At 57.8% G+C, this 51825-nt stretch overlaps 6 protein-coding genes across 19 annotated transcripts; 3 read left to right on the forward strand and 3 right to left on the reverse strand.

Moving 5' to 3' along the window:
* Positions 1–593: 593 nt before the first annotated feature.
* LENEP (lens epithelial protein) lies at positions 594–2931 on the reverse strand. Its single transcript, XM_017345848.4, has 2 exons — positions 2397–2931; positions 594–2310 (listed from the first exon to the last, which is right to left on the reverse strand). Exon 1 carries the CDS (start codon positions 2716–2718, stop codon positions 2452–2454), a length of 267 nt encoding a protein of 88 aa, XP_017201337.1. The 5' UTR covers positions 2719–2931; the 3' UTR covers positions 594–2310; positions 2397–2451.
* Positions 2932–3081: 150 nt separating this feature from the next.
* On the reverse strand, positions 3082–11505 carry FLAD1 (flavin adenine dinucleotide synthetase 1). Of its 6 annotated transcripts, none has more exons than XR_011390393.2 (9): positions 11303–11505; positions 10610–10832; positions 7348–8092; positions 6533–6680; positions 6066–6133; positions 5795–5984; positions 4595–4673; positions 3417–3490; positions 3082–3300 (listed from the first exon to the last, which is right to left on the reverse strand). XR_011390393.2 is itself a non-coding variant. In XM_008264363.5 (8 exons), exons 2-8 carry the CDS (start codon positions 10688–10690, stop codon positions 3165–3167), a joined length of 1473 nt encoding a protein of 490 aa, XP_008262585.2. In that variant the 5' UTR covers positions 10691–10832; positions 11303–11500; the 3' UTR covers positions 3082–3164. The 6 variants fall into 6 exon arrangements, 2 of the variants coding, with proteins under 2 accessions (XP_008262585.2, XP_051714590.3); XR_011390390.2 differs by lacking the exon at positions 11303–11505 and adding an exon at positions 11034–11234 and having other exon boundaries at positions 6066–6164; XR_011390392.2 differs by lacking the exon at positions 4595–4673.
* A 1853-nt stretch (positions 11506–13358) lies between these two features.
* CKS1B (CDC28 protein kinase regulatory subunit 1B) lies at positions 13359–17805 on the reverse strand. Its single transcript, XM_008264365.5, has 3 exons — positions 17487–17805; positions 14439–14566; positions 13359–13871 (listed from the first exon to the last, which is right to left on the reverse strand). Exons 1-3 carry the CDS (start codon positions 17543–17545, stop codon positions 13819–13821), a joined length of 240 nt encoding a protein of 79 aa, XP_008262587.2. The 5' UTR covers positions 17546–17805; the 3' UTR covers positions 13359–13818.
* Positions 17806–17849: 44 nt separating this feature from the next.
* On the forward strand, positions 17850–27629 carry SHC1 (SHC adaptor protein 1). Of its 6 annotated transcripts, none has more exons than XM_070077610.2 (13): positions 17850–18043; positions 21095–21262; positions 21800–21870; positions 22365–22428; positions 22547–22666; positions 22895–22948; positions 23139–23190; positions 23378–23504; positions 24320–24518; positions 24595–24664; positions 24772–24903; positions 25067–25305; positions 25990–27629. In XM_070077610.2, the coding sequence occupies exons 2-13, from the start codon at positions 21098–21100 to the stop codon at positions 26116–26118; spliced, it is 1422 nt and encodes a 473-aa protein (XP_069933711.2). In that variant the 5' UTR covers positions 17850–18043; positions 21095–21097; the 3' UTR covers positions 26119–27629. The 6 variants fall into 6 exon arrangements, with proteins under 6 accessions (XP_069933711.2, XP_051714588.2, XP_089156008.1 ...); XM_051858628.3 differs by having other exon boundaries at positions 17867–18043; positions 24769–24903; XM_089299882.1 differs by lacking the exon at positions 21095–21262 and having other exon boundaries at positions 17900–18043; positions 24769–24903.
* A 143-nt stretch (positions 27630–27772) lies between these two features.
* On the forward strand, positions 27773–32274 carry PYGO2 (pygopus family PHD finger 2). The gene is made up of 3 exons (XM_089299885.1): positions 27773–28425; positions 28845–28894; positions 29480–32274. Exons 1-3 carry the CDS (start codon positions 28323–28325, stop codon positions 30545–30547), a joined length of 1221 nt encoding a protein of 406 aa, XP_089156011.1. The 5' UTR covers positions 27773–28322; the 3' UTR covers positions 30548–32274.
* Positions 31208–43977, forward strand: PBXIP1 (PBX homeobox interacting protein 1). Of its 4 annotated transcripts, none has more exons than XM_089299876.1 (11): positions 31208–32977; positions 36076–36162; positions 37857–37983; positions 38218–38282; positions 38355–38520; positions 40517–40747; positions 40832–40855; positions 41036–41118; positions 41199–41330; positions 41888–43095; positions 43335–43977. In XM_089299876.1, the coding sequence occupies exons 2-11, from the start codon at positions 36076–36078 to the stop codon at positions 43426–43428; spliced, it is 2217 nt and encodes a 738-aa protein (XP_089156002.1). In that variant the 5' UTR covers positions 31208–32977; the 3' UTR covers positions 43429–43977. The 4 variants fall into 4 exon arrangements, with proteins under 4 accessions (XP_089156002.1, XP_051714583.2, XP_069933710.2 ...); XM_051858623.3 differs by lacking the exon at positions 31208–32977 and adding an exon at positions 33069–33188; XM_051858620.3 differs by lacking the exon at positions 31208–32977 and adding an exon at positions 33351–33383.
* Positions 43978–51825: the final 7848 nt, after the last annotated feature.

The raw sequence follows: 51825 nt of genomic DNA on the forward strand, positions 1-51825 counted from the left end.
CTCGCTGTGCCCGCAGAGAGTAGACAAGGCCTCTGAAGGAACCAGGCAAGGACATGGACCAACCTGCACCTCGGCAATGTCTAAAGAGGGCCACTGAGCTACCGGGAATAGAAATAAACCAAGTGCTACAGAGTACCAAGCTGCTGTATAGAACAGGCAATTGCTAAATGGACTGGCGGTGTGGGACCCTGTGTCTTCTGCCAGGCACATTACGGGGAAGAAAGCCAGGTGCGGAGAGAGCAGTGTGTGGAGTGTGTTAACCAATTACAGAGCGAGACCCGGGATGCACTCACTTCTAACCACTGCTGCTGCTCCTGTAAGCCGGGTCAGAGCCACCAACACGTCCAGCCGGTTTCATGCTCATTACCTCCCAATAGGTCTCTCACACCCGGCACTTGCTCCTCCAATGCCTGTTTTCAACACAGCAGCCAGGGTGAGCCTTTGTACATGGAAAGTCAGTTCCCACCCAGCAGCCTGCCCGCATGCATTTCTCTTGGCATCAAAGCTCAAGTGCTTACCTGGGCCCTCCACAGCCTGCCCCGCCCTTCCCCCCAGCTCCATTCTGCAGTCTCTATCACTTCATAATACCTATATGCTTTTTTAAAAAATTATTTATTTGAAAGGCAGAGCTACAGAGAGGCAGAGGCAGAGAGAGAGAGAGATAGAGAGATCTTCCATCCACTGGTTTACTCCACAAATGGCCACAATAGCTAGAGCTAGAACGATCCGAAGCCAGGAGCCAAGGAGCTTCTTCTGGGTCTCCCACGTGGGTACAGGGGCCCAAGGACTTGGGCCATCTTCTACTGCTTTCCCAGGCCATAGCAGAGAGCTGGATCGGAAATGGAGCAGCCGGGACTGGAACTGGCGCCCATATGCGATGCTGGCACTGCAGGCAGCGGCTTTACCCGCTTTGCCACAGTGCCTGCACCTTCCCCCCCTTCTTTTGAATGTTTCTGGTTCATCTGTCTTCACCCACCTACATTCACTGAATGTGAGCTCCACAAGCACAGGGATGTGTTTTGTTCACTGCTGTATCCATAGCACCCAAACAGGCATGTAGTAGACACTCAATAATGTCTGTTGAGAGAATGAATGAAGATGCAGTCTCCCCATACACTATCTTTGGAATGCTCACGGAGAAATCTGTAACCATGGTTACCCCCAGGGGAAAGGGGGGGCGGGGGAGGGGAAGGGGCAGGAGACCTGTTTACTATGAGGAAGTCTTTACTCCAGGTAGGTATCACCTTTACAAAAAGAAAAGCCCAGAGAAGAGTTAACAGGAAGAGGGCTGAGGCAGACCTAGTCCAGGGACGGAGGTGGGGGGCCCCAATACCATTCCCAGGCCAGGACCCCAGGTGAGATAAGGTGGGCATGTGGGGGCAGCTAAGTGGGCCCCAAAAGGGCCAGGGCATGCTGGCTGGTGATCGGGCAACGTTGAACAAGCCCTGGGGCTGTGGGGGGCGAGTCAGCGTGAGCAGCGTCATGTCCGGGCTGCGTGTGCCTGCCACTGTGAGTCGTTCAGGGAGGGAAGTCAGGAGTCGGCTGTCTGTGTGTCTGGGCAGAGCTGTGCTGATAAGCCTCAGGGCCCTGTGTGGCCACACAGGTGCTTTCTCTTGCAGCTCATGGGGCCCTACTTCCTCCATGAGCTGGGGACTTGCACCAGCCCGGTGCTTTCCCCTACAACCCTCCCAGCCTAGACCAGGCCTCCGGTTTGAGAAAGGGCTGGGTCCTCTGGGTTCCCCATCCTAACACCCAGGGCCTCAGAGAGGACCCCGCCCAAGCTGGAACCCTCCCTACCCGCCACAGGTGGGGAGGAACCTGGCCTTTCTGCCCTCTGCTCTCCACACCCATGCACCAGTGAGTCAGGCAACATGGCTTCCAGTCTCTTCCTCTGTTTCCTGCGGGGTCTGCACCCCGGCCCCCAAGGCCCTTCCAACAGTCACTTTGTCTGAGTCCCCTTCATATGCTTAGAACTTGGGGTCTCAACACCCATTTATTACACATCTACTCCAGTGATTCTCAGAGATCGCAAGGGCAGCCAGTCCCTGGTGTGAAGAGAGCATGGTACCGTCTTCCGAGTGGGCGGGCGGGCTCACTGTGCCAAGCCTGGAGGAGAGCCAGGTCCTGCTGCAGTCTTACTGGGGTCTGAGCCAGCAGGCCGAGCTCGTGCCCACCGGCGGCAAGGCAGGTCTGGCAGATGGCACAACTCAGAGTGGGATGCACACTTCACTCTGCGCTTGTCGCCTGTGGCCCAGCCGTGGTGGTGGTGAACAGCTGGCCCCGGCAGTCTCCATGCAGGTCAGCTGCGTGCTGAGGGAGAGAATGGTGAGTTGAGAGGCAGGCTCCGCCACAGAAGCCAAGCCGTGCCTCTCGTCCGTCTGCCCTCCCCTGCCCACCTGCATGATGCCAGCCCGGGTGCCCCTGGGGAGGGCAGGCAGGTGCCCGCTGCCGTTAATCCAGCAGTTCCTTGACACACCAGCAGCAGAGGAGGATGTAGGCGACTTCCTTCAGGGTCTGCAGCAGGCTCTGCCACCCTGTGCCCATCTTAATGACAGGCACCCGGAGCCCAGCATCTCGCAGGACCCCTCCGAGGGAGAAGGGCAGGACCTGGGCTAGGGGCTGTGTCCGGAGCTGCATGTGGGAGCAGTTCTGAGGAAGGGGGTGGGAGCGGCCTTGGGTGCCTTTTATCACCATTGTCCCCTCCCCCTCAGGCCTCATGACTGCAGAGACAAAGGCCCCAGGGTCTAGCAAAGGGAAAGTTCTGGGCCTGGGAGAGGGCTGAGTCAGCCCCTGTGGACAGGGACAGGGTGGGGCTAGCCGAAGGGCAGCCAGGCCAGCTCAGCGTGGGTGGTGTCCTGCCTCGTTGCCCCTTTCCCAGTGGCTGCTACCACTCCTGCGCCCGCCCTCTGGTGGGCTCCTGCTGAGGCTGACATGGAGAACCATCAGCCAGAGCCCCTTGCCAGCGTGTCCTGCCCTCCTGCTGGGCCCCTCAGAGAGCACAGCCAGCCTGGAACTGGCAGCCTGGGGCCTGCTCCGGCCTCTTCTTCCCCCGCAGCAGGAACAGACCAGGAGAGCAGCAGGCACAGTGAGAGGCACCGTTTATTGACAGGTCACACCCCAGGACGCCTCCTCCTGCCCCTCTGGGCACCCGCGGGAGGTCAGAGTCACATGCGGGAGTTCCGCTCCTCGTCTTCATTCTCCAGTAGGTAGGCTGGGCGGTAGCTGGGCTGTCCCCCTGGGCTCAGGGACTTCAGGGCCGGGTTCCGTACTGTGTTCTCTTGACTCCCCAGCGATGTGTACCTGGGATGGGGAACGCGGAGGGCAGGTGTGTGCTGGGTGGGCTCTCCTGGTAGCTCTCTCTATCCCACCACTCTCCTGTCCTGCCCACACCCAGGCTCTTCCCCTGACAGCCTTACCCTCGGTCATACAGGATGCAGTAGGGGACAAACAGCTGACGCAGAAAGTCCCAGATGTTTCTGTAGCTCCAGTCCTGGGAGAGCAGAGTCACAGAGGAGTCACCAGTACTCCCCTGTCCCACCCCCACCCCCTGCTGGGGAAAGGGGGTCCACCCAAGGCTCTTCTGCCACCCCGGCCTCAGGGGAAGGCTTGCTACTTGACTGCTGTCTCCTGCTCCCGCTAAGCAGAGAGGAAAGGTGGCTGTCACTCTCCCTACTCTCAATCCACCCTCAATGGAGGGCAACTGTGGGAAGGGAGGGGGGCGTGTCTAAGACAGCACTGTGAAGTGCCACTTTTTGAGATGATGGAAGTGTTCTGTGCCTCTGCTGTCTAACTGGTAGTCACTTGGAACATGGCCAGTACAACTGCAGAACTTGTTTTAGTTGTATTTAAAACAGGCCACAGCAACATGGGCCTCCTGTATCAAGAGCAATGAAGGGGGCCCGGCACCGTGGCTCACTTGGTTAATCCTCTCCTGCGGTGCCAGCATCCCATATGGACATGAGGTTCTAGTCCCGGTTGCTCCTCTTCCAGGCCAGCTCTCTGCTGTGGCCCGGGAAGGCAGTGGAGGATGGCCCAGGTGCTTGGGCCCTGCACCCACATGGGAGACCAGGAGGAAGCACCTGGCTCCTGGCTTCAGATTGGCACAGTGCCGGCCATGGAGGCCATTGGGGGGTGAACCAATGGAAGGAAGACCTGTCTCTGTCTGTCTGTAACTCTACCTGTCAAATAAATAAATAAAAAAATCTTTTTTTTTTTTTTTTGACAGGCAGAATTAGACAGGAGATGGAGAAAGGTCTTCCTTTTCCATTGGTTCACCCCCCAAATGGCCACTGTGGCCGGTGTACCGCACTGATCCAAAGCCAGGAGCCAGGTGCTTTTCCTGGTCTCCCATGGGGTGCAGGGCCCAAGCACTTGAGCCATCCTCCACTGTGCTTCAGGCCACAGCCGAGAGCTGGACTGGAAGAGGAGCAACTGGGACAGAATCCGGCGCCCCAACCGGGACTAGAACCTGGGGTGCCAGCGCTACAGGCGGAGGATTAGCCTATTGAGCCACGGCGCCGGCCAATAAAAAAATCTTTAAAAAAAAAAAGGCACTGAGGGGCCAGTACTATGGCATAGTGAATAAAACCGTTACCTGTGGTGCTGGCATCTCCTCTGGGTGCTGGTTCCAGTCCCAGCTGCTCCATTTCTTATCTAGCTCCCTGCTAATGTGCCTGGAAAAGCAGCGGAGGATGGCCCAAGACCTTGGGCCCCTGCACCCACGTGGGAGACCTGGAAGACGCTCCAGGCTCCTGGCTTCAGATTGGCCTAGTTCCAGCAATCGTGGACATTTGGGGTGTGAACCAGCAGGTGGAAGGCCCCCCCCCCACCTCTGCCTCTCTCTGTAACTTTGCCTTTCATAATAAATAATCTTTTTTTTTTTTTTTTAAAGCACCAGTTTGAGTCCCAGATGCTCCATTTCTGATCCAGCTCCCTGCTAATGTACCTGGGAAGGCAGCGGATGATGGCCCAAGCACTTGGGTCCCTGCCACCCTTGAGTGGGACCAGTGTGATGTTCCTAGCTCTTATTTGGCCTGGCCCAGTCCTGCCTGTTGTGGCCATTTGGAGAATGAACCAACAGATGGTAGATCTCTTCCAAAAAAATAAATCTTAAAAAAAATTGAGCTCTAATTCATATGCCATAAAATTTATCTTTTTTTTTTTTTTTTTTACATTATTTACTTGTTTGTTTTCATTTATTTGAAAGGCAGAGAGACACACACGGGGAGAGGGAGAGAGAGGACACCCCCCCTTTTCTGGTTCACTCTCCAAATGGCTGAAATAGCCAGTGCTGGGCCAGGCTAACGCTGAGAGCCAGGTGCTCAGGCCAGGTCTCCCTGGGGTGGCAGGGACCTAAGTACCTGAGCCATCACCTGCTGCTTCCCAGAGTGCAATCAGCAGGAAGCTGCAATCTGGGACAGTGCTGGGAACCCGGCCACTCCAATGCGTGGTGTGGGCCTCCCAAGCCACGTGTTAACTGTTATGCAAATGCCTGCCCAAATTCATCCTTTTAAAGTGGCCTTTAGCAATTTCATTTCAGTTAATTAAAATTTAAGCAGAAATAATGGTCCCTGGCTCTCGCATTGGATAGCACAGGTCCAGGCTGCTTTTCTGTTCACAGATGCTTGCTAGTGAATTAGTGCTCAAGAAGTATTGATCGAACGGATGAATGAACCAACAGCTCTGCCTCCCTCAGGTGATGGGGGCCCTTCATTCAAGCCCCAGGTTTTTGCCTCGCACCAGGGGAGCCAGGGTGCCGTGACGGACAGGGCAATGGCGCATGCTCTTCCATTACCAGCAGTGGGTTGATGCGCATGAACGAGGGCCAGCCTGGGTCCGTGGGACTGAAAGGGCAGAGGCTACAGGAGTAGGGGTCAGTGCGGCGCGTGCCCATCAGGACGGCCTCCAGCTGGGGGTGCTGTGCCTGCAGCTCGCCCAGGGCCTGCTTCATGTCGCCCTCAGCCTCCAACACCTGCAGGTTATACCTTAGGAAGGACCAGAAGTGGGGTGTCAGGAGCGGGCCCTGCCCAGCCTCCCTGGGAACCCAAGCTTCCAGGCCCTAGTACCTCTTAATGGTGTCCTGCAGAAACTGCTCCAGCTCAGGGAACGGGGAGATGCTGCGGATGTACAGGATCTGGAGGGGTTTTGGAACGTCAGGGAACTTCCTGGGGGGTGTGGGGGGGAAGAATCCACAGGCTTGCCAGCATGGACACGGAACAGCTCTCCAGAGAGCTTGTGGTTCTCTTGGGGCCCTGGGGCAGATACCCGCCTCGGCTCCTCTTCATCACACCCATTATCGCTGGAAGCCCACTCTGATCCATCACCTCTTAAGTCTCAGCACGCACCCCTGTTTCACTTCCCCAACAGGACTGTGGTGGGGGATGGGCCCAGCATGCGGCAGGTGCTCGGGAAGTGTCGTGGGGCAGTGGGAGTGCTGGGTCACCGTGGCCTCCTCCCGCCCTCTCTCCCTCCCTCCCAGGACAGACCAGGTAGGTTCCAGATCTCGGGGGCTCGCCCCAGCGGGTGGGCTCACCTCTGCACAGCCGCGTGGAAGAGGTGCAGGAGGGCCGTGCAGTCCTTGCCCCCGTTGAAGCCCACACAGAGCTGCGTGAGGCTGTACCGGGCCAGGGCACTCTCAATGGTCTGTAAGGCGCTGGCCACCTTTTTCCCCAGAGAAGACCCTGCCAGGCAGGTGGGGGGGAGGGCCTCAGATGGACACCCAGGGCTGTCAAAGGGCAGTGGGGCCACACTGCGCTACCTTCCCCCTTCTCCCAGGACCCAAGCTCTTCAGGCTTTCGTCTGCCTAGCTCACTACTTGGCCACACCTCACCTTGTCTCCGTCTCAGGGTCTTTCCCCTGCGTGGGGTGTGTGTCTTGGTTTCCTTCCATTCCCCTAAACCCCACACTTCCTTCTGGGCCCTGTTTCGTGCTGTTTGCTCTCACCCACCTCCTGCTCAGACCAAGTCCTCCTCACCGCCTAGGCCGCCCTGCCAGAGAAGCCTCTCTCACCGGCCTAGATCTAGGTGGCCTCCCCGCTGTGGAGTCCCCTTCTCCTCTCACGTCTGGTGCACGCTCACCTGTTTAATGCCTGCCTGCCTTGTGAAACCACCGCTGTGTGGAAGCAGGGCCTGCATTTGCCCCGCTGAGCTACATCCCCAACACCTAGCACGGTGCCGGTGACAGCAGGCACGCAGGCCAACACTTACTGGAAGAATGAATGAAAAACAACAGCCCTCTTCTACCCCGTCCTGTGCCCACAGGAAGCCTGAGCAACTCTGGTGGACCGAGACCTGGAGTGGCACCAGGGGCCTGGTGCATGCTGCCCCTCCCCGCAGGAGGTCCCCCTACCTGCTTCAGCGAGCTTGTACACAGCTTCGCTGGCCTGCTCCACCGCGTTGGGCAGGTAGGGGACCAGTGACCCCTGGGGCAGGCGGGCAGTCAGGTAGGCCAGGCATTCCTCCAAGGGCCCTTCCTCCTCCGCATCTAGAGTCAGTTTCACCTGGTAGTAGTTGCTACCCCAGTCAGGGTAGGAACCCAGGCCGAGCCTATGCCCAAAGTGGGCCTGGGCCTCCGCCAGGATGGGGGCGATAGAGGCCTCGGCGGCGGCCACGTACAGTTCCCGCGAGTGGAATTGGACAGCTGTGTTTTGGAACAGTTCCTTCAGCCCCTCCAGCACGCGCCTCAGCAGCTCTGGAATGCCGGGGAAGAGGTAGACGTTTCGGACAGAGACCAGCGGGAAGCGGAAGGGCCGGCCAGTGCGAGGGTCTGTGCCGTAATGCAGGCGGGCGGAGGAGGGCACCAGCGACAGCTTCTCCCAGCCCTCCCCTCCAAAGGCTTTGATGGCCGCCTCCAGCTCGGGGTGTGGCTTGAGCTGATCCCCAAAGGCCTGCGCCACTGCCTCAAAGGTCACATCATCGTGAGTGGGGCCGATGCCGCCCGCGGTGAGCACGTGCGTGAAGCGGCTGGAGAAAGAGGTGATCTCCGCGGCGATCGTGGCGACCTCGTCAGGCACGACAGAGACTCGGCACACCTGGACCCCCAGGGAGCGCAGCGTCCGGCACAGAAAGTAGGTGTTGGTGTCCTGAGTGTGTCCCTGGGGTGGGGGGAGGGGGAGGATGAGACAGTCAGTGCTCTGGGGACCAAGGGCAGAGAGGGAGGGGACAGCTGCACCTGCCTAATGACGGGTGCTCTGTTCTTCGGGGGACCCATGACAGTGTCAGCGCCCTCGCTCCGAGCCCTCGTGGCGCAGCCTCGCTGTACCCCTGGCTGTTGTCCACGGCTGCTGAGGCCCTTCGTCCTGCCAACTCTCCTCGGAAACGTCTCCCGGCCTGTCCTCGCTGCCACCAGGCAGGTCTCAGGAGCTTCCACCCGGACACTGGCAAGAGCCTGCTGGCCAGGCACGGGCTCTGCTCCATGTCTGCTGAGTAGCCTCCCTAAGGTGTCACTGTCCTTGCAGCGCTCGGGGCTCGGCAGCCATTTGTGGTTCCAGCTGTGCACAGGAGAAAGTTCACGTTCCTCTGCAGGCAGCCGGGGCTGTGTAGGCCGCGCACCCTCTTCTTTTCCAGCCCCATCTGCTTCTACTTCCCCACAGAGGATTGACTGGTTAAGAACTTGTGATCCAGGGGCCAGTGCTGTGGCACAGGAGGTGCTGCCTGAGGCGCCGGCATCCTGTATGGGCGCCAGTTTGAGTTCCGGCTGCTCTGCTTCCAATCCAGCTCCCCGCTAATGGCCTGGGAAAGCAGAGGAAGATGGCCCATGTGCTTGGGCTTCTGCATCCATGTGGGAGGCCCGGGAGATGCTCCTGGCTTTGGATCAGCCATTATGGCCATTTGGGGAGTGAACCAGCAGATGGAAGACCTTTCTCTCTGTCTCTCCCTCTCCCTTTCTGTAACTCTACCTCTCATATTAAAAAAAAAAAAAAAAAAAAAAAAAAAAAAAAAAAGATATATTTATTTATTTGAGAGGCAGTGGCAGAGAGAGAGAGAGAGAAAAGTCTTTTATCTGCTAGTTCACTCTCCAGATAGTGGCAATGGCTGCAGCTAGGCCAATCCAAAGCCAGGGCCAGGAGCTTCATCTGGATCTCCCATGTGAGTGCAGGGGCCCACGGACTTGGCCATCTTCTACTGCTTTCCCAGACGATAGTGGAGCTGGATCAGAAATAGAGCAGTCAGTACTTGAACTGGAGTCCATATGGGATGCTGGCACTGCAGGTGGCAGCTTTATCTGCTACACCACAGCGCCGGCCCCATAAACAAATCTTAAAAAAAAAAAAAAAAAATTGTGTTTCAGAGTAAGGGAAAATCAGGCCGGCATCCCATGTCCTCCACTTCCTAGGGCTGTAACTGGACCAGCTTCTCAACATCTCTGAGCCTCAGCTTAATAACCCACTAATTGAGATTCATAATAATAGTAGCAATTGCATGGAGTTATTGTGAGAATTAGGAAAACCAGGCTTGTGATGTAATAAGCACCCTGCCAGCCCCTGGTAAGCTCTGAAAAAATAGGCACTGATATTACTCTTATAACATAGAATCTAACGCCTACTGTGTCCTGTAGTAAGACTTCCTGACCATTCCAGCACCTTCCTTCTAGCTTATTTATCCACTCTGCTGAGTGCTGTGAACAATTTTCAAATAGCCTGGATATAACTTGTAAGAATACAGAACACTGGGACAAGCGCTGTGGCGCAGGGGGTTAGGCCACTGCCTGCAACATCAGCATCCCCTATTGGAGTGATAGTTCAAGTCCTGGCTGCCCTGCTTCCGATCCCGCTCCCTGCTAATGTGCCTGGGAAGGCAGCAGGAGATGGCCGAGTGCTTGGTCCCTGCCATTCTTGTCTCCTAGACCCATGGAGTTCCAGGCTCCTGGCTTCAACCAGGACCAACCCCAGCCGTTACAGCCATTTGGGGTATTAGTCAGTGGATGGCAGATTTCTCTGTTGCTCTGCCTTTCAAACAAATCTTTAAAAAGAAATACAGCCTTGGGGCCGATGCCATGGAGCAGCAGGTTAATCCTCCACCTGTGGCGCCAGCATCCCATATGGGCGCCAGTTCTAGTCCTGGCTGCTTCTCTTCCAATCCAACTCTCTGCTGTGGCCCGGGAAGGCAGTGGAGGATGGCCCAAGTCCTTGGGCCCTGCACCCGCATGGGAGACCAGGAAGAAGCACCTGGCTCCTGGCTTCGGATCAGCGCAGCTCCGGCTGTTGCAGCCATTTGGGGAGCGAACCAACAGAAGGAAGATCTTTCTCTCTGTCTCTCCCTCTCACTGTCTGTAACTCTACCTCTCAAATAAATAAATAAAGTCTTTTTAAAAAAAAAACACAGCCCATGCACCTGCACCTCTGTTGCTTACTTGGGCTTGCTGTCACTGCTGGGTGGCCCCTCTGCCTTCTATCATAATGCTGGGTAAATTGCAGGGGCTTTGTTACAAGTTTTTCAACAGAGTAATTTTGAATGGATGAGGGTCACCGTTCCTCCAGTATGCTGGACTCAGTCCAGAATCCTGCTGCGGCACAGAATCTCCCACCCAGATTCGCCTCCCTCAACGGGATCTGCAGCAGGCCCTTGAGGACAACCCCCCACCCCCACCCCACGTCCCAGCCCAGACAAACCTTGAGGATCTCATCTCCAACAATGATGATGCCTGCCGTCACGCTGCGCCCCGGGGGAAGGTCAGAAGCCCTAGATGCCATGGTTCTGCCTTCTCTGCCCCTCTGCAGGGCCCTCCAGTAGGCACCCAGACCCCCAGATAGGGGCCGCAAGCACTGGAGGCCCGCCAGGTCTACGGGGCACTGGGGGCCATAGCCTGGGAACAGGGTCCTGGGTCGAGGGAACCTGGAGGAACCAGAAAGGACAATGGGAAGAGAGCAGGAGAGCGTGTTCTTCCCTAGAGGAAGCCCCTCAGTCTACTCTAACCAGACCCCTGACAAACCAGACCCGTCTAACAAACGTGTTCGCAAGCCCCTACCCATACTCTTAAAGGTCCTCTAAACTTGGCTCCAGTCTGCTTAAACTGTCCTACTTAAAATGACCTACCACTTTAAACGTCTCGGGTCAGCCGAGCCCGTCTCCTCAAGTGTCTGCTCTATCTTGGGCATCTGCACCTTTAAATATCTCTTCTGTTCAGGGGGTCGGCCCCTTTAAACGTCTACCTCAACCTGAGCCTCGGCTCCTTTAAATGCGTTCTCCCCTTCCACCCCCTACCAGAATCCAGCCGCCTTTTCCTGCAGCCGTCTGCACCCTTTCTAGCCCGGAATCCCCTCTTTGCCCACCAATTTTCAAACTGAGTTCTTCTCGGCTCTCACCTGCCTGCTTTACCCCTTCACCGGTGTTTTCCTCTTTCCTTTCCTCATGTCCCGGGACAGCTTCCGTACTCAAAATCCCGCCCTCCCCACAGGTACTTCATGGCGATTGGTCACTTGGGCTGTCCCTTAGACTTCTCTCAAGGTTCCATTGGTGTAGTTGACTGTCGCTCTCAGGCGCTAGCCAGCGAGCGGGAGCAATGCTGGGTTGTTATTGGCGACAACCAAATAGTCACAGCCGCCCGGAAACGCGGGGGCCGGGCCTCAGTCGGCGGGGAGGGCGGGGCCTGGGCCGGCTCAGCGGAGCGGATGAGCTGCGATTGGAGGTGCCCTAAGGCCTTCGGGGCGCTTCCATCTGGAGCTGGAAGTAGAGGGAGGCCGGATGCTAACCTCCGCTCACTCTGTAGTCAGTTTCTCATGTGCCTACGTTCCCCGTTTTCATGCACCATGACCACGTCTGGGCTGAGGACTCGGGGACTGGTACCGGCTCCAGAAGGGATTTGATTTTTGTAGCCGGAGTTGAGAATGATGACCGGTAGTGCCTGTGGAGTAGGCGGCCTGTTGGTGTGTGAAAGCTCCGTTTGCCTCCAGTGTAAACGATGAAGCCAAGCAAACTTGTCCAGATGGTGCTTAGTTCAAACCCTCCTTTCCCTGCCCAGTCTTTGGTTTTGTGGATCCGAATGAGGCAGTGAGTAGGGAGTGTCTGTATCTCTTAGACTCACAGCAGCCTAGCTTATTCCCATTTCGGTTGCTTTTGGTTTAAGTGCATCTTCAACTGTAATGTTTACATCAGTCATCTGGGGACCTTTAAAATGCAGATGCTGATTCAGTAGGCTTGGATGCCAGCACCGTGTGGTGCTGCTGGGCCCTGTCCAAAGTTCCTGCCATTGTTTGGAGGCGTGCTGAACCACACCTGGCCTCATTTTATCCTACAAAATCCCCGTGGATCACATCTCTGTTTGACAGAGAACAGGCTCAGAAAGGTGAAGGGATGCCTGAAACCACAAAACACATGAATGGAGGAGCCAAGCTGCTAGACCATTCTTTCTCAAAAAACAGAACTCCAAACAAGGCGACTTGCCTAATGATAAAGAGCACAGTATCCATGCATCCTGGTGATAAAGGTGAGCGTTTGACCCCCCCTCAAACAATTCTCTTCTGATCCTCTACCAGTTCTCAAGATGAAGCTCACACCAGGATCAGGTGGAGAGCTTGTTGAACACCGCGGGGCTCTCCCCTCCCTTTGGGAGTCAGTAGGTCTAGGGAGGAGCCTAAGAATTTGCATCTGTAACAAATGTTCAGGCGATGTTGATGCCTGTGTCCAGAAATGACATCTGAAGAACCACTCTTCTAGGAATGAATGGATGGCGGCAGGGAAGAGGGAGATTAAGCTCCTTTACTTTGTACTACCGTTTTCTAAAGCAAAGGGTAAGCTGTTTTTGGTGATATGTTTTCTTAAAGCAACTACTTCACATTTGTTTTCTCAAAGCTCATAACTACTTGCATAAAAATGCTAGAAGTCCCTACGTCAGTCCACACCCCAGACCTATTCAGTCAGCATGTCTAGCAATGACTCAGGCCGCGTCAGTACTTGTGAAGGTCCCCAGGTGATTCCAATGTACAAGTAAAGTCGAGAACCACTGACAGCACCCCCAGGCTGAGGACTGAGTCGCACAGGAGTCTCAGGCAGCACCTGGAGCACACGCGCGGCCAGTGGCCGACAGCCTCCTCCCTTCACTCGGGTGCCCTTCAAATATCAGGGCTACGTTAAAGGCAACCCCCCTGACTGTCAGAAACAGTTCATTTGTTTTGATGAGATGAGGTTGTCCCCATATAACCTCCACCTCGGACTAGCAGAGTGAAATATATATTTCTGAAGATGTTTGACAGCAAGTCTGCTTCAAAGTAGATTAAAAACCAATTACCTCAATGTTCAAATAAACCTCATTATCAGCGAAGAGCTGAGCTTCATTATTAAACTTCAGGGCATATAATTAGAACAACGACAGTGAAAGTGATGTTCAACCAGAAGGTGGGGGGGGGGGGAACCCTTCCAGAATTAGATTGATAAAAACTTCCTCTTTAATCAAGGCTTTAAACATGGAATAGATTTCTTGAATAAAATGGAGAGTTTCCAATACATTGAAACATAAAATCAGAAGTCACCATCCATACAATACTCGGCGGGAAAAAAAACAGAACAGCAAGGTCACACGACCCCTGTGATAACCATGGTCTTACTCTCAGATGCTCTGCGGGCTACAGAACACACCGTGGCTTCTGGGGTCACATTCAGGGGAGGCCGTGGCCTGCAGAGCACTCTCGCTGGCTGGGCTGTGGTGGTGTTGGCTTTACTCATGAAGCAAAGCAGCAGGTACCAGCATATGTGAACAGTGTATTGAACATCCTTGAAATATCAGAGTGAGAAGAAGGAAGGGAGGCAACATAATGTTATCAGAAAGATGTCAGAAAGGAAGAACAGCTGTGTGGAGCTCGAGGCTGGAAGTGGCGCGCCAGCTTCATTTCTTCGGTTTCTTCGGTAGTGGCCGCCGGAACAGCAGGATGTGGGGTTCTGAAAGAGCGAGTGAAATCCGAGAGGAACTCGCACCATTCTGTTCTATGCATTCCACCCCCACCTCCCAACCATCACCCACTCAGATCTTTATAACTAAATTAAGATTTAAACATATGGCCTTAGAAGCAGACCCAGAAGTCGGGCCTGTCTGCCAAGCAGAGAATTATTGGCATCAGTTCCTTTGCTGTGTTTGTGCTGCCCTGGGGTGTCCTTTATTAGTTTTGCCTGGCAGCGTGGTGTCTGGTGTCTTATCAAGAAATATACTTTCCTTGGCTTATTTGGAACACATCCAAGAATTGGCTTTCTGGTGGGAAATGAAGCAGAAGCCATAACCAGGGTATATGTGGGCTTAAAAAGAGTGCCCTCTGATTGAATTTAGTGACAGGCTGTCTCTGAACTTCCCAGACATGTTACTATTATTTTCAGTCACTACAGCTTTGTTTAAACGGGAAAGGAGCAGGAAACGGGCCCCCCCATCTCCTGTTTTCTTGGGTTCTGTGATGGTATTCCTTCAGTCCTTCAGTATAGTAGTCCTATCTGGCTACATTTAGCCAGTGCACTGACCTGGTTCGTGGATCATATAATGGACCCATCCCTGACTCTGCTGAACGCCAAGGTTCCTCCATTCAGATTCAGACATCAAATGGGTTTTAGGGACCAGCTTGGCTATGTCCTTGGGCAACATAACATGCCTGCAACAGAAACATAGGGAGATGGGGCATTTGTGTTAGTACTGGATACAGCCTGTTGGACAAGTGCCTGTATATAAAGCCAAGAAAGGAAAAAGAGAAACTGGCTTCTGGAGTTTATACAATCTTTTTTTTTTTTTTTTAAAGATTTATTTATTTGAAAGGCAGAGTTACAGAGAGGCAGAGGCAGAGAGAGAGAGAGAGTTCTTCTATCCACTGGTTCACTCTCCAGATGGCCGCAATGGCCAGAGCTGTGCCAATCTTGAAGCCAGGAGCTTCTTCCAGGTCTCCCACATGGGTGCAGGGGCCCAAGGACTTGGGTCATCTTCCACTGCTTTCCCAAGTCATAGCAGAGAGCTGGATCAGAAGTGGAGCAGCCAGGCCTCAAACCGGCACTCATATGGGATGCTGGCACTGCAGGCAGTGGCTTTACCCGCTACGCCACAGTGTCGGCCTTTGAGTTTATACAATCTTATTGTGGGGTAGAGGCAGCTGAAAATATAGGCCAAGTTATAAAAATTCTCACAAGACTATATATATAGTTTTAAATTTTATTTATTTGAAATGCAAAGTTAGAGAGATATTTTCTGTCTGCTGGTTTATTCCCCAAAAGGCCAAAACAGGCAGAGCTGGGCCAGGCTGAAGCCAGAAGCCAGGAAATTCATCTGGGTCTCCCATGTAGGTACGGGGGCCCAGGGACTTGGACCATCCTCTGCTGCTTTCCCAGACACACTAGCAGGGAGCTGGATTGGAAGTGGAGCAGCCAGAACTTGAACTGGTGCCCGTATGGCATTGTAGGTAGCGCCTTAACCCGTTATGCCACAACAAGGCTCCTCGCAAGGGTATATTAAAGAGTGCGAATGGGCCGGCGCCGCGGCTCACTAGGCTAATCCTCCGCCTAGCGGCACCGGCACACCGGGTTCTAGTCCCGGTCGGGGCGCCGGATTCTGTCCCGGTTGCCCCTCTTCCAGGCCAGCCCTCTGCTGTGGCCAGGGAGTGCAGTGGAGGATGGCCCAGGTGCTTGGGCCCTGCACCCCATGGGAGACCAGGAAAAGCACCTGGCTCCTGGCTCCTGGCTCCTGCCATCGGATCAGCGCGGTGCGCCGGCTGCAGCGCGCCGGCCGCGGCGGCCATTGGAGGGTGAACCAACGGCAAAGGAAGACCTTTCTCTCTGTCTCTCTCTCTCACTGTCCACTCTGCCTGTCAAAAAAAAAAAAAAAAAAAAAAAAAAGAGTGCGAATGAGTACTTCCAGTGACTGAGTGCCAGGCACTGTTGATGTTCATTTTCTGTGCCTTTGTGGATCTTAGGGTTTTCTAGTAATTACCCACAATGTAACAGGCCCTGCAAAGAGCATGAAATGTTAACATCGATAAAGTGGGGTGTGGAAGACACATCACAGAGGTGAACTGTTAGTCTTCTTTCAAAAATCTTGAATCTCATTTTCCTAACTCTGAAGGGGCATGCCATGAGACTTGATTCTCTGACCAAGGATGAGTCTCCATGGCAAAGAAATGACTCCTCTGACTGGAACTGGACTCATTCAGATACACTTCATCACACGCAACAAAAATGTCCTAAATGCTCCCTCAGCACTAGTTATCAGAGGTTTTTTTCCTAAAGAGATAATTCTAGTCTAAATGTCTGAAAATAGCTGACATTCTAACCAGCCCCTGGCACAAAATCTGGCCTCAGTACATTAAAACAAAACAAAACAAACCCCTCTCTTAAACCAAAACGCCACTGCCAAACTAACAGTTACATCTTCCCAGGGACGAAACTAGTGATGTCTCCCAGCCCTGCAAACACGTCATAAGCATACAGTTGGAGTTCGCTTAGTTCGGATGTAGAGGAAAACAGCTGAGGGAAATAAAAGGAATGGAGTTTGAGAAGGATCTAGGATGATCCCAGCCTGAAGCTGGTTATGTGTCTGTAAACACACACGCCTTGGGTGCTCTGCAGTGCCCGAAGGCCCGAACCGGGCTGAGGGAAGGCACGAGAAAACCAAGCTTCCATTTCCCCCTCCATTCCAGGAGGCAAGATAAAAGCCGCAAGCCGTCTTAAATATTGCAATTGATACAGATTAGTGTGACGACAACACTTGTAGAATTCTGTCTTTCCTCCTTTTCCAATCTAATATTCCTATGGGCTCAGAACTTATCAAACCCAAACGCTCCCCCATCTTGGGCATCTGGCCATCCAGTACCTCCGGGACAATTCTGGTCAAGCTGTACTTTTCCCTTCGTTGCTACAGTGTCACCTGAGGGCTCTTCCAGGGAGCCCCCGCCCCTTCCTTGCCAGGCTGTGTGTCCCCACCACGCCCCGCTCACGGCCCGGGCTCCGCAGGCCCACCACCTTCTTCCAGCCGTCTGCCAGATTCTTGCTCAGAATTTTAAAGACCGTGAGATGCTCACATCCAGTAAACAAGTGAAACCTGCACGCACTCCACTGGTTCTCAGTGCTTCTCGGCACTTTAATTCCCCGCCCGGTCCTCGACGCCCCCGTCCTAAAACAAGCCAGACAACCACGCCTCTTTCCTTCCCCAAGAATAAGCAGCATTAACTTCCTCAGCATTCTCACCGCTCGCAGTGAGAACGCGAGGAAAAGGCCAGCTCCGCTGCTGCCACCTTCACCCAGTAGACTCCACAGCAGCTCCCAGTGAAGCTGAGACCAAGACCCAGAAACCCACAGGGTGAAGGTGGTCGGACTCATCACGCCTCCCCTCAACCGGGGGCTGACTCCAGACTCCACTGTTCCAGGGCGCCGGCCACCCCCGGCGCACGCGCCTTCCGCGTTCCACCAACCTCACACCCACCCCCCGCTGGTCTCCTGCGCATGCGCCCCCTCTGTCGCCTCCATCCTCGCTACCAACTCCTCGTGCCTTCTCTTCTCCCGACCTCGCTACGGCCCCCCGCCGGCACTAACCGGTACTCGAACTCCTCGTCGTCGTACTTGTCCGAATAGTAAATCTGTTTGTGCGACATGATCGCTCTGCCTGCGGGCCGTCAGCCCCGCGCTGCCAACCTCCAAACAACTCCCAGCAGCACGCGCTCCCACCCTCTTTGGCCTCGCTTTCAAACACACCGCCCGCACTTCCCATTGGTCCTTTGGGCTCAAGGCGGGACAGCTCCACCTTCGAGCCTCCTATTGGCTTAGGATTTGCTTCTCCTCCAGTCTTTATTGGAGTGCGCTTCTTACGTTTCTCAAGCACAAACTTGGGTCAGAGATAGGCCTCTAATTGGTTATCGCGGCGCCTGTGAGCGCCTTCGCGCTACCATTGGCTGATTCAGGAAAGTAGGCGGGGCGAAGGAGGGACCGTGAGGTAGAGGGTCAGGGGTTAGTGAGGCCGGAAGTGAGTGTAATAAAGTTTCTCCAGGGAGGCCGGGCCGGGGAGAAAGTTGGAGCGGCGACCTAAGCAGGCAGTGGCGTGATCCGGAACCAAATCGGCCCGCGGCGCGGTGCGGAGACCCCATGAGGCCCTGGTGAGTTTTCACTTTTTTTTTTCTCCTTAGGCAACCCACTCCTCCACCCCGGAACCCCTCTCCCGGGACCCCACTTCCGGTCTTCACTGCTAAGTCCCGCCCCTGAGACCCCCTCTCCGGAAGTCCCACCTCCCAACTTCAGGGGGCTCCCTGAACCCCAGTTTTTAAATTTATTGTCTCCGACCCCTCCCTGTAGCCCAGTTTTCCTGGAAGTCCCACCCCCAGACATGCTTCCAGCTCTACAAGAAACGCTTCGTTAGTCCTCCCAGTTCTTCCAAACTCCGCCTCCTCGCGACGATTCTCCGCTAACTCCTGTCTGTCAAAGATCCTATCTCCCAAAAGGGCAAAGCTCTGCTCTTGAAAGAACGATTCGAATTCACTGAAGCCACGCCCCTCGATAGGCCCCGCCCCATAGAAGCCCCGCCCCTTCCGCAATCCACGTCCGATTGTCCCGGAGCCTCATCTCCTGGAAGTCTGCTGCGCATCCTAGAGGGCCACGCCCCCTAAGGAACTCGATCCGGGTGGCATCCAAGTCATCACCCCAGTTTCCTCAGTCTCAGAAGCTCCACCTGCTTACGTTTCCTGTCCTTTCTCTCTTGGGGCCTTGGGCTCAGTTTTCCCGAGGGCTTTCCCGCTCCACTAGGTGGGAGCTCTGAGGAGTGAGATTAGAGGCAGCCTTACCCTCCCCCAAGGGTGGGCCTGGGCTTGGGGTTTGGCCCGAGGACGGGACAGAGGCTTGCTCATAGTTTCCCAGCCCACCGCAGAAACAGCTGTAGGTTGAGGCTGTGGCTAGACAGGGCCGTGGATTTGCTGATGTGTGGCTTGAGGACGTGACAGGAGAGAGAACTTTGTACTACCAGAAAACGGTGGTTTGCAATGGGGTTAGGGATTTGTATCCTGGTTTTTTTTTTTTTTTTTCTTTTAAGGGACTCCTCAGCCTCTACTTGTTTGGCTCCATCCCCCGCACCCCCCAGCCAAAATTCTTGTCTGGGCATTCCTCCTGGCTCCACTTGTCCTGCCTTCCCTGCTGGAAACATTCCTCAGGCTTTCGCCATTTCCTGCCCCTTCCCGCTCCTCCCGCCTCCTCCCTGCTGGGCTCCCCCCTCCAACACCCAATCACCTGAACTTCCAGTAGGCTCTCACTTCTCCCTATGCAAATTTAGAGACAGACTCCCTCTTTTCTTTGAAATGCTCACACCTGTTGGTCATCCTCTGCCTGCCCATACTGCAGGCTTCCAGAGAGTGCTGACTTTAAGGATGAGGCTGTGTGTGTGTGTGTGTGTGTGTGTGTGTGTGGCTGTGGAAGAAACCTTTCCTTCTCTCGGCCTGGGGTCTTAGGAAATAGAGTGACAGATTCTCCTGCCATGAGGACGAAGAGGAGGTGAGAGCGTATCTAGCACATTTTAAGTGCTAGAATTGGTCATCGTTATAGATTTCTTTTAATCTTCTGACTTAGAGCTAAGGGTAATTCCGAGGTGAGCCTAGGGGAAGAGGTATCTACTTCTTGTGTTTTGGTCATTTTCCAACTTCCTCCAAGGCTTCCTCAAGCAGAGCTGTGGCAGGAAGCCGCGGAGGTTTGGAGGTTTGGGACTGTTCTCCGCACATGGTTCACTGCCACACGTTTGCCTGCCTCCTGACCTCCATCGCTTGGTGACTCCTCCCCTGGTGTGAGGGGCACTGCTGGAAGAGGGCTGGGAGGATACCTGGTGGGCCCAGGGACTGCCCTGTCCTCACCCTTGCCAGAGTGCAGAACAGTGCTTGGCCACTGGCCACTGCCCGCTTGGTGTGGTGGGTGCCAGGAGCAGAGGAGGAGGCTTGACCCACATGTCCTCTGGCTGCAGCTTTAGCCTGCTGGCTCCTTGGTGGCCCCCTGGGGTTGGGCTTTTATTTCCCTGACTTCCCAAGCTTTGCCCTTCCTCTGGGTCCCACTGTGCACCCACTGGGACCACTTCCTTCCTTTTCCCATTTCCCTAGTTCCATTCCACAGCTGCCCTGGAAGAGGATGCTAATGGCCTAGGCTCCCTGGGGCCCTCACCCCACTGGACGTGGCAGTGATGAGGGGTGGCCTGGGCTGGACGATGCAGGAATTTGCGTGTTCCAGCAGGACAGGAAGGGAAATGCTGAGCTCTGGGATCTCCTCCCTTTTCCACCCCCAGCTGCCTCTGTTTCCTCCCTCATTCCCCCTCCCCTCCCCTGACTTCCTGCCCATGTCCGGTTTGGATTGATCCAGACCGTCTCTTATCTCCCTCCTCTCCTTCCTCCTCCATCCTTTCCTCCAAACTCCCACTTCTCCCCCAGATCACTAGTTGTTTGTTTAGGGTAGGGGAGAGGGGCAGGATAGCTCTGCCCCTGCCTGAGTTCTGGGCTGGGGCGGCGGCAGTGGGGGCTCAGCCCCTCTGAGCCTGTGAGTCAGCACTGTCCTCCGGATTGGTCTCTCTCCTTAGCTCCCCGCCCCTGGGGAGGAGCCAGGCAGCTCTGGGTCCAGCCTGTTCTCTTCTCTGCCAGAGAAGAGGCTCCACGCTGGGCGGGGATGGGGCCTGAAACTGTCTGGGTCTGAGCTGGGGGAGCGGAAGCCACTTGCCCCTCTCCCTCCCCAGGACTCCTGCCCCTCCTGGGCCACAGAGGCCCGGCAGGCTCGGGGCCTGGGGATGCCCCCTGCCTGGCCCCCTTGCCCCAGCTGGCAGGGGGGCCGGGCCGGGCAGCAGCCCTGCTCTCGCCCCAGCCATGGATCTCTTGCCCCCCAAGCCCAAGTACAACCCACTTCGGAATGAGTCTCTGTCGTCGCTGGAAGAGGGGGCTTCAGGGTCCACCCCTCCGGAGGAGCTGCCTTCCCCTTCAGCCTCGTCCCTGGGGCCAATCCTGCCCCCTCTGCCCGGGGACGACAGTCCCACCACCCTGTGCTCCTTCTTCCCCCGGATGAGCAACCTGAAGCTGGCCAACCCTGCTGGGGGCCGCCTGGGGCCCAAGGGGGAGCCAGGAAGGGCAGCCGAGGATGGGGAGGGGATCACAGGGGCAGCCATGCCGGACTCAGGCCCCCTGCCCCTCCTCCAGGACATGAACAAGCTGAGTGGAGGCGGCGGGCGCAGGACTCGGGTGGAAGGGGGCCAGCTGGGGGGCGAGGAGTGGACCCGCCACGGGAGCTTTGTCAATAAGCCCACGCGGGGCTGGCTGCATCCCAACGACAAAGTCATGGGACCCGGGGTTTCCTACTTGGTTCGGGTGAGTGAACATCCTCCCCTGCACTCCCTCCCATACCCCTGCAGCTCCTCTGCTCGCGGCAGCTTTGTGGGACTCCTCCTGCTCTCCCTCAGCAGCCCCTCTGTCGCCGCGTCCTGCTTCTTAACCTTTCTGCCTGATCTCTGACCTCTTCCAGCTCTGCCAGGGCCCTCCTCCTTCTTTTGCCTACCCACCCCCACCCTGCCATGCTTCGCACAATGCCCAGCACCTCGGAGGCGAGTGTGGGCATGAGGACTCCTGGACTCCCCCCGGTGGACCCCTCCCGCTTCTGGAGGTGTCACCCATGCCACCCAGTGCCCGGCACTGCCCTCCAGTCTCCCCCAGTGCATGAGGCGCTCCCAGCTTGTCCTCTCTCTCTCTTTCCTCACTCCCCGTTGTCTTGTACATTGTGGGATGTAGCTGCGGGCAGTGAGCAGCTGCCTCAGCTTTCCTTCCCTTAGGGACTATGGAGGGAAAAGTCCTAGGGCCCTAGCGCTGGGGTGGGGGGAGGTGGCTGAACTGCTGTCCCCCTCCCCTCAGTACATGGGCTGTGTGGAGGTCCTGCAGTCAATGCGTGCCCTCGACTTCAACACCCGGACGCAGGTCACCAGGTTAGTCGGGGGGAGGAGGGGGTTGTGGGAGTCCTGGGGTTAGTAAGGCTGTGGGAATGGGGAGTGGGGCCCTTGGTGCAGGTGGCCTACCTGTGGGTGGGCAGGTGGGTTGAGAGAAAGTTGGGACAGTGAGTCCAAGTGTGACTGAAAAGAGACACCTCTGGGCTGGATCCTTGTTACCTCTCCGGCCTTTAGAGTTGTGGGGCTAGGGCAGAAAGTGGGGTTAGACCGGTGGTGGCTGCTGCCTTTGGGAAGGGAATGGGAGGTTTGGTGGCTGGAAGGGGGTGGGGCCGTACCCATTGAGGCCCTAACCCAATCAGCCAGGAAGCGGCCTCTCAGTGTCATCAAATATTAAAGGCCCTTAATTCAATCCACCACGACAAAGAGCTTGGAGTGCCCTGGGAGTCTGGCCTGGCCCTCCCCTCCCCCAGCCCTGTGGCAGCCCCAGCCGAGTGGGAGGCAGCCTGTGGGTCTGAGCACCCCTCTTTCCCCAGGGAGGCCATCAGTCTGGTGTGTGAGGCTGTGCCGGGTGCTAAGGGAGCCACACGGAGGAGAAAGGTACCTGGGGTGGCTGGGGCTGGGGATGGTGCTGGGTGATGTGGAGGGGCAAGGGGAAGGCAGAAGTGTTTCCTGGTGTCGGGAACCCTCAGCTTCTGAGACTCTGGGCCTTTTCTAGCCCTGTGGCCGCCCGCTCAGCTCTATCCTGGGGAGGAGTAACCTGAAATTTGCTGGAATGCCAATCACTCTCACCGTCTCCACCAGCAGCCTCAACCTCATGGCCGCAGACTGTAAACAGGTTGGTGGGGTTAGGTAGGGGGTACCAGAGACATGGGAGGTAGGGCTAGGGGCAGATGTAGTTGTGAGGCCAAAAACTAAGGTGGAGGGCTTTGGAGTAGCCAGAAGGTAGGAAGAAGTTAGGGTGAGAAGCTAAGAGAATGAGGCTGGGACGGCAGGGTTCTGGGCCAGGGGTGGGGGCTGACACATGCCATTCTTTTCCTTTTCCATCCCCCGTGCCAATTCTCAGATCATTGCCAACCACCACATGCAGTCTATCTCATTTGCGTCCGGCGGAGATCCGGTGAGTTGGGGAACAGAGCACAGGTTGGGGGGGGGGAGGGGAAGGGGCTAAGGATTGGGAAGCCATCAGCCAGGGCAGTGGGGGAGGTAGGGTTGCAGAGGTATTTGAAAAAGACTGGGTTTAGGCATCAGGAGTAAGGTGGAGCTGTAGAATTTAGCTAACCTGCCCCTTCTCACTCTGTCCGTCTTAGGACACAGCCGAGTATGTTGCCTACGTTGCCAAAGACCCCGTGAATCAGAGAGGTAAGGCATGGTGGGGCGCACTGGGTGGGGCGGGATGGCGGTGCGGCAGGTGAGGGGGACCAGGGCCGCCCTTCCCCTCTCACCGAGCAGAGATGAGGAGGGGCTTCTGCTGAGGAGGATCAGTACCCCACACCCCCGCCCGAGACCCCGCCTCAGAGCTCACCGGCAGCCTTCGCTGTACCTGCAGCCTGCCACATCCTGGAGTGTCCCGAAGGGCTTGCCCAGGATGTCATCAGCACCATTGGCCAGGCCTTCGAGTTACGCTTCAAACAATACCTCAGGAACCCACCCAAGCTGGTCACCCCCCATGACAGGTGAGCACGGTGGGGTGTGGGCCAGCTGTTGGGCCCCAGACCCAGACTGGGAATGCAGGTCTACTCTTCCCACGCCAGAGCTCGGGGAGGTTCAGGGAAAGAAATAACCTGTGTGCCCTGCTTCCTACTTCCTGCGATTCTTGGGTTTCCGGTGGCCATTAGGCCGCCTGCTGCAGGGCCAGCTCTTCCTCTCGCTTGCCTGTGGTGGGGCTGTATTTCAGGGCCTCCAAACTGCATTTCTTTCTCTGGCTGAATGAGCTTTTCTCTTCCCAGCCGCCACCTCATTACTAGCCTCGCCCTCTTTCTTGCCTATTTCTCTTTCATTTTCTGTGTTTTCCTATTTCTAGAAGCCACCAGGCTCGTGGATCTTGGAGGAAGGCTGTTTGTCCTGAGACCCCTTCCTTTCCCACTGTAGGCTTTAAGGAATGAGCAGTGGGCCAGTAGGGATGGTGTATTTGGAAGTTCAAGTCCTCCGGCACATGCCCTCCCCACTATTTCGTGCTTCCCCTTCCTCTCAGGAAATAGCCTGGTGGTCAAGGGCATGAGCTGTAAAGTCAAAGCTGAGTTTAAATCTTGCCTATAGCACCTTTTAGTTGGGAGATCTTGGATAAATCTTTTCACCTCTCACCTTAATTTTCCTCCTCTATAAAACTAGGGAGGGAAACCAGGAGGGTGAAATGACTGTACCTGGGAAACACCCAGCCTCAGGCCTGCGGACTGAAGGCTCGCTGTGTGTGTGATGTGCTGTGGGGTTCCCCTCGCCCTGCCCGGCTCTCCTGCGTACTCACACTCCTGTGCCTTCCTGTCCCTCCCAGAATGGCCGGCTTTGATGGATCAGCTTGGGATGAGGAGGAGGAAGAGCTACCCGACCATCAGTACTATAATGACTTCCCGGGGAAGGAACCCCCTTTGGGGGGCGTGGTGGACATGAGGCTCCGGGAAGGAGCTGCCCCAGGGACTGTTCGACCTGCTCCACCCAGTGCCCAGACCCCCAGCCACTTGGGAGCTACCCTGGTAAGTTGCTAGGATGGAGGTGGGCTGGGCCCAGGCTGGTTAGGACTGCTGGTCTCACCTTGCTTTATCCCTGCAGCCCGTAGGGCAGCCTGTGGGAGGAGACCCGGAAGTCCGCAAACAGATGCCACCTCAACCACCTTGCCCGGGTATGAAGGGAGGCAGAGAGAGAGGGAGCGAGTGAGCTGAGGAGGGAAGAGCCGGGGGTGCAGCAGGCAGGGCCGGGAGCATCACGGAGCATCCTTTTCCGCAGCAGGCAGAGAGCTCTTTGATGATCCCTCCTATGTCAACGTCCAAAACCTAGACAAGGCCCGGCAGGCAGGGGGAGGGGCTGGGCCCCCCAACGTGACCGCCAATGGCAGCGCACCCCGGGACCTCTTTGACATGAGTGAGTACTCCTCTCTCCTTTCTGCTTCGTCCCCACCTTCCCACCTGGTTCCGTCTCTTCTGCCTTTCTGCTCTTTCATTCCTGGCCTCCCTTCCCTGAAGGTCTCCGTCCCGGGAGTGTGTTGTGCCAGCTGCTGCTCCTTGCTCTCTCTGTAACCCCCCAGAGCCCTTTGAAGATGCGCTTCGGGTACCTGCACCTCCCCAGTCGGTGTCCATGGCTGAGCAGCTCCAAAGGGAGCCCTGGTTCCATGGGAAGCTGAGCCGGCGGGAGGCTGAGGCGCTGCTGCAGCTCAACGGGGACTTCCTGGTGCGGGAGAGCACGACCACACCTGGCCAGTACGTGCTCACCGGCCTGCAGAGCGGGCAGCCCAAGCACCTGCTCCTGGTGGACCCCGAGGGTGTGGTGAGTGACAGAGGTGTGGACGTGGGTGGTCGGAAGTACCCTCTGGTGCAGTCGCAGCTGTTGGCCCCGCCCTCCAGCGCCCTCAGCGCTGCGCCTGAGCTGTGTTCATTACAGCCCTGGCCGGTCCTCCAATCCCCAAACCTTAAGCCCCTCAGAGCCAGACGGTGCTCGTCTATTCTGTGTCCCTCCTTTGACAGATGAGGAAACCCCCGGGGAGAGGTTGTGATAGCCAGTGGTGAAGAGCCACACACGTGCAGGAGGAGCCGGGGGCCTCCCCAGGTCCCCAGACCAGTGTCCTTTCTCTTAACACTCAGTGTCTCACTGCTCCTCAAAACTTCCATTTCTCTTCTGTACAATTTCAGCCTCCTTCCCACTTTTTTTTTTTTTTTTTTTTTTGCACAGTGAGATACGCCAACCCTGTCCAAATCAAGAAAGGCTTCATGCTTTCTGGACTGAGGTCCCCTTGCCTTTCTGTAGTTCCCTCACCTGCCCACTCTCACAGCTGTCTCCAGCTTCTCTTTCCAGGGAAGCCTCAACCAGCCATCACCCCCCACCCCCAGCCCCACCCCCATCTTTTTCTCTTTGCTCAGCCTTCTCGACTGTTTCATTTTCTTCAAGACTTAAGGGCCGCCGAGGTCTTGGCTCCTCACCTGAATTGACCCCTCTTCCTTCTCACTTTCCCAGGTTCGGACAAAGGATCACCGCTTTGAGAGTGTCAGCCACCTCATCAGCTACCACATGGACAATCACTTGCCCATCATCTCTGCGGGCAGCGAACTGTGTCTCCAGCAACCTGTGGAGCGGAAACTGTGATCCGTCCCCGCGTCCCCGAGCTCTCACAGAAGACGCCCCTGCCTCCCCTTCCACCCTGTTCCCTGCTCTCAGGACTTCACTCAACGAGTGTTCTGTGGGCTTGGCCTTGGGTCAGAGCTGGGAGGAGGGTGGACACTGGGTTTTGCATTCAGCTGAGGGAGAGGGTTTGAGTCAGGAGCCTGGGGTAGAATCCTGCTTCTCCCCAAACCTCACCAAAGTATTAATGTACAGAGTGGCCCCCCCATACCTGTGCCAACCTGATGCCCCCTTCCCCAGGAAGGTGGGCACTCGAGATGGAAACGTCCCCTGGTGATAGGCCCAGTGGAGCAGTCACCCTTCTGGGGAAAGGGGAACAAATCACACCTCGGGTCTACCCCTGGGCTTCAGGGAGTCACAGACCACTCTCAGCCTTCCCCCCAGCGTTTAACTTTGTGCCTTTGACCATCTCCTAGGTCTGACGATATTTAATGCAAAGAAGTTTTCGGGCCCCTGAGTTAAGGACAGGGGTGCTGACGCCGTCTGGGCTCCCAGGACCCCTGTCCTCCTTGCTCAGCAGCCTCTCCAGTTTGGGTTGGGAGAACAGAAGCAGTAGTGGCAGCTGTCCCCTCTCCCTGGGGAGGTGCAACCCTTAGAGATTGCCCCAGAGCCCCCCTCCCGGCCAGGGGGGAGATGGACCCCCTCCCTTGCTCAGTGCCTCCTGGCCGGGACCCCTCTCCCCAAGGGGTCTGTATATACATTTCATACGCCCCGCCCCTCCCATGTTGCATGCATGTTATACTCTACAGCCAAAGTGTAGCTCTTCCTCCTGTATCCCGGCTCTGCCTCTCCCTTCCCAGGGTGTGAACTGGCGCCTCCTGTACAGTTCACTCTCCCAGGAGGGTTCTGTGGAGGCGGGAACAAGGGCACTGAGACTCGAAAGCATTAGACAATCCCAAATACCATCTGTCGATTTGGAACCGCGCTCATTTTTACTTTGTATGCACATATTTTATGGCTGTAGGTTTACTTTCCTAATTTTGTTCTCCATGGCTTGTTCTTGAACACAAAATGATGATGATCAACTACATCCACACATCACCTCTTTGACTTTTCCAAGCCCTCTCACCACTATTGGCATTTTCCTCACCGGGCCTGCAAAGGAACTCGGACTGGCAGCATTATTATTATTTTTACAAAAGAGACCAGAGGCAGAAACGGATTTTGAACCAGGACTAGAACTTGGACCTCTTACCGCAGGCTGGGAGGCAGGCGTTTGGCTGGCTGTGTCGATTTCACGAAGGGGGAACTTAAAGCCCACAGGTCCCCCAGTACCTTCTACATGCGGGGCCCTGTGCTAGGCCCACTGCAGCCACAACCACAGAAGAGGCCAGTCCTGCTCTTTAGGCCTGTGGGGAAGGGAAAGCTGACAATTTTAATCCTAGCCACCTCCTCCTTTCGTGTGTTTGGATGTTTTCACGGGTCTCACTTATACCAAAGGGAAATAATCTTCATTAAAATCCGTATTTCTTCTACTTCGCCTTCTTAGCCACTCTTGCAAGCCCATTGTTCGCGCGGAGCCTCGGCGGCAGGAGGGGAGGCTCCAGGTCGCCGCTGGCCCCACCTGGCCTCACCTGGGGCCCGGCGCCGCCCGCTGGGCCCTGGGCGCCGGCCGACTTAGTGCCCGGTGGGCGTGGAGACCGATTGTCCCCGGGGGATGCGGCTGCGGAGGGGCCTGGTGCAGGCGGGGCGGGGCGGGGCAGGGTCCGAGGCCAGCCGGCGGCTGCCGGTGCCTCCTGGGCACGCGCCCCTCGGCCCGCAATGGTACGGTCCGGTCGCAGGGGCTGGCGGGCGGCGTCCCGCGGTGAGCTGGGGCCGGCCGCTCCCTAGAGGGCGACGGCTGTCTCCACTAGGGCCGCCCCGTGGTCCTCTCTCCCCTCTTCCTGCGTTTTGAGGCGCCGAGTCTCCCAGTCCTTGCTTCCCCTCCCCGCCGCGCTCGGTGGTGGCGGCCGAGCGGAGTTCCGGTTCCGGTCGCTGCTGCTGCCGCGGGCGGGCGGCGAGTCTGGAGCGGGCTCGCAGTTCGTGCTCCAGCTCGGCGCCTCCCCCTCGCCGCACCTTGGGGCTGCAGCAGCTCGGGGGCCTGTGCTGCCCCGACTCCCCTTCCGGGGGATGGTGCAGCCTGAGGGCGCCTCCATCCCCCGCCGCCGCTGATCCCCGGCCCCCACTCCATGGCCGCCTCGGCGCCGCCCCCACCGGACAAGCTGGAGGGAGGTGGCGGCCCCGCACCGCCCCCTGCGCCGCCCAGCACCGGGAGGAAGCAGGGCAAGGCCGGTGAGAGTGCTGAGACGGGGCGGGGGCTGGAGAGACCTGGGACTTGGGAACCTTGGAGGGGAGGGTGGGGTTGGTCCCAAAGGCTGAGAGCGGGGAGGGCTTGAAGGGACGCTCAGGTGAAAAGGATGGGTCGGTGTAGCGCTCCGGGGTTGGGGGCAGGTGTGACAGATTGAGGACTTTCAAGGGTGTGGAGCCACGTGGAATCCAGTCAGGTGGAGTCTGATAGTGTCAACAGATAGGGTGTCTGCTTTCGAGAAAGGCATAGCTGACAGTAGGGCCCCACTCAGGACACGTTTTTCATATGACACTCCTTTGTTAGTATTCGCGAAATAAATGTGTGTTGAAGTTGACCGAGTTCTTGGAGCAGGGCTGGGAGGAGGAGGTTGGAGAAACTCGTCTGCCTTTTGCTGCTCTTCCAGGTCTGCAAATGAAGAGCCCAGAAAAGAAACGCAGGAAGTCCAATACTCAGGTGAATGTTGGCTGGTGGTGGGCGTGATTGCCAGGAGCCCCTGGCGCTGTCCGCTCTGTATTGCGTCAGGTGCAGGGAGAAGGAAGGCGGTGGGTTCTGTTTCTGGTCCTCGCCCTCAACTTCCTAACAAACGTAGGGGATAATCCTTCCCCACGAGAGTCCCTTACCTAAGAGCTGGTCGGGCAGGGTTGCAGCCTTCTTTTTCCCCCATTTTTCCTGTCCTGGCTCCTTCAAGACAGCGTAGCAGGTAACCACCTAGCGAACCTTTTCTAAGTGCCAGACGTTGTGCCGAGGGGCCTGAATGGTTTGGGGGAGCTGGGCACTGTCCTTGTATCACGGAGAGCTTTGGGGTCAGAGCTGGGACTTCAGCGTGGTCCTCCCTGTTTTTCAAAGGCGTTCCTGACTGCGCTGTTCTGCCCTGCTCCCTCTGTTTCTATGTTGCATTCTGAGGTCCGTCTTGGTCTTGGCGCTGGCCGGCCAGTGTCCACCTCCAGAACGCTGTGGTGTCTGTGGTGTTCTGCCCACGTGTGTTTGGCTCCGTGTCAGGCCCCTGTGACCCTCTTTCCCTCATCTGTTCCTCCCTAGGGCCCTGCATACTCACATCTGACGGAGTTTGCGCCACCCCCGACTCCCATGGTGGATCACCTGGTTGCATCCAACCCTTTTGAGGATGACTTCGGAGCCCCTAAGGTGGGGGCCACAGCCCCTCCGTTCCTTGGCAGTCCTGTGCCCTTTGGAGGCTTCCGCGTACAGGGGGCCATGGCGGGCCAGGTACCCCCAGGCTACGGCACTGGAGGTGGAGGGGGTCCCCAGCCACTTCGGCGACAGCCTCCCCCTTTCCCTCCCAACCCTATGGGCCCTGCTTTCAACATGCCCCCCCAGGGCCCTGGTTACCCACCACCAGGCAACATGAACTTTCCCAGCCAACCCTTCAGCCAGCCTCTGGGTCAAAACTTCAGCCCTCCTGGTGGGCAGATGATGCCAGGCCCCGTGGGGGGATTTGGCCCCATGATCTCGCCCACCATGGGACAGCCTCCCAGAGGGGAGCTGGGTCCTCCTTCCCTCCCGCAACGCTTTGCCCAGCCAGGGGCGCCTTTTGGCCCTTCTCCGCTCCAGAGACCAGGTCAGGGACTCCCTAGCCTGCCCCCCAACACAAGTCCCTTCCCTGGCCCGGACCCCGGTTTTCCTGGATCTGGTGGTGAGGACGGGGGGAAGCCCTTGAATCCACCTGCTCCCACTGCTTTTCCCCAGGAGCCCCACTCGGGCTCCCCTGCTGCTGCTGTCAACGGGAATCAGCCCAGCTTCCCACCAAACAGCAGCAGCCGGGGTGGGGGTACTCCAGATGCTAACAGCCTGGCACCCCCTGGCAAGGCAGGTGGGGGCTCAGGGCCCCAGCCTGCCCCAGGCCTGGTGTACCCGTGTGGTGCCTGTCGGAGCGAGGTGAACGACGACCAAGATGCCATTCTGTGTGAGGCGTCCTGCCAGAAGTGGTTCCACCGCGAGTGCACGGGCATGACTGAGAGCGCCTACGGGCTGCTGACCACTGAGGCCTCTGCCGTCTGGGCCTGCGATCTCTGCCTCAAGACCAAGGAGATCCAGTCTGTCTACATCCGCGAGGGCATGGGGCAGCTGGTGGCTGCTAACGATGGGTGACTGCCCGGTGGTCTGGGGAAGTGCACACGTCCCTCCCTGCTCTTCCAGGGTGATTGTTTCGTGTCTGGCTCTTGGTCCTTGTTTCCGCTGGTTTCCCATCCCCGTGGAGCAGAAGCAGTGGCTCCTGGGAGCAGAAAAGGAACTGAGGTGGGCAGGCGGAAGAGCCGGCGCGTGTCTCTGGAAACTCACGTGCGTTGAGATCTGTTTGCAGAGATCCAGGAAACCAAAGTCCTGCTGAGCAGAGCTGTGTGTTTTGGTGGCCATCTGGAAGTCTAGGAGCGTGGCTGCAAGAAAAGAAGTGGACGGAGGCAGACCCCAAGGACCGGGGTGTCCGCCGGCGGAGACGGATGCCCTGGACACCCCTCTCTAGGCCCGCAGCTCCAGCCTTAGCTTTTGGGGTCAGAGTGTTTGAGAGGTCTGGCCCCATCCCTGCAGTAGCCTTTTTGTGGGCTCTGGGAGACAGCTTTGAGGAATACGTGGAGAGTTCTCCCTCACCTTCCTCTCCCTTCCCTTCCCCTCCCCTCCCCTCCCCTCCCCTCCCCTCCCCTCCCCTCCCCTCCCCTCCCCTCCCCTCCCCTCCCCTCCCCTTCCCCTCACCCCAAGACCCACCCAACTCCTCCCCCTTCAGAGAACCAAATAGCTGGATGGAGTAGGAGGGCTCCAGGCTGTGGCTGTCTTTGGTGACTCTTTGGGCTTCGAGACAGTGGGCCGGAGAGGCTGTCGGGAACATTTTCCTGATACCAAAGTCACTGGGCCTTTCTCAGCCTCTCGTGCTTTTCTCCTAATGGCCATATTTTTTGCCAAAAACGAGGTTCCGTGGTCTGAGTGACCAGAACATTAGACGTCTAGGCTGTCCTGAAGTCTGCACTCGGGTGGCTCGCCCCACCCCCCACCTTGTCCATCTGTTGCACATTATACTCAGCGCTGATCTGAAACTTTCCCCCGCGCTTGCTTCCCTGCCTCCCTGGCTTGATTGGAGGAGGGCTGGAGAAGGCAGAGCCCTTATACCTCATTTTCCCTCCTGATAAAGGATCCAAGAGAGGCCCTGTCATGGCCCTGTGGGTAGGGGGAGGCCCTGGGATCCTCACTGCCATGGTACTAAAAGGTAGAAGAGCCTGGATTGTTTTGCTGCTTTTTCCTTGCTGTTCTTTCTTACCATCTTGGGCCCTCTCAGCCAGCGCTGCACTGGTGGTTTTTTTTTTTTTTTTTTTTTTTTTTTTTTTTTTTTTTGTGAGCACTGCCAGTCAGAGGTGGGACTTGGGCCTATTCAGGAGCCCCTGACAGCTGCCCTTTCTTCCTTGCAGCTGGTACACACATTCCTCAAAGGGGCGGGGGAGGCAGGCACAGGGTGTGGTGGCAAAGGCCTGCCCTCTGTGGTGTGTGCCCCCCACCCCTGGCACTGCCCTGATGGAACCAGCAGACTGAGGCTGTGAGAAAGAAGAGGGGGCTCCGGGCTGCTCTGGCATTGTGGCACTCACCCCCCACCCTTCTGCACTGAGACAGCATCGGTGGCACCTCCCTACCACTCAGCTTGGTATTGTGTTTGTGGTTCTGTCTGCCCCTCTTTGTTGCTACCCATGACGCCTACATGTTTTGTAAGTGGCTCCTGGGAGAGCTGTCTTTCATCTGCCCTCTCCACTGCTTTTTCGAAGTGGGGTGGCAGAGGTGTGGTTGTGTGTGGGGGGGTCTTTTGTATGGTTGGATTAATAAAATGACTTGAAAAGCCAGACCAGGACTCCTTGCTATTGATGTGGAAAAAGGCTGGTGGCACCACTGTCACAGCCAGGAGGGAAGGGGCGCTTGGGAGGTGAGGATAAGTATTTGGCACAGGGCCCCTGGAGGCGGGAGTGGGAAAAAGCCTCAGGCCCCTGGCTGACCCTGGTAGAAGCGGTAGAAGGGGCTGAGCCGAGGAGGCCAGTGTTCTCCCCTCCCTCGTGTCCTGAGAAGCGAGTTTCCTTTCTGAGCACATTCCTGGGCCAGGCCTGGAGCCAGGCTGCAGACTTGGCTCCAAGGCTTCTGGTTGTTTGTGCTGGGGGGTCCAGTGTAGCTCGAGGGTGAGGGGAGGGGCCGACCCAGTGTAGCAAATTTCACTTCAGGATGCTTGTCAGCGTCCCTTCCCCGCCCCGCCCCCCTCTTAAAAGTAGCGGTGACATCTTCAAATAGTCTGCGTGTGGAGCCGGTGGGGAGCAGGGCGGGAGCGCTATTTCTAAACCCGCAGTTTGCCACCCATTGCTCTCCCCTCCCCCGCCCTACAGCTGTCTCCGTCTATCCCGGGGCAAGTTGGCCCCTTGTCCTCGTCCTCTTGGAGGACACCACCCTTCTTTGCCTTTCTCTGTTTGGGTCTTCCCTCTGGAAACTTCAGAGGCTGGGAAAAGGAAAGAGAGGTCACCCAAATCTCACTTTGCTGGGTCTCGAGTCGCCCACCCAGAGGTAAGCTCAGGTTTACCGAAGGTGTGGGTCTACCCCGCCCCCTGGCTCTCAACTCTGACTTTCATTGGCTGAAAGTTTCCGCCCCTTTAGGGAAGTCAACTTCCCACTGGTCAGTCCCGGGTCATGTGACTCCCCCTGGTTCCCCGGGCTGGAAACCTGGGGAGGCAGCTATAAGTTAGGCTGACGACTGACTGAAGCGAGAGGGGGTCAGGTAATGCAGTGGCTGGGGAGGGCCCCAGGATGCCTGTGGGAGGGGGATAGAGGAAGGGGAGGGCAGAAGTCTAGAAGCAGTGGGCTAGGGCAGGGAGCCAAGGAACTGCTCGTCAGAGGACGCAGGGCGGGGGGAAAGGAGGGGGCAGACATTTCTGAAGCAGGAACTTGCCTTGGGTCCCCCAGTTGTTTTGCCGTAAGTCCTTTGCTTCAGAGGTTTGGGGCCACGACCTTTACAGGGGTTGTAGTTAGCTGGAGGTGAGACTTCCTAGCTTGGTACGGAGTGGGAGAGCTCCCTCTTTGGCTGTTTTTTAGAAATAGCAGAAGTCTCTGACAGTTCTTACAGGATGTTTTCGTTGAATCCTGCCAGGATGGAAAGAAAGGGGATCGTGGGAACGGGGGTGGAAGTGGGAGTAGAAAAAGACCTGAAAACACAGCAGGGAAGGGTGGCGATCGAGCGCAGAAGGAACTTCCTAATAAGGCAGTGAGATGCTCGCGTGGGAGAACAGGGATATCTTTTGGAATCTTGGATGAACCCAGCCAGGAGAGATCAGGGCTTGGGACCCTGGGTGCAGGGGTTCCAGACTGTCTCCTGTTTGGATCCCCGAAGTGTTTATCTTGTTGACCCAAATACGGTTGCTTGTTTCCATGGAGACGGTGGGTCTGACATCACCCTGGTTGCCATGGTGCTGGGTTCTAGAGGACCTGAGCAGGCTGTGCAAAGCCAGGGATAAACAGGGACTTCAGCCCAAGCTGCTGCCACTTCCTTCCTGACACCACCTGTTAACTGGGGGTGGGGAGAGGATGACAGAACAGAACGGCAGGGAGGGGCTGAGCGCAGAACGCTGTCAGCGACGGCTTTACGGATGCCTGGAGAAGTGGGCAGGGTGTCCTCCTGGATTCGGTTGGGGGGAGTCACTGCCGCCCTTCCTCTTCTGTGTGGATGAGTGTGTGTGTCCGGGAGCGTGAGCATTGGGGCAGACCCCGCGAGGTGTCTTTCACCTATTCTGGGCTTGGATCTTTTTTTTTTTTTTTTTTTTTGACAGGCAGAGTGGATAGTGAGAGAGAGAGACAGAGAGAAAGGTCTTCCTTTTGCCGTTGGTTCACCCTCCAATGGCCGCCGCGGCCGGCACGCTGCGGCCGGCGCACCGCGCTGATCCGATGGCAGGAGCCAGGAGCCAGGTGCTTTTCCTGGTCTCCCATGGGGTGCAGGGCCCAAGCACCTGGGCCATCCTCCACTGCACTCCCTGGCCACAGCAGAGGGCTGGCCTGGAAGAGGGGCAACCGGGACAGAATCCGGCGCCCCGACCGGGACTAGAACCCGGTGTGCCGGCGCCGCTAGGCGGAGGATTAGCCTAGTGAGCCACGGCGCCGGCCCCTGGGCTTGGATCTTGACAGGCAAGAGCCATAGGAGGTTATTAGGGCACCCGGCAGGGCTTAAAACCAACTGCAGCATGAGGGAGTGGCATGGGGTTTTCACAGGCAGAGCTGCCTTGCTTGCCAGCCTCACTTTCCTTTCCCAGTTTCCTCGTAGTCATCTTCCACTCACTGCCTCTCTAGTCCCTTGGAAATCTTCCAGTTACTGTCTCCTGGAGGTTACTAGGCAGGACCCAGGGCTTAGTTATTTATCTGAAAGGCAGAGTTACTGAGAGGCAGAGGCAGAGAGAGAAGTAAGTTTTCCATCCACTGGTTCACTCTCCAAATGGCCGCAACGGCTGCAGGTGGTCTGATCCGAAGCCAGGAGCCAGGAACTTCTTCCGGGTTCTCCACGTGGGCGCAGGGGCCCAAGGACTTGGGCCATCTTCTACTGCTTTCCCAGGCCAAGGCAGAGAGCTGGATCAGAAGTGGGGCAGCTGGGACTTGAACCAGTCCCCGTATGGAATGTTGGCACTGCAGGCAGCAACTTTACCGGCCACGCCACAGCACCAGCCCCTCTCCCTTCACCTTTATGCTGGTCCCAACTGCAGCTGTCCCAACCAGAGGGGGCAGTTTTGGCTTTGGACAAAGCAGTGAGTCCCTCTCTTGTCCTGCTTTGGTTCAGGCTTTGGAAGTGGCAATGATTTGATTCCTGCACCACCCCCCAACCCTTGGCCTGTTGTTGTCTATTCTATGCTGACTGTAAGGTGACATATGCATGATAGTTGCCATAAATCCCGTTTCCCAGTCACCTTCCAGTCCCCCAAGACCAACACTCTGGAGAGTTCCAAGAAGGGAAACAGTGTAGGGTGGAGAGTGAGTGACACCGTGTGGATCTGAACCCTGCCAGTGGTTCTGAAGCCCAGCTGCACGTGAGAACCATCGAGAGGTTTTAACAAAGGTCCTGTTTGGCCTGAGCCCCACAGCTGATTCAGAATCTTCGGTGATTGCAGTGTGCAGGCAGAGTTGAGATTCCCCGAGTGAGACCATGAAAAGGACTTGTTGTGGGTAGCTTGTGTGAGACTTAGGACCACCAAGTCTGTCTGCTGGGCAGGATGCAGTGACTGTGGAGGTGCCTGGTGTTTTCTTATCAGCTGCTGGTCTTTGGCAAGTCAAGGTGGCCAACCTTTCTGGGCTTCATCCCCTCTGACTATCACACTGGGGGTTGGGCTGGATGCTCCCCAGGGCCTTTCCAGCCTTATGTGTCTTTGACCTTTCAAGGTCAGCCGGATTTCCCAAGGCCTTGCTTGTCCCTGGAAGAGGCAGGCTTCTCTGCGGTTGTTAGCATTTTCTGATTTGCAAGCCACATACCATGCAGAAGAGCTGAGGTGTTCACGGTCAGGAGGACTGGAACCAGTCTGGTTCTGGAGGTTGCTGCCCAGCCCTTGACCCTTGGAACCCAGCCAAGCCTCCCTGCTGCAGCCCGCCTCTCCTGAAGGGAGCTCCAGTTCTTAAAGAGCTTTTCTCTGCAGATGGAAGCCACAGCATCCTCGCCGACCTCATCAGCTATGGCCTCCAGCCCAGACTCCGATAATAGCTGGGTGCTTGCTGGCTCCGAGGTAGGAAGAGTGGGCCTGGGAACCACATGGAGCGGGGGTGGGGTGGGGGAGGGATGGTTTCCTGCAAGTCTGGGCTGCTTTCTGAGTCTGTTCCCTTCTTTGGTCCCCCTGGTCACCTACCTGCATTACTTCCTGCTGGCTGTGAGAAAGACTCCAGTAGAGAAGGTGCTCAGGCCTTGGGGGTCAGAGGTTGGGACTTGGACCATGCCTTGAAGGAGGGGTGCCTGGGTATGCTGAGATTAGTAGGGAGGGAATTCCGCCAGGGACACCAGCATGAGCAAAGGTCCTGGTGTGACAGTAGGAAAACCACGTTGCGGGGGACTGTGAGGAGGCCCACTGGACGAGACGGAGGCGTGGGTAGAGCCAGTGTTGGAGTGAGGTTGGGGGTGGAACCTCCTCGGAAGAGGCATTCTGGCCTCACCCTGATGGGAAGACGGTGAAGGATTTTGAGTCGGAGCGTGGCGGAGGGTGAGGCCACTGTGTGTGCAGGCAGAAATGGAGATTTCCAGGGCTCCTGCAGCTACAGGCAGCAGTCGGTGGGGTAAGAACCCAGCAGACTTCTGGGTTTGGAGGCTACTGAGAAGGGGGCGGCAGGACGAGGCCCGAGTGCCTGGGGAGGGGACGGCAAAATTGTGGCCACGGGATCTCTGCATGTTCTCAGCTGCAGAACTTGGTGCTTTAGAGACACAGGGAGGGTGGTGGGGAGGTGCTCGCCTCAGGCAAGCGAAGTTGGAGGAGCCCACAGGGGGTGACTTCCTGGGCGACCTGGAGCAGGATAACATGGACTGGGCCATGCTGGCCGAGGGGGCAAGTGGGACTGGTGCTGTGCTCTCAGACAGCTCTGGCCTCCTGCTCCGGTGTCTTGGCTGACGGCTGGAGGACCTTGGGCAAAAGCCATTTCACTTCTCTGCCTACCCCTGTAGAATGAGGGTTGTGATTCTTGCCTTGTCAGGGTGGCCATGAGAAAGAAAGCAATTGAAAATTGTGAAGAAACATACTAAAGTAAAGAACTCTTCTCAGAGGAGTAGCAGGAGCCCTGGGTGGGATGGGTGGGCCATGGGCCTGCCGTGGTGGTAGGGGTTGTTGGTGGGGACATGCAGAGAGGAGACACTGAGGCTGTCCCGTGACCAGGCCGGGACGGCCAGGCCGAGAGCATGTGGGAGATGGGTGTATGTGGCTGGGGTGAGCTGGGCTGTTGCATGCAGCTGCTGGGAAATGGGGGTGTGGGCGGCCAGTGGGAGTGGCCAGCTGTAAGTGCCTGGCCAGATGTGAGGGCAGTTGCAGGGATGGCCCTGGGGAGCGTGACTGTGACTCCTGGGCACCCAGGGGACTTTGATCTCCTACTTCCCAACCAGTGACCGGAGTGCTCGTTGGTAGGAAGTACTGGTGCTTTTTGGGGAGGAAGGCTGGGCTCTGGCTGGCCTCACTCAGGGCCTTGGTGGACAGTGGTCGGGGTCGTCCAGTGCCTGAGCGCAGGGTGTGTCTCAGTTTACCCGAGGGCGGGTGTCTGCAAGCTGCCTCGCAGTAGCACGTGAGGCGGGGGTGGGTGGGAGCCCTTTCTCCTGCACTGAGACCGCTTAGTCTCACGTGTCCTGAGGTGTGGGTTGGGGTCCCTGAGTGATGCCGCCAGCACCCAGGGCCCCGGCAGAGCACCCTTGCCCCGGAGCAGCCTTTCCGCCGTTCCCTCCTCACAGAGCCTGCCCGTGGAGACGCTGGGCCCAGACCCCGGGATGGACCCCGAACCTGAGAGAGCCCCCCAGCTCCCTCGGAGCCCCTTCAAGGCAGGTGGTGCAGAATTGGCTGGGGCCTTGGATGGAGCAGGTAATGGGGCCTTGAGGAGGGGGCCTGCAGCACCCTCCCTCCTCTGGGGTTCCCGCATCCTCAGGAAAGGGAGGCTGGTCAGTCTCACTTCCCTCCTTGGTCTCAGTTTACCAACCCCATCCCTCGGGGGCTTTTTCCTGTCCCTTAACCTGGTGAGGGCCTGTGGGAGCTGGAGGCGGCTGTGGAGAGTTCAGCTGGGGCAGTGCTTTCTCTGGGCCTTTTTTCCCACTGTAGGGACCCCTTCCCAGACTGAAAGTCCCCCGTCTGATCCTGCTCTGCCAGAGGAGATGGAGGTCAAGGTGAGGGCCTGCGCTGTGGGAGGGAGGGGGTAGGGAAGGAGTGGGGTCTGCTTACGGCTATGTCTGCACCAGGGCGCTCTGGCAGCTGACGGTCACGACGTGGAGCCCCCTGGCCCAGGAGACACAGTGGTCCAGGGAGATTTGCAGGAGAGTCCTGTGGCTGTGGACCCGGGACAGGACACCCGGGACCTGGAGCATCAGAGTTCCCCACAGAGGCTGCCCTCAAGCCCCAAAGCAGGTGAGCGTCTTCCTTGTCCCTGGTCAGCCTCCTGGATGGCGTGGGTGTGGGAGTGGCTGCCACCGTGAGCACAGCTCTGCTTCAGGCCCTGGGACCAGCACCCTGGGGCCCTGCTCCCTCAGGCCAGCCCTGCGGATCCTGAAGCTCAGGGGTTCCTCCCACAGACAAGAGTGACTTGCCCTGGGTCACACCACTCTCAGCTGCAGGGGCCTCGTCTTTCCTTGCTTCTGGAATTCAGCTGTCAACTCCAGGACCCCTTCCTCATGCTGGTGGGCTCAGGAGGAGGGAAAAGGGTGGCTCAAGGGGCGCGCAGGGCAGGGCAGGGCAGGTGTGGTGGCACAGAAGGTTAACCTGCTCCATGGGATGCCCGCATTCCATCTTGAGTGCTAGCTTGAGTCCCAGCTACTCTGTTTCCAGCCCTGCTCCCTGCTGATGTGCCTGGGAAGCAGCAGAGGATGGCCCAAGCACTTGAGTCTTTGGCACCCATGTAGGAAATCTGAATAGAGTTCTTGGCTCCTGGCTTCAGCCTGGCCCAACCCTGGCTGTTGCAGTCATTTGGGGAGTGACCCAGCAGGAGGAAGATCTCTTCCATTTTCTCTGTTACTCTGCCTTTCAAATAAATAAATCTTTTTATTTTTTAAAGATTTATTTATTTATTTGAAAGTCAGAGTTACACAGAGGAGAGGCAGAAAGAGAGAGAGAGGTCTTCCATCCTATGTTCACTCCCCAATTGGCCGCAATGGCCAGAGCTGTGCCTATCCAAAGCCAGGAGCCAGGAGCTTCTTCTGGGTCTCCCATGTGGGTGCAGGGGCCCAAGGACTTGGGCCATCTTCTACTGCTTTCCCAGGCCACAACAGAGAGCTGGATTGGAAGTGGAGCAGCCAGGACTTGAACCGGTGTCCATGTGGGATGCCAGCGCTTCAGGCCAGGGCATTAATCCGCTGCACCACAGCGCTGGCCCCCAAATAAATAAATCTTAAAAAAAAAAAAAAAAAAAAAAAAGGCAGAGCAGACTGTATCGTGATACGTGTCAGACCTGTGGGGGGGGGTGTGTGTGCAGAAAGAAGGTGGAGTCTTGGTGCTTCCAGCTGTGAGCGTGAGGTGGTCAGGGCACACACTGAGGGTGAAGGAGAGGACAGACAGGTGGAGGTGACATTTGAGTGGAACCTCAAGCACATAGGAGGTGGAGCCAGGAAGCGAGAGAACATTCCAGACCCAGCCGCAGCATCAGTGAGGGGCAGGGCTGCCTGGCCTGCACTAAGGAGGCTCTGTCAGGGTCTTGGGGCTCAGGAGGGGGTGTTGGTCTCAGTGAGGAGTGAAGGGGTGGAGGGAGAGGCAGGGGCTGGGGTCGTTTTGGAGGCCGCCGCAGTGGTCGGGCAGAGATGATGTGAGATGACGAGCTTGGGCAGCTCCAGTGCGGGCTGGGAAGACACTGAATGGTCCAGATATGTAAGGATATACCTGCCAGGTTATCTGGGTGTCAGTGAGGAGGGAGGGCTTGGGTTAGCAGTGGTGCCTCTCCCTGGATTTGGGGGGCAGTGTGTTGGCACCCCCAGAGGGGGCGGCTGGAACCCTGGGAAGGCCAAGTTGGGAGTCACAGATGAGGGCCGCGTCTGCTGTGGGGGAAGCCATTGGGGTGGCTGGGAGTTGTGCCCACATGGAAGGAGAGTTGAGGAGCTCAGGGGGGTGGCAGAAAGGGGGAGGCCAGAGAGCTCAGAGGGTGGGGGCAGGGGGCGGGGAAGCTTTGACAGTGGCAGGAGCTTGAGGAGGCACCTGCTGGAGGAAGCAGGGTGCACGGAGGGTGGAGGTGGCTCTTGTGGCTTGCAGGGGGAAAGGACTGTCCCCTGCCTACAGACTGGGCAGGCACAGTCCTCAGCGCCAGGCAGGTGGGCAGGCTCTCCACATGCCCTTCCTGTGGTCAGGGTCGGGGGCCCCCTCTTCCCCTGTGTCCCTGCCCTTCCAGCTGCCTCACGCCTGTCCCCATCCCTCCTCCCAGCTTGGGTCAGGGAAGAGGGCCGCAGCTCCAGCAGCGAGGACACTGACATGGACGTGGAGGGCCTGCGGAGACGGCGGGGCCGGGAGCCCAGTCCGCCTCGGCCCGTGGCGCCCCTGGATGTGGAGGACCGGGCCAGGGCCCAGGGTGCGGCTGGGGAGCTGGGCATCTCACTCAACATGTGCCTCCTCGGGGCCCTGGTCCTGCTGGGCCTGGGGCTCCTCCTCTTCTCCGGTGAGTGGCGCCTCCCTGGGGCCCGGGCCTCACCTCTCATCCTCCCTTGAGGGCCTCACCAGGCACCCGTGTCTCCATCCCCAGGTGGCCTCTCGGAGTCCGAGAGCGGTGAGCGGGCTCGGCCCTGCTGGTGCTTGTCTGTGGCACGTGTGGGTGTCCCTGGGTCAGGAGCAGGGGGACAGGGTGTAGGGAGGGGCCAGGCCAGGAGGGGGTTGTGTGTGGAGGGGTGGGAGGTGGGGGAAGGAGTGGGCTCCGGCGAGACTGGTTTCTGGACTTCCTCTCCCACAGGGCCTGTGGAGGAAGTGGAGCTGCAGGTCTTTCCAGATCCTGGCTCAGACCCTGGCCTGCGGGATGCCGCGGGGGGCGAGCAGGTATGTGGGGCCTGGTGGGCAAGAAGCTGGGGCTGCCCTGGCCATGGGACAGGTGCACTAAGTGGCTCGTCTGTTCTCAGGATGGGCTAAGGGAGCGGCTGCCGGCCCCAACGCCCCTCAATGGCGCCCCCAGCCTGCAGAACATGGGCCTTCTGCTGGACAAGCTGGCCAAGGAGAACCAGGATATCCGGCTGCTGCAGGCCCAGCTGCAGGTGGGCACAGGTGGGGGGTGGGGTGGGGATGGCCCGCCAAATCAAGCGTCTGTCCTAGCGGCCTGCCCAGCAGGGAGTGGCCCCTGTTCCCCAGCCCACCTTGGCCTCTCCATTCCCCCCAGCACTGGGGCCCCTTCCTAGTTCTCTCTGAGCAGCCCTCGTGCTGAGGCCTATCTCACGCGGCATGGCGCCTCTGCCAGGTGGAGTCTGCCCGGGCATTGCCTGGGGGAGGATTTGAATATCATGCCAGGTTCATGCCAAGCTCATGCCAAGCGCTGTAGCCAGCAGTGTCTTTCTGGGTATGGGAGTGGGGAATAGGGCCACGAGCGCCACGTGTCGGCTCTCCTTAGGTGGATCTGAGAGGTGTGTGCTGATGACGTAGATGCTCAGGCGCAGCGTGGGATTCAGGGATCCCAGGTTCTGGCGATGGGGAGGAGCGTGAGAATCAAGCCTGCAGCTGTCCCAGGCCACGGAAGGGGCTCGGGCCACCTGCCCGCTGTCATGGAATGCAACGGGGGATGACCTGAAGGGACTCCATGTGGTTTCCTTCATTTCAGGCCCAGAAGGAAGAGCTGCAGAGTCTGATGCACCAGCCCAAGGGGCTAGAGGAGGAGAACGCCCGGCTGCGGGGGGCCCTGCTACAGGGTGAGGCCTCCCAGCGGGCCCTGGAGTCAGAGCTGCAGCAGCTGCGGGCCCGGCTTCAGGGCCTGGAAGCTGGCTGCATCCGAGGCACAGATGGCGTATGCCTCAGCTGGGGCAGAGGCCCACAGCATGGGAAGGCCAGCAAGGAGCAGGGCCCTGGTGCGCAGGAGCCAGATCCTGGCTTTCTGGAGCAGAAGAAGCAGCTGGAGGCTGAGGCCCAGGCGCTGCGGCAGGAGTTGGAGAGGCAGCGGCAGGTGCTGGGGTCTGTACAGCAGGACCTGCAGAGGAGCCTGCGGGATGCAGGCAGAGGAAGCCCGGCTCATGCTGGCTTGGCTGAGCTGGGCCAGAGATTGGCCCAGCAGCTGCAGGGCCTGGAGAACTGGGGTCAGGACCCTGGGGTCCCTGCCAATGCCTCAGAGGCCTGGCATCAGAAGCCCCACTCCCAGAATTCCAAGGAGTGGAATGGAAAGGAAAAGTGGCGGGATGGGCAGAGGGACCGCAAGGCTGAGCACTGGAGGCAGAGGAAGGAGGACTCTGCCCGGGCAGGGAGGAAGAGCTGGGAGGGGGATGAGGACAGGGAGCCGGCAGGGAGGCCGGGGGATGGCCCGCCGCGAGTGGAGGAGAGGTGGAGCAAGAAAGATGGCAAGCGCCAGGACCGCAAGGGCCTTCCGAGGAAGGGCGGGGGCCCTGGCCCGGGGGAAAGGCAGAAGCATCCTGGGTGGAGGGAAGGCGCTAAAGACCCTCGCAGCCCCCCGCCACCCTGGGAGCAGCTGTTGAAGCACAGGTTCCGGGCACCCCAGGGCTGCTCAGGTGTGGCCGAGTGTGCGCAGCAGGAGGGCCTGGCCCCCGTGCGGCAACAGGAGCTGGCCTCTCTGCTGAGATCATACCTGGCGCGGCTGCCCTGGGCGGGGCAGCTGGCCCAGGAGCTTCCCCTCTCACCGGCTTACTTTGGTGAGGATGGCGTCTTCCATCATGACCGCCTCCGCTTCCGGGATTTTGTGGATGCCTTGGAGGACAGCCTGGAGGAGGTGGCTGTGGGACAGACAGGTGATGATGATGAGGTGGACGACTTTGAGGACTTCGTCTTCAGCCACTTCTTTGGGGATAAAGCACTCAAGAAGAGGTGGGCATGGGGTGGGGGTTGGGTCTGGTGGGACAGAGGGGAGGCAGCGGGAGGGGAAAACAGCCCTGGGCAGGGGTCTTTCATTTGGGGACTTCTCTGCTTTTGTCCCCAGCTGGCTTCGCCCCTTGTGGGCAGGAAGCTGCCTCTGCTTACCTTACGGTGTTCCTGAAGAGTCCCTTTATGGGCTGGGGGCAGCGCTGCCCCCTAAAGGACCCCTCCCCATCTGTGTCTCCCCACAGGTCCGGGAAGAAGGACAAGCATGGGCGGAGCCCCAGAGAGGCAGGGCCCAAGGAGGTGCACAGCCACCCCCACCACCCCCACCACCGGGGCTGAGGCCCCGCCCAAGATCCCAAGACATCATCTAACCCCCAGGGGCTGGGCCGACACCAGGCCACTGGCATCTCTCCTGGCCCATTTGCTGGCCTTGGATGTCCTTCATGGAGGAGAGCGAGGTATCCCAGCCCTGCACTGATGCCATAGAGAAGGCCTTAGCCTAGCCGCACCTGCCTTGCTGTCTATGCAAATGTACGCAAATGAGCAGGGCCCCTGGCAGCCTGAGTGTCATGCCAACGTGAATGGGGGTGGGCCAGGAGCCTTTTTGAGGGGGAGGGGTGTCATCCTGATTCAGAAGCCAAAGAGCTTTTGTCCTGTTGTGTGTATGCCCCCAGAGTGGGCTCTGCGCACCGACCCGGCACCTCCTGGGACTTGACTCAAGTTGCTGGCTGGAGGCCCAGCACCAGGACTTTCCCTGGCGTTTTGCTAAATTTGGAAGCAGCTGTCCCCAGTGGGTGAAGTCCCCTCTTGAACTCTGCTTCTCACGTGGCCTCACCTCCCTTGTGAACTGTAAATGCAGATCCTAATAAAGTGTTGTGTGAGCTGGGACGCTGGGTGGGGCTCTGTCCCCGGCGTGGCCCCCAGGCTCAGGGACACAGGGTGGGGGATGGCGCCCCTCACTGGCCGCTCGAGTGGATGGGTGCCACCCCAGGCACCGGCCTTTGCTACCTTATCCCACAAGCTCCGTCCCCCTCACTTGTTCTCCTGGGCTGGGGCCTTCCCGTGTGCTTGCAGCCGCCTGGACTGTGCCCCAGCTGGTTTTGGTGCCTGAGCCTTGCACTCGAATCCAGGCCAAGTGATACTGAGCGGGTTAATCCCCGGGAACCTTGGGTTTCTTGTCCTCACAAAATGGGACTGAAGGGCTGGGAAGATTAAAGGAAGCACTGGAGGCAAGGTGCCTGTCCTGTCTTGAGCAGAGAAGCTCCTGCCTTTGCAGCCGGTGTGGAGTGGGCGCAGGAGATGAGGGAGCCACTAGGTGGCACTCTGGCTCCACATTGCCTCGCAGCCTCTCAGGCTCCCTCCCCCAGGAAGACCCAGCCACCCCTGGGCTCCTTTGTAGACGTCTTCCTGGAGAGCTCACCTCGGTCCACGTGGCAGCCCAGTGTGCTTCTCGACTACCCTGGAACTGCCCCAGCAGGTGCAAGGGACAGAAACATGGGAGCAGGGCGGGGCCGGCCCTGCGGTGCAGTGGGTCAGCCACTGCCTGTGATGCTGGCATCCCATGAGAGCCGGTTGGAGTCCCCACTGCTCGGCTTCCCATTCAGTTCCCTGCTTGAGAAAAGCAGCAGAGGGTGGCCCCAGTGCTCAGGCCCTGGCTCCCCACGTGACAGACCTCTCTGGAGTCCCTGGCTCCTGCCTTCAGCCTGGCCCAGCCCTGGCCATTGCAGTTGCAGTGGCTGTTTGGGGAGTGAACCAGCAGATGGAAGATTCTCTCTCTCTCTCTCTCTCTCTCTCTCTCTCTCTCTAACTCTGCCTTTCAAAATGAAGTAATTTTTTTATGGGACCAGGGTCAGGCCAAGGCCGAGGAGGGAGGGGCTGCGGGCTACAGGGGGCTGGGAGTGGGCTCTGTGCTGTCGAGCAGTGCTTACATTGTGCAGTGCAGGGCTGTGTGTGTAGTAGCTCATGAATTCACAGGCGGGGCAGGCGGGCTGGTGTGGAACAGGACCACTCACACAGCCTGGCAGGTACCAGAATGCAGAGCCTGAGAAGCTTATGGGGTGGGTGTTTGGTGCAGTGGCTGGGCCACCACTTGGGAGTCTGGTTCAAGTCCCAGCTACTCCACTTCTGATCCAGCTTCCTGGGAGGCAGCGGATGTCCTTGGGTCCCTTCTTCTGTTGTGAGAGACCCACTTAGAATTCAGGCTCCGGGCTTCAGCCTGTGGTTGTGGGCATTTGGGGTGTGAATCAGTGAGTGGGAAGACCTCTCTCTCTCTCTCTCTCTCTCTCTCTCTCTCTCTGCATTTGCCTCTCTGTAACTCTGCCTTTCAGGTAAATAAATACATCTTAAAAAAAAAAAGTCTAGTTTTGCTCTGTTCACATTGTGCACTTTCTGCAGTTGCTTAAAGTGCTTGCTGGTAACCCCGGCCACCTGAGGGCAGGTGGGCTTCAGTGTTTTGGAGGGGGCCCCCTGGGTTCAGGGGGTGTTGGCTCTCTGGCCTCTTGGGGCCTCAGTTTCACTTCCAGGACCCATTTCCTTCATTTGCATAAAGAGCTCTCAGGGAGACCAAGAGGCTCCCCTAGGCCACATCCTGTTCTCTACAGTGGGTGTGCTGAGCCACAGTCTTCTGGGACTGCTGGGTCAGGGGAAGCCGTGAACCTGAGGGGTGTGTTGGGTGTCCGGTAACCTTGCCCACTCCAGTCACCCTCTCTTTGGGTGCTCTGGAAGGCAATCCTTGCACCTATCATAGATCCAGAAGTTCCCGCTCCATCACACCCATGCCCTCCCCACCTCGTGCACCTTTGGTGACCTTGGGGTGCTCTCCTGACCTTGGGGAGCCAGGAATCAGGGAGCAGGGGACAGCACTGCCGCCTTCCCATAGTGCTTGGGGATGGCTCCTGGCTGGGCAGGGATTGGCTGAGCTGTGGGGAGACCCACAGGACTCTGCCACACATCATCCCTTGTCAGCTTCCTAGGGTTTAAGCACACACACACAAAAAAATTGATTTATTTATTTGAAAGGGAGAGTGACAGAGAGATCTTTGATCTGCTGGTTCACTCCCCAAATGGCTGCAACAGCTGGGGCTGGGCCAGGCCAAAGCCAGGAGGAGCCTGGAGCTTCATCCATGTCTCCCATGTGGGTGGCAGGGGCCCAAGCACTTGGGCCATCCTCCACTGCTTTCCCAGGAGTATCAGCAGGGAGCTGGATCGGAAGTAGAACAGCCAGGATTTGAACTGGTAGTGGGATACAGGATGCTGGAGTTGGGAGTGGTGGCTTAGCCGGCTGTGCCACAGCGATGGCCCCAGCACTTAGCTTTCTGCTCTTCCCCCTAGGAGCTCCCTCTGGAGGGCACCTGTTCCCTAAGGGCTCAGCTCTGGGATGCCTTGGGGTTCCCTGGAGTTGAGGTGCCCTTCATGGACCTTCCACACTCCGGCCTTGTCTCTCCTACCAGCCCAGGTCCTCCGGGGCTGGGTGACAGGGGGCAGGGTGGGGGGTCACCTTCAGGCCTGCCTGCCCCATTAGTTCTGGGAGGGGCAGAGACATGCTTCTTTGGAGAGCTGCTCCCAGCTGCCTCTACTAGGCCTGGGCTGCTTGGCTGTTGCTATGGGAACCTCCAGGGCCACCTGGGGCAGGGTCAGCACCTCACCTCGTCAGGCCTTGCTCTGGGCCACAGATGTTCCTGGTCCACGGCTCCATGCTCACAGCAGGGGTCCGGTGGGGATTCTGGGGCTGTGGTCCTGAACTTGGGACCACAGGTTCCCCTGTCCCTGCTTCCCCAGTCAGCTGCGTGAGCTGCAGGAGGCCCTGGCCAATCACTTCACACTTGGCCTTGGGCTCAGCTTTCTCATTGGTGAAGTGGAGACTCCAGGACCCCTGTCAGTTGTGGTGAGGGGTAAATGAGTTATGCAAGGGCAAGGATATGCTCTGCTTGCCTAGCTACAGTCAGCCTTCCCGTCTGCACAAGCGCAAGCCCCTTCTGGGAAATGGCAGTGTCTGCAAATGACCCACGTGCATCCTTCTGTATCCTTCATTTTAAAAAAATTACTGAGGCCGGTGCTGTGGCACAGTGGGTAAAGTCACCACTTGTGACACCAGCATCCCATATGAGCACTGGTTCGAGTCCCGGTGGCTCCACTTCCCATCCAGCTACCTGCTAAGGCACCTGGAAAAGCAGTGGAAGATGGCCCAAGTACTCTTGGGCACCTGCCACCTACTTAGGAGACCCAGATGGAGTTCCAGGCTCTGGGCTTTGGTCTGTCTCAGCCCTGACCATTGCCCCCATTGAAAGATCTCTTGCCTATTAAATAAATAAATCTTTTTAAATAGCAGCCATTTTTTTACCTTTTTTTTTTTTTTGACAGGCAGAGTGGATAGTGAGAGAGAGAGACAGAGAGAAAGGTCTTCCTTTTTGCTGTTGGTTCACCCTCCAATGGCCGCCACGGCGGGCGCGCTGATCCGAAGGCAGGAGCCAGGTACTTATCCTGGTCTCCCATGGGGTGCAGGGCCCAAGCACTTGGGCCATCCTCCACTGCCTTCCCGGGCCACAGCAGAGAGCTGGACTGGAAGAGGGGCAACTGGGACAGAATCCGGCGCCCCGACCGGGACTAGAACCTGGTATGCCAGCGCCGCTAGGTGGAGGATTAGCCTATTGAGCCACGGCGCCGGCCAATAGCAGCCATTTTTATTTTACTTAGCCACTACGAGGGAAATTGGGAGCTGCTGACACGGGAGGAAAGGGTGTTGCCAGAGCAGGCGGCAGGTGCCCATGGTCCCTGGAGTCAGCACCGTGCTTGGTGCTCTGGGACCTCCAGTACTGGCTGCTGAGACTCCCGGGGTACGTTTAGCATAAAGCACCCTAATGCTGCTGGGAGGAGTGGGCCAACTGGGTGAAGAGGAAGGGTGGGGGCCTCAGAGTTGAATCTGGAAGGATTTCTGTGATGCAGGTGCAGCCTGGGTGGAGGTGAGGCTGTGGGTCCCTGGCTCAGGCTCCACACAGGGTGTGGATTCCCCCAGGGCCATCTGCATGTCTGGGAGAATCTAACTCTGGACCACCAGGGTCAGTGTCATTGAAGGCAGCGAGGGGCTGGGCACCTGAATGAAGACGACTACTCAGAGACGTGGCGTGCTGGCAGCCAGAAGGCTGGAGGAGGGGTGTGAGATTCAAGGAGGTGGCCCGGAGTCAGCCGGCTGCCCAGGAGGGAGGCGGCGCTGGCCTGGAGGGACAGGGGCAGGGGCAGGGACAGGGCCAGGGGCAGGAGGGGTCAAGGACACATTCATCCTCCCAGCCTCATTGCAAGTGCATGACTGTCCCCTCTTGCCGTGCTGGGAAAGCAGGAGGAAGGGCCCCAGCTGGACTGGGGGAGTTCTGGGTGGGCTCTGCACCCAGGAACAAGGCCAGTCGAGCCTCAGACCACTGCTCTACTCCACTGGGTGGCGCACCCCTGCCTGGTCCCTTCAGGGTGGGGCCTCTTTGCAGAGGTCCTCACCAGCTCAGGGCACCTGTCTACACTGAACCTGCGGGGGGTTTGCAGCAGAGGCCAGTGACTTACCCACCGAACTCCTCTCTGAGACCTTGCTTAAAGTCAGAGGCACAGGTCCCTGGCCTAGGGCAGGGCAGACTGCTGCCTGAAGCCACACATTGTGTAAGGGTCAGTGGCAGAAGGGTCTAACAGGCCACCGCTAATGCCTGCTCACCTGGGACGGTGCCATTGGCCCTCTCGGAGGGCAGCTCTGTAGGGACGGACTGGCATGTGACAGGGCTTGCAAAGAAGCAGCCACCCTCTCACCTATGCAGAGACCTGTCTACTGAGAAGGAGACTTTGAAGAAGGTAAGAGGGCTAAGGGACGCAGAAGCTGAGACAGAGAGATGAGATGACACACCCCACGGCCCATTGCACCTGCACAGGGACAGTGGGAGAAATCTGGCCTGGGCAGCTGTCAGGACACGATGGGCATTTGAAATGGCTGTGCCCCTGTCCTCATTCTCTGACCCGCACTGACCTTGAACTCTCGTTGTGTCCTCTCTGATCCCTCCTCCTGGGTCCCTGGGCTCCATTTGCCCCCTGCAGCTCCCTGGGTGCCAGGCCCACAGGCATTTTCCCTGTGGCCACCAGCAGCTACCTCACTAGGATAAAGACCAGCTTGGAGAGGCCTTCTTTTAAAGATTTACTATCTAGTTGAAAGAAAGTGTGACAGGGTCGAGGACTGGAGAGAGAGAGAGAGATCGTCCATCTGCCGGTTTGCTCCTGAAATGCCAGCAACAGCTGGTAGGTAGGCAAGCTGAAGCCAGGAGCCAGGAACTCCATCTAGGTCTCCCACGTGAGTGCAGGGGCCCAAGTACTTGGGCCATCCTTTGCTGCCTTCCTAGGTGCATTAGCAGGGAGCTGGCTCTGAAGCGGAGCAGCTGGAACTGGAAGTGACACTCTGATATAGGATGCCAGCGTCACAAGTGGTGGGCCAGGACGCTGGGGAGAGGCCCTCTTAATCCTTAGTTCTTCTTGTTCAGGGGCAGAATCTGAGGCTGGGAGAGCGAGTGACTTGTCCAAACTCACAAAGCTTGCTAGTGACAGAGGGCGGCCGGAGCCCATTGCCGCCGGCCCTGGCTGACAGTTCTCCTGTTCTTGCCTCCTGCTCTCCCTGCCCCTCCCCCAGCTCTAAAGGGAGGTGGAGAGGAGCCGGGGCTTCTAGTCGGTGTCTTCCTCACCCTGACCAGCAGCCGTGGCTTCCCTCAGCTCGTCCTGCAGAGGTGTCGGGCAGTGGCCACAGGGGGGCAGCAGCAGGAGCACAGGCGTTGCCCTGGACTTTGAGCAACCAGACTTGGGGTTTTGAGGTCTCTGCCTTGAGGACACCCACAGAGCGCCCCCCAGCCCCAGGGATGAAGTCCCAGCCTTCCAGCTTCCCTCTGAAGAGTCCCCATTCATTTGTTCATTTGTTTATTCATTAGTCGTTTATGGAGGACTCCCCTGGTGCCTGGCTCTGTCTGGGCTGGCATCATTTGCCGTCCCTTCCCCGTACAGCGCTGGGGGAGGAACTCAGGGGAGGAGCTGCCACTGCCTATGGGGTGGGGGGAGGGCAGGGGCGGGGCTGCCGCCTGTCCAGGAGGCAGCTCCTGGCTCTAGAGCCCTGGACCCAACTTAGAGCTCCTACTTTTTTTTTTTTTTTTTTTTTTTTTTGAAAGGCAGAGTTACAGACACACACACACACACACACACACATCTTCCATCTGCTGGTTCACTCAAATGGCTGCAACAGCCAAGGCTAAGCCAGGGGCCCAGAACTCAATCTGGGTCTCCCATGTGGGTGGCAGGAATCCAAGTACTTGAGCCAGGGGTCTCCCAGGGTGTGTAATTAGCAGGAAGCTGGGTCGGAGTGCAGGGGCTGGGACTCGAAACCAGAAACTCCACGAAAATGGGATGCAGCTGTCCCAAGCAGCATCTTAACTGCTGTGCCACACGCTGGCCTCCAGCTTCCACTTCTCAGTGGCCTTGTACTTCTCTGTCTCCCATGAGCACGAGTGCCCTTTGAGAGCAGGTTCTGTTTTGCTCACCATCATGTCTATAGCAATAGCTGATCCATTTTAGATATTTAAATACACGTAGAATGAATGAGTGAATAAACAGACTTTCCTCCCCAGGTCCCCAAAGACTCAGCCTCCCCTTCTTCTCTTGCTCTGTCACTTTCCTTCCTTCTACCTCTCATCAGCTGGGCTCCATTGCCCCTGCAGCAGTGGTGGTCCCACGCAAGGGAACTGAATGGCAAATCCCATTCACGATTGCAAGCAGGTCAGCTGGGCGGCCGCTATGGGAAGAGCATGCAATCAGCAGCATGGAGCTGAAGCAATCGCAGGTGGTGGTGGCCCTGAGCCTCGATGGATGCCATCAGGAGCTGCTGTGGGCCAGACTTGCCTGGGGTGGGGGGATGACTTTGGCTCCCTGTTGCTCAGGGCTTCACCCCCTGGGCAGGGCTGAGGGGGCACCGACAAAGCCCAGCTGTCCTGTCTTCTGGGCTCTGCAGAGCTGGAAGAGCTGGGGCCCCTGCAGGTGCAAGCTGTCTCTGAGTGCGTTCATATCGGGAGCAAGCTTCCTTTGAAGAGGCCTGGAAACTCTCTTCTAGTGGCCAGCCCCTTCCATGGCCAGGAACTGTGTTCCTGAGTTCTGGGGCCCTCTCTGTTGTCCTGGGCCAGCCCCAGTTTCCTCCTACATCATCTTCCTGAATCACCATGAGGCAGCGGGGTCAGATACCCTGGGCTCCCAGGCTGAGTCCCCAAGGCCTCAGGCCACTACTGCCCCAGTTTGTCTCTCTGGCCCTGTCCTATGCCCACCCACCCCGCCCCAGCTTTCCTGCCTTGCCATCAATCAGCCTCCAGCCTTCTAAGAGCGCCTCACAGGGGCACAGCCCTCAGCAGCTTCCCTGCTGTCTGCACAGTGCCGTTCCACGCTCCCCTAGGTTGTGGATGGCAGAGTGGGAGTCACATACTAATAACGAGTTTCAGGGGTTGGTGGTGGACTTGGGAGGGAAGCACTGTTTGGGGGAGTATTTGAGCAAGTGGCCAGGAAGGGTTGGGGGGTGAGTACATGAATTTGTCGGTTGAGCGGCTTCTGGGGATGACAAGGCCCAGGGTGTGTCCATGGGAGATGCATGAGGAGAGGAGGGAAAGGCTGCGAACAGTGCAGGCCAAGGAATCGGGCAGCAGGGAGGCGAAGGCCTGGCCCCCAACATAGTGAAGTCACTGAGGACGA

This window comes from Oryctolagus cuniculus, chromosome 7 (genome assembly GCF_051225735.1).
Source record: "Oryctolagus cuniculus isolate XC-2025 breed Fujian yellow rabbit chromosome 7, ASM5122573v1, whole genome shotgun sequence".
Taxonomy (NCBI): Eukaryota; Metazoa; Chordata; class Mammalia; order Lagomorpha; family Leporidae; genus Oryctolagus; species Oryctolagus cuniculus.

Excerpts from the sequence above, each read along its gene's own strand:
- FLAD1 (XM_051858630.3), bottom strand. The coding sequence starts at position 11,095 with ATGCCCAAGATAGAGCAGACACTTGAGGAGACGGGCTCGGCTGACCCG. Across the intron at positions 10,833-11,033 it reads GACCCGAGACGTTTAAAGTG|GTTCCCTCGACCCAGGACCC; the intron begins GTAGGTCATTTT and ends TGGTTCCTCCAG. Across the intron at positions 5,985-6,065 it reads CTGCAGGACACCATTAAGAG|GTATAACCTGCAGGTGTTGG; the intron begins GTACTAGGGCCT and ends GTCCTTCCTAAG.
- PYGO2 (XM_089299885.1), top strand. The coding sequence starts at position 28,323 with ATGGCCGCCTCGGCGCCGCCCCCACCGGACAAGCTGGAGGGAGGTGGC. Across the intron at positions 28,426-28,844 it reads GAGGAAGCAGGGCAAGGCCG|GTCTGCAAATGAAGAGCCCA; the intron begins GTGAGAGTGCTG and ends CTGCTCTTCCAG. Across the intron at positions 28,895-29,479 it reads GCAGGAAGTCCAATACTCAG|GGCCCTGCATACTCACATCT; the intron begins GTGAATGTTGGC and ends GTTCCTCCCTAG.
- PBXIP1 (XM_089299876.1), top strand. The coding sequence starts at position 36,076 with ATGGAAGCCACAGCATCCTCGCCGACCTCATCAGCTATGGCCTCCAGC. Across the intron at positions 38,283-38,354 it reads CAGAGGAGATGGAGGTCAAG|GGCGCTCTGGCAGCTGACGG; the intron begins GTGAGGGCCTGC and ends TGTCTGCACCAG. Across the intron at positions 40,856-41,035 it reads CCTCTCGGAGTCCGAGAGCG|GGCCTGTGGAGGAAGTGGAG; the intron begins GTGAGCGGGCTC and ends CCTCTCCCACAG.
- LENEP (XM_017345848.4), bottom strand. The coding sequence starts at position 2,718 with ATGAGGCCTGAGGGGGAGGGGACAATGGTGATAAAAGGCACCCAAGGC.
- SHC1 (XM_051858625.3), top strand. The coding sequence starts at position 20,768 with ATGGATCTCTTGCCCCCCAAGCCCAAGTACAACCCACTTCGGAATGAG. Across the intron at positions 21,871-22,364 it reads ACCCGGACGCAGGTCACCAG|GGAGGCCATCAGTCTGGTGT; the intron begins GTTAGTCGGGGG and ends CTCTTTCCCCAG. Across the intron at positions 24,665-24,768 it reads ACCTCAACCACCTTGCCCGG|CAGGCAGAGAGCTCTTTGAT; the intron begins GTATGAAGGGAG and ends CCTTTTCCGCAG.
- CKS1B (XM_008264365.5), bottom strand. The coding sequence starts at position 17,545 with ATGTCGCACAAACAGATTTACTATTCGGACAAGTACGACGACGAGGAG. Across the intron at positions 14,567-17,486 it reads GACGAGGAGTTCGAGTACCG|GCATGTTATGTTGCCCAAGG; the intron begins GTTAGTGCCGGC and ends TTTCTGTTGCAG. Across the intron at positions 13,872-14,438 it reads TTATATGATCCACGAACCAG|AACCCCACATCCTGCTGTTC; the intron begins GTCAGTGCACTG and ends TCGCTCTTTCAG.